The sequence below is a fragment of the Dermacentor variabilis genome, chromosome 8 (assembly GCF_050947875.1).
Source record: "Dermacentor variabilis isolate Ectoservices chromosome 8, ASM5094787v1, whole genome shotgun sequence".
NCBI lineage: Eukaryota > Metazoa > Arthropoda > Arachnida > Ixodida > Ixodidae > Dermacentor > Dermacentor variabilis.
The window spans coordinates 118,626,223-118,698,311 of record NC_134575.1 but is presented as its reverse complement, the minus strand read 5'-3'; the positions used below and the strand labels follow the sequence as shown (position 1 = coordinate 118,698,311).

At 47.3% G+C, this 72,089-nt stretch overlaps 1 protein-coding gene across 1 annotated transcript; it reads left to right on the top strand.

The window, feature by feature from the left end:
- The first annotated feature begins 21,624 nt into the window (after positions 1 to 21,624).
- On the top strand, positions 21,625 to 57,588 carry LOC142591251 (uncharacterized). Its single transcript, XM_075703590.1, has 4 exons — positions 21,625 to 21,744; positions 31,483 to 31,538; positions 45,655 to 45,729; positions 57,434 to 57,588. Exons 1-4 carry the CDS (start codon positions 21,702 to 21,704, stop codon positions 57,584 to 57,586), a joined length of 327 nt encoding a protein of 108 aa, XP_075559705.1. The 5' UTR covers positions 21,625 to 21,701; the 3' UTR covers positions 57,587 to 57,588.
- The last annotated feature ends 14,501 nt before the right edge of the window (positions 57,589 to 72,089 follow it).

The following is a 72,089-nucleotide window of genomic DNA, read 5'->3' as shown; positions in this document are numbered from 1 at the left end:
TGCATTTAGAAGTGTGGGCAACACTTGCACGAAAGACGAAGCACATATTCAGCAAATTAACAAAATTTAAGATTTTCCTCTCTAATCAATTACTTTACGGCACATATTGGATCCCTTTTGCTGTCCTTCGTGTAACTGTTTGTTGGCTGCTTTTCACAAGACTATTAAAATATTGGGTACCTCGGTTTCCTTGCATTGCGTTCATTACATTGCGAATCCGGCATTTTGACGGCTTGAAGTTGCATCGGCAGGTATAATGACTGGTTCCTTGCACCCAAAGAGCTCACGTATGAGGTGATGCCTGCTGCCGAAAGGATGCTCTACATCCGCTGCCTTGCCCGCGATTAGTAGCGTTTGCTTTCACCCCTAGGGTGAGCTCTAGTAGGCATGCATAAATACCACAGAAAATGTATGGGAAAGCGATGCCGTGGTAGCTCAGTTTATAAGAGCATCGCAGGTGTAATAAAAAGACATTGGTGCGTACCCAACCTACGGCCAGTTGCTTTTACGCCCACTTCCATTTCCATTTATTTATCATACATTTATACCGGTAACAAATAGCAAAAGAATTGTATGCTCCTCTACGTGTCATTATTTCTTGGCTCTCTTTAATGACAAAAAATGATGCCGTGTCCCTGGGTGTCCCCCCTCCACAGACGCACGCACGCACGCACGCACGCACGCACGCACGCACGCACGCACGCACGCACGCACGCACGCACGCACGCACGCACGCACGCACGCACGCACACACACACACACACACACACACACACACACACACACACACACACACACACACACACACACACACACACACACACACACACACACACACACACGCGCATTCGCTTCAATGCCAACACATTTAACTCCCATTAAGTAGTGTTTTGCTTGCTGTTTGTCCAGTACTACGTATCATGTCCCCACTTGAAATGCCAATATATGTAGCTTTCTTCTCTGGTTGTTTGGAACAAAATACTATTTTTTCGTAATCTACGGATCTTTCTGTTTATGGTGTGAACCGTTATGTGGTCCCTGCATGGCTTATGGTTTATTTGTGTTAAAGGTGTGATAAATAAGGGTTTGCTTGATAAATTCATATAAATTCATAACAGATGTCGGAATCGAGGATTTCCTCAAAAGAGATTTTATTACAGAAAGTTGTGGATATAATGACGATAGCAGGGTGCCAAGCGGACAAAGATGCTTAATTCTTTTTGATGCAAGGGTTAACGGCACTTCAGAAAGACATGAAGCTTCTCTGCACGTGAAAGAATTCAGGGTTTCTTAACACCATGGGTGACGACACATGCTTTTAAAAACAAAAATAAATAATAAATTCTGCAACTTTACTTGCCAGAACCATGATCTGAATATTTAAAATGCCTCGTGAAGGGCTCCATAATAATTTTGGCCACCTCGGGGATCGTAAACGTACGCTATCGCACGGTGCACGAGTGTATGTCGATTCCAACGCGACCGGAAAGAGAGAACCGCGGTTGAGATTGAACCCGCGACCACAAACCTCAGCAGCTACGCGCCATTGCCGCTGGAATACCGCGGCGGGCGACTCGGGCTTCTCAGTAGTTCTAGTAAGCGTTGGAATGCGTGTTTCACATACTGTAGGCGATGACAATTTTGACTAGCTATCGGATACATTTGTGCGCACGAAGAACACTATCCGTACTGCGTTTAAAGGTTGTAGTACACTTGCCATGACTGAAATGCGTCCCATTCACTTCAACATGGCCGTCTAGTCGAGCGAATCTTGTACTGGAAAGCCGCATCACGATGGCCAAATGGAACGAAGTGGTGCCTCATGAAGGCCCACACGTTCGTCGTGCCGCTGGATACGGAGCTCTTGTGCCGTGCGGGACATTTGTTCATGACGTTCGATGCCTTGGTTGGTCTTGACTCCCAAGAAAACTAAAATGCTAGACGCAGCTTTTACTGCCAGTAGTCCAAACGCCGATGGCCTTTTCTTGTTCCCCTTGTCCGTGGGGATTTGCCATTCTACCGATCGATGTTGAAGTTTCGAGAAATAGACAGGGCTCCTTGCAATGCACTTAAGGGTGCGTGAATTCAAGGCACTGGATATACGCCCTTACTTGGAATCTAGTTAACAACTGTGTGTTGCCTCTATATTTCTTCACATGGAGAGGAGGCTCCCATAAGCCTACTTAAGGCCAGAATATCCTTCGCATAAACATGCCAGGACTGCTTTTATTCAAAACCTTTCCTTCCAATGACCCTACTGTATCGGGTTATGGCAGCATAAAACTGCAACTTTCATCGCAAGTGCAGGGGCATAACCCAAGCCGTGGCCGCACTTATCTCTGCAGAAGATGAGAACGTCGAACGATGTCGGCATCGTGACTCACATGCACCACTTGTCAGGCGGAGGCAGATGACTGAGATTTGTTTTAAAAAGGAAGCCGCAGGCGCGCTTTAGACAGAAAACTATGGATGACCACCGGTATGTATATGGCTCAGCCATTCAAGCGTGATACACGGAGGGCATGGCGGCGGGCGCTTTGAGAGCTGCAAGTGGGCGCTAAGAACATCGAGTTGTTGCACTAGGTATGCGATGAAAGCGAGAGCCTTTGTGACTTATCGCGACACCATGTATGCCTCCAGCGATCACACACCGTTTAGTATTTGCGCAAGAACACCAGCTGCCATGCGCTCGGATTATCGCGCTCGAATCGCTGAGGACTATACCTATATATTAATATGACCAAGTACGTACATAGTACACAAAATTTTCACATTCGTACTCAAACAATGATAAACCTGCATAAGCAAGCATACAAGTATTTGATTATTTCCTTCATTTTTAGTGTGGCGCCAGTACTGTCTCAGAATAGATGAAGACAATGTGCTAGAGCAAGATGGTGTCCTTCGCCAATGAACACCTATTTTTGCTGTATGAATACTACATATCCCTCGTTATGTCAATTTACATTTCCCATAAAATGACATTTTCGAAAAGGACTGCAGTAATGTTTTAGCCTGATTAAGCTAAGCCATTGCTATGAATTATGCAGCCCTATCTTGTTTTTGGCATGTAAGGACGATGACTATCAAAGGCAATTGATGTGAAACGTGAAAATTTTGTAGCTTCTTTTTCAGTACTTTCTTTATTCATATAGCATCAACCGACATATTGAGTTAGAAGGGGATGTGCATTGGATGATGTGTATTGAAAACCTTCAATGAGCCCAGCATTTGTTTGCACACACTCGCCCTTTAATATATATGAACGAGGAACGCGCACTTATTTGTTTATTTTATTTATTTATTTGTACATACTGCAGCCTCTTTATGGGGCTATTGTAGGAGTGGGTTAGACAAAAATAAGTCAAACAAAAAAACAAGTAAACAATAACATATTAAGAAATTCACAAGAAAAAGGCAGATGACACAAATGAAACTCAAAATAACACAACACTAAGAGTCAGTACAAAAACGAGAATGAGTCAATACTGATTGTGTGTTTCGGGAGCGAAATGAATCTTCGAGCTTAGCGCCTAAAATTTTCGACAAAATAAAGTACGACAGCTCAACTTCAGCGTCTAGCATAAAGCTGCAGAATTTTCTTTGATATTTCTGTTTTAAAAGAACCTTTTTCTTTAAATGCCGTCTCCAGAGCGTTTGCAGTTCAGCAACACTTAAGTATAGTACCTCCACAGATATATGCAACCTTAAAATGTGCTAGTTGATAGTAACGTTGCTCAACTACCCTTCAGTATTTCCTCAAAGCCATCGCTTCTTTGACGCAATTGCGCCTATCGCTTCGGAAATACGCACCTCGCCCACCACAAATGGTGCGAGAGCAGAAAGCCTTGCTGGTAATCGCTATAATTTCTGGCCATTGCCTTGAAGCCTGAGAAAGAATTTCTAATTTGGGAATAAAAGACTCCGCATACTTGTCCACAGATGCCTTCCTACAAGCTTCTGTATCGAAGTGTTCACGGTCTGTGATATCTTCGGATATACTGATCAATATGCCTAAGAATATGTTGCCACGTACACCGCGTAGTGCTCGCTTCTGCATTTTTCAGCTCTTGCCGCCATCTCAGGGCAGTGACTGCAGCTGATCCCAGTTCTTCCCTCTGGAAATGCCAAAGTCTGCAGCAATGAATTTGTCCTAGCTTTATAAAATGAACTTTGGACACCCTCGTGCGATTGCAAGAATGTAACTGTCCCCTGAAGGAAGGTGTTTGGATGCAAGATTTCAATAAATGAAGAACTTTGTTATCTAAGAGAACTGATCATTCCTGGCGTAGTTGGCATTTGTTGTAAGGCATAGTTGCTGCCAAATGTGACACACCAATGAAAAGGAGATAGTCATGTGTGACCGCGTATGCGTCTTTACTATGTGCGCATATTTTGCGTATATGCTCTTATCAAACGTGACATGCGGAGGGAATGTGAGTAACGCGGCGAGTTCCGTATCGGTGAATATGTATCGATGAAGGCCGAAATAATAATATCGCCGATTGACTAAGTAGGACGGGTGAGTTTGGTCATAACTAAGCCTCAACAAGGCTGCTAGAAACGAAAGAGCTCGAGCACCCGATTTAGAAAATTATAGCAGCACAAAGGCGGGTTACGAACTTCTCCCAGCCACTGGAAAGTGATCGTTGCCCAACTCTCACCAACATGTTTCCACGGCTTTCTGCAACACAAAGTGATGTACCTCACAAACAATCCAATGCGGTCTAGTTCACCTTGCATGTGCAAGTTGACCACGGAATCAGTACTTAGAACAGAGTCACATATTACGTTACCAAGCACTGTTCATATGCTGTGCGCAATAAAATATGGCATATTGTCTGCTAGTTGGTACTGACCTTTTGCAAGGTTTAATCAGAGTTGTGCTTTCTTCCCACGATTACCAACTGCCGCTAGGCTCCCCTGGTTTTTGGAGCAATTGTGAGGGAAAGGAGCAGGCTGAAGCAGCATTACCTGCAAACGGTTACGAAGTCGGCGCCCATAAGAAACACCATTGACTCATAGTTATGCGTAGAACTCGAAGAACTGACAGCATCACGTAGCGCAGTATCATGTGTAGTAGAGCTAGAACTCTCACTAAACATTCATATTGGCATATGAATTGTAGCTTTCAAGCTTACATCAGGTCTTAGACAAAGGAGGTTAAAATCAAGTGACGCATAGTAAGTTTTATAGCGAAGCTGCTTATGGCTTGGTTCTGGTGGATATAGCCGTGCTATACTAAAAATTTGGAGCACGCCTAAGCTTCGCTCTTAAGGGTGAATCGCAAGAGCATTCTAAGATCTCCGACTGCTTCTCACGTTTCCCGGCAACTGCAGCGTACATAACCGTAATGTTTACCGGGACACGCTGGCGGAGAAGGCTGACTTTCTGGTAGAAACGCGGCCTCTAGCGTGGGGCGCCATACAGCCGCAGCGAGGGTAATCTTAAATCGTTGCAAGGAACCGGGCGTGCTGCTTCGTGGGTGCCAAGATTCGGGCGCTCTCGCGCCCGCAAATGGCGGATGCCGTGGCCGGTTTATGATTGGTAGAAACGCTGGAAAAGTTGTTTCAATTTTCGTGAAACAGAATTAGGTTTTCTCGTTTTTCAAGTTACATTCCGACACTATGATATGTGTAGGTTGTCTACAAATTGTAGTTTACGATCTCGCTACTTACTGTAGCTTGAGAAATTCAGTTAGTTCCAGAACTTCCTTGCGCCACACGAAGAGCCTAGGTATGCGTGGTTGGAAATTATTTTCGGCAGAACGACGCCCGATGCCTGACGCAGGAAGCCGTCGCCGGATTTTCTGAGACGTGAGGCCGTTTACGCTTTCGCGTTAAAACGTCATTGTCTCTAGCTAGCTTCGTCGAGACCGAAGAAGCAGTGTGAATGTCGGATCCCGACCATGCCGTGCAGTGTGCCGCAGCTATAAACGCAGCTATACCGACGCCTTTTGCCGTCAGGTACCACAACGGTGCCGTGATCGCCACTTTATACATACCCCTTGCTACATCGAAGAAAGAGATCGAAATGCTTATAGTACATCTTTTCGGGAAAGTTAAGCCCGCTGACAATAGATCCATCGTCATCGTGGGAGACTTCTATGTCGATGTCAGCGGACCCGACGGGGCGTGGGTTTCTCACATGCTTCAGCGATTTCACCGTACCCACCCCTCGTCATCCTTCGTGCATATACCTAACTTTCGGGAAGGACATTACCACAGTGAAAGTGTAGCTGATTGCCCTGTATGACAGTGATCCCAAGGCAATGGTTACAATGGTCACGAAATAAATGATGACGACCGGAATCTGTGAGCATCTCTTTTTTCGCCCAATACTAAACTCATACTTGTCAAATTCATAATAAGAAATCCCCAAAATAGGAAAACCTCAACATAGCGAAAATAAACCATAGGGCCAGCTTCGCTGGAATTCCATATGCACAAGTGTGAAGTGCTCTAAATTTTTAGACCAGTTTCTGTATAAATGCTAAATCTGGTACGTCCTATATTTTAACCCATTGGCATCTTGTTGATCCTTTATAAATCTTCTTACATTGATTCTAGGTGATATCGCTTGTGCACATCCTAGACGCCTAAATGTCTTTTCAAAGCCAAGCTTTTCTTTTCGAACCTCGGCTGGTTATTTTGTGGCCATGGGTGGCGCAGCGTGCTTGTTTAGCCAAATAGGCCAACCAGTCACAGTGGAGGACGCTTGCCGCGCAAGCCGCCGGATTGTTTGCAAGCCACCAGATTGTGCTCGCCTCTGCTCATCCGAGGCGTTTGACAAAGGGTGTAGACGACTTGGCCGTGATGTCACCTCGGGTGCAGATTGTGGTATAGGGAGTGCAGGAGATACCTGTACGTGATACGTGCAAAGAGCGGTTGCGGCCGCTAATGAAGCTATGTGGTGAGTGAGCACAGTGAAATGTTTCGAGGTTGTGGAAGCAAAGAGGAAAGTGAGAAGATACGGTGGTTTGGAACGCGACGGAATACACTTCCATCAGAGGCTTGGACGGGCAGGGGGCTTGCGACTGGCTGGTCGGGCAACTGCTTTTTATGGGTTACCATGGGCGCTCAGGACGCCAGGGTAGTTAGTAGTGAATAGAAGGGTCCTCTAGGGGAACCTCGTTCTATCATCACTTTCAAAAAAGAAAGAAAGTTGGAAAAAAAAGAGAGGCTACCGTGCGATGGGCTACATAAACATGCAGGGCGGCAGAAAAAAAAAAGCCAATATGGTTAGAAATCGAGCAGCAGTGTATAGGGAACAAATAGGTGCGTGTACGGTTACGGAGACAAGCCGTAACCGTGTTTGATAATTGTTGGGGAAGAGTGTAACATAACTAAATCAGAAAGAATGCGGGGCACGAGTAGTCCGAATTCTCATACAGTAGGACGCCAAATCGCAAAAGTAAATTCAAAGTGTGAAGAGCGTCTTTGGTTGTCATGTACAGTTAGCGGAGCAAAAACTTGGCTTGGCGTAACCCATTTGTGGACGGGAAGAAATTGCAGAAAGAATAAAAAAGAGTTAGTTGAATGCCTAAGTGCCAATAGTAGGTTTCGGGAACGAGGCCGAAATTATCATATTTGGTGTCATGAATATGCCCATAGAAGATCTAGACAGTCATTCCTGCAGTAACGGTAAGTTAATCAAATATCTCTGTGAGGAACGTAACGTCGTTATAGTGAATACAGGGCCTAAATGTGATGACTAGATCGCATAGGAAATTGGAAATAGACCATTGATTATTGTCTATTGAGAGTAGCAATGTATGATATTGAGAGAAATGGTAATTTACGTGGAAGGGCATAGAGAAATAGGGAGGATCCGCAAACGCATTATTTTGAAAATCGGATATAAAGTAGGGAAGGAGAGCAAGAAGCGAAGCACTGCCAGTCGAATTTTGAATGCTGAACAAATAAGAAATATATTCAGAAGAGCCGAGAAAGAACTCGGGAAATGGCCATGTCAAGAGTGGAGATAGTGAGGTTCTCAGTGTATCAAAGAGAGGAATAAGGAAAGCGAAGTTACACGTTTCTTTCAAAGCAAGAAGGAAACCAAGATGCTTGTGGATCAGGGAAATAGGAGAAGCGCTCGTTGAACGACAGGAAGAATCACAGGAGCCTAGGCAGGAAAAAAGCGCCGTTGCCGCAGTATGATGTGGACAGAAAATGGGACATATTATCATCATTATCATCATCAGTCTATTTTAATTTCACTGCAGGACGAAGGCCTCCCCATGCGATCTCCAATTACTCCTGTCTTGCGCCACAAGAATCCAACTTGCACCTGCTAATTTCCTAATTTCATCACCCCATATAGCTTTCTGCCGTCCTAGATTGGGCTTCCTTTTCTCAGCACCCATTCTGTAACTCTGATGGTCCACCGGTCCTCTAACCTACGCATTACACGCCTTGCCCAGGTCCATTTTTTCTTCTAATGCTAATTAGAGTATCGGCTATCCTCTTTTACACTCTGGTCCATACCGCTCTCTTCCTGTCTCTTAACGTTACTGCTAACATTCTTCATTCTATCGCTCATTGCGCGGTCTTTAACTTGTTTTCGAGCTTCTTTGTCAGCCTTTAAGTTTCTGCCCCATATGTGATCGCAGCTAGAATGCATTGATTGTACAACTTTCTTTTCAATGATAGTACAGTAAGCTTCCAGTCAGGATGTGGCAATATCTGCCGTATGCAGAGCAACCCATCTTTATTCCGTAAAATTCTTCTCATGACCGAAGTATCCTGTGAGTAACTGACTTGGGTAAAGGTACTCCAGAGACTCAGAGGCTGATCAGCGATCCTGCATTCGTGTCCCCTTTCCAAGCTAATGAGCATTATATTGATCTTCTGCATAATAATAGTCCTGGAGGCATTACGGAATCAGGGTGCAGACTAGCCGTATGTAAAAATACTGAAAGATATCTATAGCGGCTCCACAGCCACCGTATTCCTCCATAAAAAAAACAACAAAATCCCAATAATGAAAGGCGCCAGGCAGTGAGATACGATTTCTCCAATGCTATTGACAGCGTGTTTACAGGAGGTATTCAGAGACCTGGATTGGGAAGAATTGAGGATAAAAGTTTATGTAGAATACCTTAGTAACTTGCGATTCGCTGATGATATTGCCTTGCTTAGTAACTCAGGGGACCAATTGCAATGCATGCTGACTAACCTGGAGAGGCAAAGCAGAAGAGCGGGTCTAAAAATTTATCTGCAGAAAACTAAAGTAATGATAAACAGTCTCTGAAGAGAACAACAATTTACAATAGGTAGCGAGGCACTGGAAGTGGTAAGCGAATACATCTACTTAGGGCAGTTAGTGACGGCGGATCCGGATCATGAGATGGAAATAATCAGAAGAATAAGCATGGGCTGGGATGCGTTTGGCAGGCATTTTCAGGTCATGAACAGCAGGTTGCCATTATCCCTCAAGAGAAAAGTGTATAATAGCTGCGTCTTACCAGTACTCACCTACGGGGCAGAAACCTGGAGGCTTACGAAAAGGGTTCTACTTAAATTGAGGACGGAGCAACGAGCTGTGGAAAGAAGAATGATGGGTGTAACGTTAAGGGATAAGAAAAGAGCACATTGGGTGAGGGAACAAACGCGAGTTAATGACATCTTAGTTGAAATCAAGAAAAAGAAATGAGCATGGGCAGGACATGTAATGAGGAGTGAAGATAACTGATGGTCATTAAGGGTTACGGACTGGATTCCAAGGGAGGGAAGCGTAGCAGGGCGGGAGAAAGTTAGGTGGGCGGATGAGATTAAGAAGTTTGCAGGGACGGCATGGCCACAATCAGTACATGACCGGGGTTGTTGAAAAATTATGGGAGAGGCCTTTGCCCTGCAGTAGGCGTAGCCAGGCTGATGATGATGATGATATTAATCTTCAGCCCAACTCTCACGCTTTCTCTGTTAAGATCCTCAACTATTTGTCGCAATTGGTCCCTAGTTTTGCTGACCAGGACAATGACATCTGCAAACAGCTGCAATGACATCTTCTGAGATACTCGCCATTGATCCCCACTCCTAAACCTTGCCAGTTTGATAGCTTCAATTCAGACGTAGGAGTTCTGCGGAAACCCTAGTTCGAGCTTCAATACATTCAGCAATCAGGCAGTCAATAGCATTGGAGTGATTTAGCCTCCTTCCCTGACACCTTTCTTTATAGTTACCGTTCTACTTTGTTTCTGGAGAATCAAACAGCTCTGGAAGCTTTGTGGATATTTTCCAAGATATTCACGTATGTACCCCGTACTCCTTGATTACGTAAGCCTGCTGCTATGACTGCTGGTATCTTTGCTGAATCAAGTGCATTTTCATAATTTATGAAAGTCATATAGACAGGTGTATTGTACTCTGCAGATTTCTCGATTACTTGATCGATTACATCGATGAGATCCATTGTAGAGTATTCCTTCCTGAAGCTTGCCTGCTCTGTTGGTTGGTTAAAGTCATGTGTTCCCCTTATCCCACTGAAAATTATCTTGGTGAATATTTTATACTATACTGGAAGTAATATTGGACCTATGATTTTGCAGTTCTTTAACGTCTCCCTTTTTTGGATCAGTGCAACCGGGGCACTGTTCCAGTTATCTCGAACTCTTGAGGTCGAGAGACATTTCGTATAAAGGGCCGCAGGCTTTTGAAGCATAATGTTTCCTCCATCCTTAATTAAATCGACCGTCACTCCATCTTCTCCTACCGCTTTTCCCTGGTTGATGTCTTGTAAGACCCTTCTAACTTCATCGCTAGTTTAGAAGAAGCATCTGTATTCTGTTCATTACTACTTCGGAAGAAGTGTACTCTGTGTACTGTACAGGTCAGTTTATCCTTCTTCGGATGTTTTAAGCATCTTTAAGTATCTTCGAAATTGCTGTTGTTATTATCTTGCTTATTCTTCAGTGCATACATCTTGGCGTGTCCTGTGCGGAGTTCCGCGAATTTTAGTGGATCTCTTGAGTTTGGCACTTTCAATCTTTGTCGTTTCTTAATGAGGTACTCCGTTACTTGGGACAGCTAACCTAAGGGTTGCCTTAGTGGCTTACAGGACACAAATTGCTGCTTCTGAAGCCAGCCTAATTATGGCTTCATTTATCACGTCTATGTCATCTCCATATCTCGGTCCTAAGGCTGCATTTTTGTTTGCAAGCACCAGCCGGAATTGGTTTGTTTTTATCCTTACTCGTCTAGGTTGACCTATTTCTTCAACATTAATTTTAATCTTTCTCTCCTATTATTGAGGAGAATCCTTGAGCTCACTAACCTATCATCACTGCACTTCACCCTGCCTAACACTTATACATCTAGCACTATGCTGGCATTGGTAGAAAGTATGAAATCTATTCCAGTTCCTGTTTCTGCATTATAGATTTTAGGTGCACTTTCTGTAGCTGCGCTTCCTGAAGAAGGTATTCATTATTCGGAACTTATTCCATTGGCGAATTCTACCAACATCTCTTCTGTAGTGTTCCTAGAATTGACGCAGCGATTCCCAATTACTTGTGCACCAGCTTGCTTCCCCCCACTTTTGCATTAAGTCGCTCATGACTACAGTACATTGAATTTGAATTTTTCTCATTGCTCAGTCAACATCTTCAGAAAACTGTTCCATTCCTTCATCATCGTCAGTGGAGGTGTGAGCGTATACTTGTACTAGCTTTATTGCATACCTCGATTTTAGCTTTATTACTACTACTGCTACGCTCCCAATAATCCTGTAGAATTTGTCGGTGTTGCCCGCTATGTCCTTATGGTTCGAAAATCCGGCCCCGTATTGCTTCTTATCTGGGAGGCCTCTATAGCAGATGACGTAGCCGTTGTTCAGCACTGTACAAGCCTCACCAGTTCTTCTAACCTCACTAAGGCCAATAATATCCCACAGAATGCCTGATAGTTCCTCAGAGTCCTGCTAATCTCGCCTGACTTGAGAGGGATCGTGTGTTGAAGATGGCCAGGTTCAGTTTTCAGTGGCGGCCTCTCCGGGTGCAGAGATTCTGAACACCCTCTGCAGCCTTCCAGGTGTCACCACCGCTTTGGTCAGGTACTCCACAACTGCTGCCGACTGAGTGCCATGGGTTGATTGAAAGAGTCATTAGGGAAGTATTAGCCCAATACTGCATGAGAGAGGGCAAATAATGTTCTGGTGAAGGAATGCTTTTTGTTGAAGCTTAATGGTTCTTCCGAATTAGGGTGCACTTGGACTAGTATAGCCTCACTGGATTTCAGCATTTAATGCGTCATTTTCAGGCGCACCTCCAAGCCGGGAGTGGGAAATATGCGAGGAGAAAAAAGTGTATAATCTCTTTGCTGGTTCAAGCAATGAATTAAGCTCAAAGTGAATGAGACTATACGTAAGGGCACGGATGTTTTCGTATTTCACTCACCTCGAACTTCGACCTAAAAAGAGAGAACCAGAAAGCACGCCTTCACGCATCCGCGGCGGCATTACATTAGCCTCCCCACAATGTCAGAATAAAGCCTTCCCTGTCACTTTGTGAGGACATTCAATAAAAAGAAACTCGTCTTCCGACTTCTTCAGAAAGCTTCACTATATATAGATTGCAACTCATTGAATCTTCATCATTTTCTTCTGTGCCCCTTTTTTATATTCTCACAAGAAGGCTACTGAACTGTCAGTTTTCTGATGGTTTCGTGCTCGAAAGCGTATTTGATGTCATGAAAATTCGAATATGTTGAACTGTCAATAATATTTCTATCGGGGATAAATTTTGGCAAGATGAAAATATATTTTGACTGCGGCAGTGGTCAGTCTTCTTGAGGCCTTCTAGCTTACACAATGTTCTAGTTTGAACTTGTGTGCAGTTATACGTCCCCGATAAAGCAAAATTAAATGCAAGAAACTTCTCCATATTCATAATAATTAACCTTTTCTGTCATCTTGTCCAAAGAGCAGGTTCTATTTTGAACCTCAACCTACCGAGATGTGTTTATACACGACCCAAATATGAGAAACTTTTACTTCCACCGCAAAGAAATACAGAGGCAATAAATGGAAATTGCTGCAGACGCGGACAGATGGGACATATGAGTGAATTACATGTGGCTAAACCGCCGTGGTTGCTCAGTGGCTATGGTGTTGGGCTGCTGAGCACGAGGTCGCGGGATCGAATCCTGGCCACGGCGGCCGCATTTCGATGGGGGCGAAATGGGAAAACGCCCGTGTGCTTAGATTTAGGTGCACTTTAAAGAACCCCAGGCGGTCAAAATTTCCGGAGTCCTCCACTACGGCGTGCCTCATAATCAGAAAGTGGTTTTGGCACGTAAAACCCCAAATATTATTATTACATGTGGCAACTTAGTAAACAATCGAAATCGCGCGCTCTACACTAGAGAGAAGACTTGAAGCACCAAGACCCTCTGCGTGTTATGTTTCGTAAAGCCTAAGTAGGATAAGATTCCGTTGCTCCCCACGTGGGCTTTCTGTGGATGTGAGAGCACGCGGTAGAGGGTAAGCTGAGAAGTCCAAGTGCGATAAGTTCCTGTCGCGCCCTGCTGTAATTATGCTGCGAGGGTGAGCCAGAAAACAATGGTGGTTTGACGCTTACCGTTTCCCGCCCGATGAAGGTTGAGGGGACAGGGAGATGGGGATGTCGTGGTAATGTGATCAAGCGCTCGCAATGGAGATTGAGAAGGTGTGCAGACTCCAGCCCAGGCATGGCTCCTAATGACTGTCACTGCGGCTAAACGAGTATGCGACCCACCCACCCACCTTATCTTGGAAGTAGTTTGTGGTGAGTGCTATGGGGGGGGGGTTACGGGGGAATCGAGATCGCCGTGGCATCATGTGCTCTGTCTGCATGTGCGTTTAGTGCTGGAGGTCACGTTTTGGAGAGAGGTTGAAGCGAGGGGCGGACGAAGAGTTCGCTCCCCTCTTACTGAACTCGCTGTCGCACTGCAGGCGACGCTCAGCTGCCGCGGCGGAGGTAACGCGAAATTGCCCCAGGCTTTGCTTTCTTCCGCCCATGTGAAGATATCGTCGACCACTGAAGGAGCAGTATAATTGGCCACCGACTCTCAAATTCGACAAAATTATTTTTTTCAACTTCAGATTTGTTTTATTGCGATTGCGATTATATGGACACTTCACGCGCATTGCTGCCGTCGTCGTTGCCGACCGCGTCGCGGTGTTGTTCTCTGTAAAGTCCAAGTGCGATAACACCGCAGCCACGCGCGGTATGCTCCACGTTGGAGTGAAAGCGTGCGAGTGTGAGCCGGGCATGGCGGCTTGACCCAGCACCCCGTAGACAGCACAAAGCTGGTGCACTTCGATCCGTGACGCCATCCTACCTTTCCCTACTGCCATAGAATCTAACAGGGACGCTTCCGACTAAGCCTTGGTGATTTTGACGTCACCGTTTTCGGCATGCCGGGCTTGGCAATGAAAAGTTCAGTCCAATTACCATGGTGTCATTAGGCAGAGTACACAGGCTTGCATTCTAGGAGACGCTGCTTGGCTTCCGGTGCGGAAGGAAGGAAGGGGGTGGAACAAAGCACGCCGTCTTCCACCACACGTAAACACCGTGGGGGGAAGGGGGAGAAGGCTTCGTATCACGCTGCTGAGCGCGGCCACGTGAGCATTATGCTGAAAATGATATGAGAAGACTGGAGTCAAGCGCGCCACAGCGCGGGTCCTATCTTGAGAAAGATCTGTGATGCCTACAGAGTGTAGGTGCGCCGAGGGCTCATAGCTTCGTGTGCGCTTTGTTCTTGCCACTTGATTCGCGTTAAAGCGAGAGGCAGCACGTAGGAGAATTCGCGCGGAATCTGCGCAACAAGGATCGTAAGGACGTTCAGTACGAAGTCTTGCACATGGTGGAAGAACATCAGTGTCTTTAGCAACATTTACTTTAAAACAGAGAAGAGAACTAAACACAACATCACTTGCTGGCTTCTTCGCTACCGGAAACATGTTTGCCCTTCTAGTAGTTGTAATTTAGGCAATAGAATGTGATTCTTTGTTCTATGTTGCTACTTCAGGAATGTACCTTGTAATCTCTAAGCGTCTACTGAACTTGAGCATTAGAACTAATAATGTATTTTTTTTATAAACATGACAAGCTTTCTTTATGGCGTTTATTTCAATGTTGTAGTGCCTAATTGCAATGTGGCATTTACGAAAAAAAAAACAATCCCCTGCGAACTAGGTTGTGACCGTGAAAATTTGTATATGCAAATACATGCGCTTATACGTCTCAGACGGCCACGTTCAACTAAGGCTGCGCAAATATTCAAAATTCGGGACTGGAATAGTCTTTAGCATTTTATTATTAGTTCATTGGAGAATTCGCTATTCGTATTTCTCCAATGTTCGTTTCTGTCGATTACCAGAAAGGCTGTAACAAGTCTTGCTGTCTGCCGCGAGAAAGACTTATGGGAATTGCGACTCGTCTGAATGATTTTGCTTAAGAAGCACCGCAGTTGTTACGCCTAGGAGCGAGTTTCTGAACAAACACATGAAGGAGGTAACTTATGTGCTATAGCTACCAGCCGTTGGCCCAGCATGTTTCGTCGAAACCTACTTATGAAGTCAATGTCTCCATTTCGACAAAGAAATGTACTATATGAAAATTGTCGGCATGCGGGAATTTTCCCCGAATGAGGAGCAATACTAAGCTATTGAATTTGGCAATTTTAAAAGAGTAATACACTTTACCGCATGGATTTAGAAAGTGCTGATCCTTTTAATGGGTTAGCATTAGGAGTGTCCAAGCGGGAAAAAAGTATCGTTATAGCGGTGGTACGTATATATATATATATATATATATATATATATATATATATATATTGCATACGAGGGTCTCGAATCCGGCTACATTGATGCCTTCAGGTAGCATAAGTGGGTTTATTGACCAGTTGCCTTCACCCAAAAATATCACGTTCTCGTGACGCCTGCGGCAAAAAAGACGTTCCACGTCCGCCGCCAAGGTCTCTGAGTGGTGGTGCTGGCTAACACTCCCAGGGTTCTACACGGGCACATAAATACCCAAGAAAGTGGATGGGGAAACAGCGCCGTGGTAGCTCAATTGGTAGAGCATCGCACGCTAAATGCGAAGGTTGTGGGTTCGGTTCCCTCCTGCGGCAAGTTGTTTTTTCATCAACTTTAATTTCCATTAATTTACAGTTTCTTTATTTTCATTTATTAAGCACAAGTAATTTCCCCTATGTTGTCCTTGGTGTCAGTGTTTGTTGGCTTCTTATGATATGACAAATATATATATGTAGCACAACTCGCATCGGTATGCTCCGGACCACCGTAAGCTTTACTGAATTGCCTCCTCAAATAAGCAGGACGTGGGTGCAATGCGCTCCTGAACAACATTTTGCGTTGAAGGGAGCGTGGTCTGTGGGATGGACCTGGGACCTCAAGGAGGTATGTATTTGTCTCGCTGTAGATTTTGTTCCCCATAGTCGGTTCTTTAACGCAGTCAATAAAGACCGATTAAATAAAGAAAATCCGAAGCGTATACTCTCTGTCGCACACAGACAAACGTTGCTTTATATCAATTCAACGACATATAACTGGTAACAAACACTAATGCGGACCGCTGCGAAGTGTGCAGTCTGTAAATAGTCTGCAAACCACAGGATTAAGTCATCAAAGCTCACATATCACCATGTGATTCGCTGTGGGGTGTCGGACGAAGTCACGGCCGGAATGGTGCGGATGACGAGTAGGCTGCTGCTGAGGTGCCCTAGCTAGAGTCGGATGGCGAGACGACGTGGCCCGACGTGGCATGAACATAAGCCAGGAGAGAAGGCAGGGAGCATAGAAGCTTTGGTAGGTGCCCTGCTTGACGCTCCGTAGAGGAAGCCGAGCTTTAGACGTTGAACCGCCAGCTCAGCAACACCAGGTATAGGCAGGAGCCGGGCATCATCATCCTGCAGGCTGCTTCGTTTGCATCGCTCGACGCGTCGCACGCTCCCACCACCGGCCAAGCAACTCGATAAAACGTAAGCGGTCGCGTTTGGGCAACTCAAAACAAACACATGCCCACACCCAAAGTACATTAACAAAATCGCAGGGGGCAAGTAAAGCGACCTGTGTACGCTCTGTTCACAAACAGGGAGGAATGCACCTCGCTACCGTTTTCTCATCCCCAAGTCAGCAGCGAGACTGACTGGCCCGCCTGGCTCAGGGGCGGGGATGTCGACCGACAGCTTCTACAGGTGGGCTGAGCGGAGAAGGCCAAGCAGGCCCAGGGCCTTATTTGAAGCCGATCCCCCAGCCACCCCCCTTCCCCCTCCCTCATTTCAATGAAGTTTATCACATACACCGCCGTTGCTACCTTCCCCTCTCCGCTTCCTCCCTCATGGAGGGGCTCATGGAGATTCTTCTTTTTTCTTTGTTTTACTTTCTTGGGTGCCAGTGCACAATCACACTCGTGCCTTCATTGTCGTCGTTGTCGTCTTCACCGTCCTTTGATACAGCAATTGCATCTTGTGAAAGCACGTCGCTTTGCTGATGCGTTTTTTAGCATTGACTGTTAAATCGCCACTTAATGTTTTGTTTAAGTTAACTTGCACACGTCGAGGCGATTGAGGGGGTTCCTCTGAACCTCCACGAGTCTGCCCACGAGGCTGCGCGTGGCTTTACCGACCGCGCTGCCCTCGGATCGGGCGACTCTCTCCCCGGACACAGAGACGCTCCTCTCACACACAACGAAATCACTAAATTGTTCTACTTAGAGAGAAGGGTTTTCCCCCCGCCTCACTCCAAGTTAAGCAGACCGCAGGCGGTCACACTTAGACTTCTGCAAACGAACTCGTACCCAAATCCGGCGTCCCTTAAAAGCATATATCCCGAGATTTATCCGAATTGTTCTTGCGTGGCCTGTGGTGAGGTAGCTACGTTGCCTCATATGCTCTGGGAGTGAGGGTCGCTGGGCCCGAAGTTCACCAAGGAAAAGTGGGACGCGTTCCTGCGAAGTGCCGTCTTTGAGGGTCAAATCCTGGCCCTCCAGCGCGCCCGCGATCGGGCCGGCAGACTAGATCTGTCAGTCCCGTCGTGGGATTAGCCAGGTGCGCGTTTTATCGCGCTTTGCTGGACCAAATAAAAGTTTATTCACTCACTCACTCACTCACACACTTGCAGCGCGAACCTGATGCGATCGTACTGTATGACGGTGTCGAATTGTGCGTAAAAGCCTTTTGTTGCCCTACGCCCCCCCGGAAGAGATTCATTTCACATTTTTTAGTTACTGGAATAGTCGATTATCGATTCTGTATTTATGATCCTTTCTGTCGAATACTCGGGTCAAATTCGTCTGATGTCTTTTGCTGTCCAACCACCCAATTAGGTTTCTACAGTACCGTCTGTACTGAATGCGGATGACAATGAAATGAAACGAGGGAAATGGAGAGCACAGGGATGGACGAGTTGAGGCGCCGTACCGCGTTTTGCGCACTCTTGGGACCAAACTGACTAAAATGAACGCTTTTATGTGTACGTGTGGCTCTGGCGGTACAAAATGATACTGTAATTGATATTTGTGTAATAAAAAAACATCCATTTCGGTCTCCCAAATTCCACAGATCTCATTTCTTCGATCTCCTGACAAATTACGCGGGTGCTACTTGCGGACAAGTCGATAGCATTGTGCAGCGTGCCGCCATTGGGCTACATGAGTTTTAATGTGCCGGACTTGTTCGCATAGTCGTTCAGCGTTGCCAACCGCTTCGTGTACCGTTATAGCATTTTGTTTCACCGAACTGGAACAAAATCAGTGCGCGCTGGAGCCGAACACGAACCAACCCAGAACTTTTTAGGGTTCGACATTTAGGTGTTACTATAACAATTCTTTGATAAAAAATGTAAACGTTCAATTGTATCTTCCCATAGATAAGCATCAGGACGACACGTGAAAACTGTGCCAGGAAGGACCAGCAACACTCAAACACATGCTGTAATAATGCAGTGTAGTAATAGGAGGGATGACAGTTGCTCCGGAGACTCTGTCGTCGAGGTGGGCCGCCGCTCTGCGCAGCTCAGACTTCGGAATCCAGACGTGGGCAGTCCAGCAAGCCGGTGAGGCGGCGTTGAGGCAGGGCCTGGGCATTCCCCTGCGGGAGACCTGAGATCGGGTCAAGTTAAACCTTGCTGGACGTACAATAGAGTTGTATTCATCCATCGATTCAATTTTACCGACTTCTTTTATCTACATTTAAGTTTACTTTGTCTTTTTAAGATTGCAATAAATGTTGGCATTCTTTATTGCCTTCTGAATAAGTAGCATTGTCCTGACAAATACAAATAGGTTTACCTTATCCACTTGTTTTAAGTTTTATGATTGCTTTGAATATGTCAGGGCAGAAAAGTAGGAACTTCCACCATGAAAGTTCATGCGATATATTCTAATAGGAAAATTTAGACGTCTACTAATAGCACGAACTTTTGAGGACATTGGAAGAATAAAGGTATCGCGATGTTTTATAGCGATATCAATTATATGCACACCCCAAGCGAAGGACGAAGTTCGAAGGAGGCTTGTGGGCCTCCTTCGAACTATTTTGATGTGTTCTTGTGGCATCGGTGGCATGCGCGACGCCTTCACAATGCGATTCTTGATTGCCGAGCCTCCGCGCCGTTTACCTGCGCCCCGTCGTTCAGGCATCTCACTTGGCGAACCGCCATCACCTAATCCATGCCTCATCGTAGTTCTAGATTTTCGGTTGGCCACTGTCCGCCATCCCAGGTCTTCAGTAAAGTCCTCCGCCGGGAGCACTTCCCCTTCAACGTGCATTGCTGCCATGCCGCGCTAGGTCTACCAGACGCTAGCTCTCGGCCAGCGTGGCGTGAGCACAAAAGTTCCAATGAAGTCCAAAAAAGGGGTGGCCCACCTCAAAATCAGGTATCCGCTGAATTTTCTCTTCTTCACGGATCCGATGATATCAAATTTACACCACTAGGTGACAAAAAAAGGCTCGGAAGCTTCGAAAAAGACGGTTCCCGGCGCACATGGGGACAGTGGAGGGAGCCCCGCGTATCCTCAACGAGGTGGCGCACAGGGAGGCACGAGGATTAGTGTGCCGTGTACTTCCTGAAGGGGCTGGATCTCCCGCTCCTGAGTACAGGGACCAACTGTTAACCTACAACGAAATCACCAAGCACTATTACTTAGGGCGCAGGGCATTCCCGTTGCCACATCCTAAATTAAGTAGGCCGCAGGCGGTTACATTAAGGCTTCTGCAGACACGGACGTACCCTAACCCGGTCATCATGAATAAAATTAATCCGGACTGCGGGGTTTCAGTCTATTGTAGTAAGTGTGGGGGTTTGCTCGATTTACAACACATGCTGTGGCGCTGCTTGGCGTTGGCCGGTGATGGTTCTCGAGGTGAACAGTGGTGGCAGCGAATGCTGCACAGTGAAGTGCTGGCGGACCAACTCAGGGCTGTCCAGAGGGCCCGTGTGATAGCAGAGGGGCTCGGCCTCTCTGTACCGACGTGGGAGCGGCCCGCATCAGTCCCAGACTGATCCCTCCGGACCTAAATAAAGTTCTTCATACCATACCCCAAGCGAATTATCGCCATTGGCGTCACCATGTGGTTCCGTATAGCTTTAGGTATATGGAGGCGGTATGACGTGGCAAACTATATGAGAAGCAGTAAGTGCGGGTTAGATTGCCTCACCATTACATTACTAAATAAAGTTACTCATACCAAGTCTTACATTCTTGGCGAACTTATTCCTCAGAATTTGGTATGCACCCCACAAACAAATGTCATGAAACAAAACCCGAACAGCGCATGCCATTTTCTTAAATTTTCTCAGGCTTAAATATTAAAAGTGTGAAACAACACTAAGTGTGAAACCTGAAAATTATGTAATTTTGTTGGCACAGCTGTGCAAAACCCCCGGGATCGATTCAGCGAAGTTGTTTCAAACATAACAGTTACTGAAGAACGACGCCAAAGTCACTAAGAAAGATTTTGGCTTTAATAATACACAAATAAATTGTTCCATGGCGATATTCAAACAGAGTACTCCTAGCACAGTTCATTTTTAATTAGTTTACGTTTACTTCATTTCTTACGGCCAGAACAACTACGAGTCTTGCACTTCTTGTAATATTCTAACATGTAATAAAGGAACCCGTAGAGGTCCCGAAACTAGTCTCTTTGTTCTTTCAGCGCGACTTAGTCGGCGACCGCGATGTATTCCTGAATATTCTAACATGTTGGTATCGGATTCGTTGCTTCGCCCTTATGTAAAATGATATATTGTTATTCTTGTCCATCCTCGAAGGTTTCTTTAAAATGAAAAGCCAGGCACTGACACTTCGTGATCTAAATCGCAAATTTTAGTGTAGATGACTACACCGTCACATGAAATCATTTGTCCTTTTGCATTTCGATTCTGCAATTTCTTTTGCAAATATATCGCGCGCGCACTGTCATTTTTGCCGCCTCATTTTTTTTTCGTTGTTGCAGCAGACTGCAATGACCTCTACAGGGAAATCGCTGCCACGACGTCCTCATCCACTTTTGGAAAGCATTACAAATCACTTTTCATTGTATTGAGCACTATAGGTCATCTGAATGTTTGCTACCATCCCTAATGTAACACCCCTCCCCCCCCCCCCCACCGATCCTTAAGGTAATAAAATGGAATGGAATGAAATGTAGCGTACACGTCCCCACAGGAGCCGCACTTGAGACGCGGACAGAATGGTCGTTTCAAGATGCATCGTACTCTTCCTTCTCACAAGTGGTGAGTTTCTTTGAGTAAACGCATTTAAAAAAATATGTTATAACAAAGCCCAAATGTCCTGTGAGCTGATTCAGTACTCTTCACAAAGAGCTACATGGCTGTGGTGTTGGGTTGCTTAGCTAGGGATCGCGCTCAGTATGTTCGCCGTGGCTCTCAATGTCTCGTATGACCAGAATAGTAAAAAGGCAAGGTGCTATGTAGGACACTGTGCGGCCGAGCGAAGACTGGTTGAAAAAACAAACGGTTCCAGCAAAAAAGAAGTACTACGGAGCATTAGGCTAAGGCGTTCCAGAGAGCCCGAAGATAAGATACATCCTCAGTGATCACTATGTACGCTGAAATTATAAGCTTCACTCCATGGCTGCCGCAGTATCAGGGGAAGTGTTTCCACATGCTACGCCGGCCTAACTGTGTTACGAGAGCATTATGGCGTTCGATCATTCTATGGTTGCTCATCCACAGAGCTTAAATTGCACCACCTCCGTGAATGGGAGCGTGTTGAAGGCCTTGTACAGTGAAGTCAACTTGATGTACAGTTTCTGCAAATCTTACTGCCTCGTGCATACTTACGTCCCAACCTCCGCTATTCCTCCACTGTCGCTCTATCACTGTCACTGCAGTAGGTGCCACACTTAGGATGCATACCACCCCGTAGTGCCGAAGGCCAATTTTCGTCTTTGCGGTTTTATCACAATATACATATAATTCTATCTATGATGTAAGCGAAGTTTTTCACAAAGCGGCGAAAGTATGAGCACAGACCAAGGAAGCTGCGAAGCGCTTTCATGGTGGTAGGTTTCGGCCATTCAGCAAGAGCACGAAGTTTATGCGGATTGGAAAGTACGCCGTCCTTCGAGACTCCGTGGCTAACTACGCTGTGTTTGCGAGCTCCGAACCGGCACTTCTTTATGATAAGCTGAAATCCTGCACGCGTCAAACAGCTCGATACTTCGTAAAGACGACGGAGGTGACATAAAAGTCAGGGGAGAAAATAAAGACGTGAACCAGGTAGCACAGGCATGTCTTCCACTTTAACACATGCAAGACGCTGTCAACCAACCTTTAAAATGTTGCTGGGGCATTACATACGCAGACCGGCAAAACATTGACTTCTTTCAGCCCGTCGGGAGCTACAAAGGAAATTTTTGGGTGATCAGATAGTGTCACAGGGATCGGCGAATAACAGGACCTTAAATCTAGTTATCAAAAGAATTCGGTTCCTTGCAAGCACTCAGGGCATCATCGATCCGCGGCAGAGGATATACATCTTTGCACGCAACTTTGCTTAATCAGCGGTAATCGACACAGAAGCTCATTGAGCCGTCTTTTTTTCTTGGCAAGAACAACAGGCCACGACCACGGCCTACAGGATGACTGAATGATGCTGCACTGCAGCATGTCGTCGACTTGTTTGGAGATCACAGGACGCTTAGCAAGGGATACGCGGTAAGGGCGCTGTCACAGAGGAGCTTGGAAGCCGGTGTCAATCGGATGGAGAACAGAGTGCGGTAGCGTTATTGACGTCATCTGGCAATCAAACGAGCCGCGAAACGAGCCAAACATACTTAAAGGTGGGTGATCAGGCGTACAAGTAGAAGGTGTCAGGGCAATAAGGTACATGGATGCGTCGCCAAGGCAGATGATGTAGGATACGTCAAATGCTTGAAATGTGCCTATGCACTCGCCGGGGAGTAAGGTTGAGGGAACTGGCAACGGAGTCGTAAAAAACAAGTATGTAGCACCGTTGGGCATGTCGAGAACGGCAAATGGTAGCGGGAGATTCCTGTGGTGTTGAGCGGTCTCGGAGGGAGTAACTAAAACTATGGAATCACAAACACCGGCACTGGACATAGAGGCATGCGTGGTATGTTCGTATTGTCGGCGAGAAATAACTTTCCCATCGACGCGGAAAACAACGCAGCGCACGCTACCTCGGCACGAGCACAGCCACTAACAGCATGATGGCGAGAGATAAAATCCCAACCGAGGATGACATCACGCGAACAGACTGGTAGCGCAAGAAACACAATGGGATACACATCTTCAATGACGACGCGCGCTTTGCAGGCGGCGGACGGCTGAATATGGTGTGCGCTGGGGGCAAAGAGGGGCAATCTTTTCAATGTCGTGGTAAACTTCCTAAGCAAGCAGCAAACTTTCATATCTATCACTGAAGCGGCAGCACCAGTGTCCTCGAGTGCAAGGGTACGAAAACCGTCGACAAAAACTTCGATGAGGTTTCCTGGAGAAATTCGTGGAGTTGAATTTTTCGATGACGACGCAATTCGTGCCTCGCAACTGCGTCATCTAATTCTCCGCGTCAGAAAAGCACTGTTGACGGCGCAAGGTTACAGAGGGCGATGTCGGGATGATGGGGATCGGTGCCTAGCTGAGGGTAGGCGTTTGGATGAAGATGATTGCTGTATCCGCGCTGTGCCGTTAAAGCCTCTAGGATTGTACGCGAACGGGTGCATGTCCTCAGTTTGTAATGAAAAGTGTCAGCGACAGACGTGTGCCACATGTGTTGCATAACGGCAAGAATAACAAATATGGTGATTGTCCGCACTGCGCCATGGATGCGAAAGCGTGGGGTATGGTCGGCTTAACGGCTTAGCGGATGGTTGTGGCCTACCGGGTTCCGACACCGAATGATAAGTTGGGTGACCCGGCAGCGACGAATTCCGCCTACGACAAGGGCGTACGCTGCAGAGGTGGCAGACGAGCGAAAGGAAAAGCGTCAGTGACCTCTTACAGTATCCCTTGTGGTATGACTACGGACAGATGCTGTCGTGCGCTGACCCGGGCGTGCTGGATAAAGTGGAGAGATGTTGGGCGAACCCCTCACCCACGAAATGCTTGATCCAAATCAATGGTGTATTCTGGTCGGCCAGAGTCAAGGCTTCGATGGAGTTGTTCTGTTCCAGAGCGCGGCGAGTTTGGGCGCGTTGCTTGTGCAATTCAGAAAAACTCTGGCACAAGCTGACAGCACCTGCGAAAGTTTGTAGGTCTTCGGCCAATAATATTTCAAATGCGCCATCTGCTATTGAATTGAGGATGTGCTTGATCTTATCCGATTCGTGCATGGATGGACCTAGACGCTTACACAAGTCCATGACATCTGCAGTGTAACTGGTCAAGTTATCACCGGGTTCTTCAGCACGTTCACAAAGCCGCTGCTCTTTGCGGAGCTTGCGAATTGCGGGGCAGCCGGAGATTTCCGAAAAAGCTGCCTTGAGCGACGGCCAATTATTGACCTCGGTTTCGTGATTTAAAATTAGAGATTGGCCACGCAGGTCAAGTAAAATATTACATTGATCAACCTAGTCGCATCGACTCATTTGTTGACTGCACTCACCTTCTGGGAAGTTGCCAACCAGTCCTCGATGTCTCGGTCGTCAGCACCGCTAAATATCGTTGGGTGACGTTGAGGCAGCACGCCGGGACAGACGGTCGCTTGAGTCTGGGAGCTTTGTGTGGGGTTTCTTCTGGCCTTGCTTAGGATAAAGCTAAGGTACGGCTTCGTAGTTCCAGGTTGGGAGACTGGGAGATTACACCGCACCTTTCACCAAACTGTAAGGGGGTTTATTTACAAGCAGGGTTACGCAACAACAGCTTTCGCCCAAGAGCGCCGGTCGCTAACTCGCGCTCTCCGAGCTGCCGGGCTTCCTCGTCTTCTCTCAGTAGTTCCTGTCTCTCCTCCTTACTACACGTAAAATTTTGAAATTCACCTCACCCAGACGATCAACGACAACAAACGGTCAGTATAGCTTGCGAGCAACTCTTGATCGAGGTCGCTGGTAAGAGAAGTGAATGGTTAGTGGGGCCGATCACAATGTACCGTGGAGTCGTCTTGCGAGGCCAGCGTACGTAAACGAGCCAGTAGGCGGCCCTTCGTTGCACGACACAAAGTTTCAGCGGTGGAATAGTCGTCATTGACGGCAAAACAAAAGATATGTTCAGCTTATAACAAAGCAGCCAGGCATAAAAAGGGAGAAGCGGCTGTAGTCTGTGGTTTCGCGTTTCGCGGTGTTCAAAGCGAAGATCACGAGCGTTCATACAGCGCCCTAGTTTTTATGGTCTGAAGCGGCGTACACTGATAGGGTGTTGATCAGTGTTCGGTTCATACACTGGGTCAGGCCAGTGTTTTCGGATGATAAGTCGATAATCTTCCAACAGTTGCTGAAGGTTGGAGACGCAGAAACCAAATATTTGTCGACAAAATAGAATTGCCGATATTATGTCTGCAATGTTTCCCCCTTTTGCTCACGCTTGCGTTGTCAGATAACACCGCGCTCGCGGACACGTGCGTTTATTTTTTATGATCACACCAATGTGATCGGTCGGGCAACGCACAATAGCCCCTTTCACAAAAACAAAGTTCACAGGGTCACTTATGTGACGCCTAAAGCAACTTGAAGACGAAAGCCCAAGTGCCGATGCATAAAAGGCAGACAAATGATGTACGCATCCACCGAAACTCGCTTAGTGTACTTCGCTTAGTCATCGTTCTTAATTCCAAAGCTGCAGGGTTCGACTCCTACCCAAGGTCATCAGATAGAGTACCTCAATTGCCCTATCCTAATTGTGTATTAATTAACTTCGCCTTCATTAACACCGAAGGTCGCTGGTTCGACCTCCACCAAAGGTTGTGGGTTAGATTGCCTTATGAACTCTTTCCTTATCACCTGTATCTACTTTGCTCTAATTACCGCCAAAGGTGGTGGGTTCGACTCGTACCGAAGGTCCTGGGTTCAGCTGCCTTAACTCAGTTTTAATTAACTGTGCGTCAAATGACTTCACCTTCATTAACAACAAAGGTCATGGGTTAGACTCTCAGAATTTGGTCGTCGTTCAGTTCTTACCAAAGGTAGAGGGTACATTGCCTTAATTAACACTTAAGATTGCGGGTTCGACTCCAATTGAGTCTTGAGGGCTCGTTGATTTTTACAACCTTTCGTGCCGTCGACGCGTTTTCGCTCAAGGTCGACTGAACGATGAGATATATAAATCTTTCGCCTTAATAAACGGGATTATATTACGGACCTCGGTGCGGGTCGTACGCTTGGTGACAACTGGCGGCCGCTCTGCCACCGAATATGTAAGACCGACCATGGTCACTTATTTTCACAGGAGGCAGGGCGTGTGGGTGTGCAACTAAGTGCAGCAGAAAGTGCGAAACATTGGCTGCGACGGCGGACGTTAGGGCTGCCGTCTCGCAGTAGCAAGTCAGGTAGTCGACGCACGTAATCATCCAACAGTTGCTAATTAAACGTAGAAACAGTTCTATGACCTCGATGCCGACATATTCAAGCGGGTAACCGGGAGGCTTGACTGGCTCTAGGTGACCGACTGGAGCTGAAGTGGATCGCTGGTTCCTCTCACGCTAGAAAGAACTGGCCATATAATCCTCGGTAGTTTTGCTCATTTCTGGCACGTCAAGTTCTTCTTTAGTCGCATGAAGTGCTCGCGCTGTCGCGAAGTTACCAGAGGTAGGGTGTTCATGCCTATTGCGTAGACCAGATGTTTGAGGACGCTTCGGAACCGCCAGACGAAAGCTGGCGCCCGTTATGGAGAAGTTTCTCTTGCAAAGCAGACCATTTCGGATACTAAAACGGCTTTCAGCTGTAGGTTGTTATGTTTGAGGGAAAAGTGCCTTGCAATTGGAGCCTTTCTCCTGCTCGGCGGCAAAATTAAAGGCACTGGGAAAGACAGGCGGGAGTGAAGCTATGAAGTAGTCAAAGCTATCAACAACACAATCCGTCGTGTGTAGTGGCATTCGGGAAAGGCACTTTCCGTCAACATATCCGCGACCGCTCTTCTAAGAAAGAGTAAATGGAGACGAAACGTTGTAGACGAAGGGCCCATCCCATACGGCGAGGATGAGTTATCAAGGCTGACCAACCAACACAAACAATAGCGATCTGTAAGGCTGTTAAACGGGCGACCATAGACGCACGAGCAAAACCGCTGAACGGCAATGACTACTGCTGGGCGTTCCTGTTCGGTCTCTACATAACTGCGCTCACGTTTGCTTACGTTAAGACGTGTTTTTTGTCAGACAAATAAATGAGAACGGCATCGACGGCTGAAAAATTGCGCTGGCGACAAGCAGCAGCACACTCAGAGGTCTACTGAAGCAGGGTGTTTTTATGTCCCCGGCACGTCACCACGTGAGGAACACCCTCCATCCCGCGAATGAACCAGCAGAAATACGAGCAGACACCTATCAAGCTTCCAAGACCTTTCACACACTTAGTCGTTTCGATTCATTCTACGGCCGCCACCTTTTGTGGTTCTGATCGCGTGCCATTGTTTTTGACAAGATGTCCCTACACCATGGTTTAGGGATCGCCAGAATGGCATCTCTTGTACTGAGCACAATGACGGCCTGCTTAATACAATTGAGCACAATATCGAGATGAGTATGGTCGTCATGGTCTGACGCTCTGATCATGACACTCTTTAATGTTTCTGCCATATGGGATGCGCCAACATGATAATGTGCGATGACATCTTCAAGATACAACAATCGAAGGCATCGTGCTCTTTTTTTTTTAGAAATCGAACACTTGAGAGGGCGTAGAAAGGACATCTAGAAGTATATGATGCCAACTTGTGATAAGCGACTTGCTGTTCATTTGAATAAATTGCGAGTCGTGAGACAACTACAAACGCCCCGCAATGGCGAACTAGAACTTTCTTTTTCATAAAGATGGAATGAGTCAGCTCAATGGTGGTGTCAAGGAAGGTAATGCTGTTGACGCAAAAAGTAGCTCGAACGAACACGACTGAAAACGAAGGTATCAACGCATCTTTGGAAACACGAGACGGATTCATAGTAAGAGGAATGGTCGAAGAACTCAGTTGGGCAGTGCAGTAAAACTTCACCAATTATACAGTGAACAGTTGCACCACATTCTCGCTAGAAGTCGATGCCCTTAAAACTGTTGTGTCTATATCATGCCATAACCGCAAATTCTGTGGTGAGTATTTCACCGTACCAGTACACGTCAACAATGCAAATTCCAACAGGACTCTACGTGACATCACACGAATAGTCGCCTTTGTTCTACAAGCACCATGGTAGGTACGTCATCAACAAGCACGTGAACTATTTTTTTTTGTATCAGCGGGGCTAGGGGACGTGTATCTGTCGGTAGTGCCCTGCGTCCAGCGCCCTTACCCCCATCAGCCGGACCGACTAGTTTTTCAGCGGTGGTGCCAAAGTTCGACGTCGCAGTGATGGAAATCACAGAGCAGGTAGCAGCGTCGTACATCGATGAGAGGCTGCCCAGCTGTTCCCAAGGCCAGTTTTCAGAATATGGGAAATATTTCTTCTATATGCCCAACGCATATTGAAGGATGTGTAAAAATACTCTGGAGACGGGGAGACTGGCTCATTTTGGAATGAAGGGCGATATTTGCAAAATCTTGCGATGTGGCCCCGAACACCAAAACTGTACCCCACAGGAAGAGCTCCAGACACGCGCGGTTGTACGAAGCACTGACTAATGTCGGAAGACACTGGATACAACTTTCAGTCCTCATGGGCACCGTAGTTAGTCGGCGGTTGTTCACTAAAGCGAGCGGAACGTACAAGTCGGTCGTAGTTAGGGGCTGCCGCCAGTATGCGAGTCCCTATCGCACTGCACCTCAGTATTCATCGGCGTCTGCTGGGCTAACCGGCGGTTGTCTGGGGCCACAGATAGTGTTACTCTCACACATGGGGCATTTACTGGCACCGAAGCAGTTCTTGTGCAATCCGCCGTATGATCATGAAAGCTTTTTAGGCGAGATCGTGTCGACACTAAGCACTGTGGGAACGTTAGAGAAAACGCTAAATTTTGGCGCTATCTGCCGAATCTTCTGTGTTTTAAATGTGCGGCAATCAAGTCCAACACTTAATTAAGCTGTATTTCCTATCAAGAGACTGTACACATCTTCTGCTATCACTTTAAGAACGTATCCCGCCTTCTTCGGACATTCTGGTATTCACAGCCTAACTCAGCCATTTTTCTGCAATATACGTAGTACAAATCTGGCTTGGAATCTCTGTAATTTAATACACCATCCGCCCACCACGTTTGTTCACGTTGGAATCGCTGAAGTACTTCTCAATTTCCCCTACAAGACGTTCTGAAGGCACGAACTTGTTCTCGCGGTGTTCGTACCACATGAGAGCGATATCAGTGAACTTAGCTGTTGAGTCCCATTCGTTGCTCCGGCTCACCGACTTGTAGTTCTTCAGACACTCGTCAACGTCTTCTCCTGAGGTCCCGGTCAATCTCCGTGGTTCTCGTAGTGCCTGTAGGAACCGTCAGGCGTTGCCCGCGGAGCATCGGGATCCAGGTCTTGGGTCATGTTGGTTGGGGAAGGCGGGAGTCCGGCTAGGCGGCTGCTGCAGCAGCGCCCGCGTATTAGTGATTCCGTCCTTTCATTCTTGCTGCACCACACTTATACCAAAACTGTTACGCGGTTTAGAGAGGTTGAACGGGATTTTAAACAGGCTGCTAAAACCGGAGGAGAAAGACCATGGTGAGCCCAATAACTTCTTTGTTTTCCTTTTTTCTTTATCAGCGTTGCCTCTTTTTCCAGCACCTTCGCTGCACTGTAAGAATGTCATAGAATTCCTATTTCTCGCTTTGGTAATAGATATTGCTCACATTTTGTCATAAGCATATCTACGATATTTTATTTTCAGGTCGGATCAGATCGGAAAACATTTATTGGGCTCTAGGAAAGAGATCTTCGCGGCTTCAGACGGCCTCTCTATCTTCTGATGGATTCTTCTGTCTGCAATCACAGGGTTGTTGCCCTAGTCCAAGGCTCCACTGAGTATGGCCAACCCGCGAGCTCGCTCTACTAGGCGCTTTTGGCCGTTCAAGCTTACGCTGGAAAGCATATTCTCCCACTGTTCCGCACTCAGGTTTTTAATTTTATAGATAGTTGGGGACTCAATATTTTGACAGGCCCATGATATGTGGTATAATCTGGTTTCTCTCTGCACCATGGGCACTTAGCCTCATACTGTTTAGGGAAAATTTTATTGAGAAGGTTTAGATTCGGGAAAGTACCCGTCGGCAGTTGTCGCTATGCGACAGCATCCTCTCTGCTTCAGTTCTTATCCGGGGGTGGGTACTTCAGTCTGACACCTTTATAATAATTTAGGATATCTGAGTAGCCCATGGGTACTGAGTCGGGTTCCTCAAGGCTGGATGTGTCGGACGCCCGGTTGGTATGCCCTCGAGCTAGCCTATCCGCCTCTTGGTTCCCTGTTATGCCAGTGTGCCCTGGTGCCGAGATTATGGTATGCTGAACTTTGTTTCCCGGGTCGCATGAGCAGAGTATGTGGCGTGCTCTGCGCCCAATTCTGCCGTTTGTATAATTACGGCATGCTGCTTTCATGTAATCATTCTCTAACCAATGGGTTCGTGTCCAGTTCACCGTACTGTGTGAGCGCTAATATTTCAGAAAAGAATGGCAATTAAGTTAAGGTAGGATTCACGACGGGAAAATACCAAGCTTTTTTGTCTCCTTGTGTTGTCTTTTTGAACTGTTACAAAATGAAGTTATATCAATCCGCCCAACTTCACACCATGCTAGAACTAATTTATTCGGAGTCTGAATCTTATAATAAATAGGTACCAGTTGAAGCTCATCAAATTATGGCAAATTTAGTAGTAGCGCTGCAAAGGCAGGCCTCAATGCTTCAAAGCTGTTAATCTTTTCTTTTTGCAGCATCGGCACACTTAAATCAGTGCAAACGCCGTGACCTCATGACACCAGCAGGACAGGTGCGTGCATTTATGAACTTTCTAACCAATTCGTTTGAACACGCAAAGAAATATTAGCAGTAATTATAATATATTAGGTGATTACCTCATCTAATATTGAGAACGAAGTCGATAAAGTAATATTTACTTGTTCAGAATTACGTATTTTTAATATCAGAATAATCAATATGGTCTCCGTATATGGTAAATACAGTCGTATTAGTAATCGTAATCAACGTTACTTCTATACAGTGTGTCAAGAATCACGTAAAAATGTTCATTTGTAATCGAAGCAGTCTTTGCATACCAGTCTTACAACGTAAGGCATGAACGTGCACTTTTCTAACAGATTTCATAAAGTGCTTATACGCTGATATATCAATTTCATATAGTTTCATCTTCTTTTTTTCCCTAAACGATATATGTAGCAGATGAAGGCACTGTACACTGAAGATGAGGTACAGGAGTAGGCGCATATTACGAAGGTGCATTATACAGCACACCTGTAGGGACCTGGATTTCAGTCACGTGTCTAATCAAAGTCCTCAGACTCTCCGCTGGAGTGTTTTTTGAGGAGATTAGAAATGTTAAATAATAAGAAAAGTAGCGGTAAACTCAACATATGCAATTTAGTTAGTGATATAAAGTGAGAAGTGTCTGTAATAAATGAAAAATGTTTTAATTCAGATGCAATCGCTAACCCAGCAGATAAGGTTGGCGACTTAAACTGGCAGAAAACTTGTACGAAAAACATTCAACCGAGTTAATTTCAGAACATGAGTATGACGCGATAAACACAGGCCCCAAATGCATATGTAATCGTTCACATTGTTGCATCAGGATATTCTGAAGAAGTCCTACACACCACGATGTGTGCAGCGCAGTTTCGTGACTACATGGCTAAGCTTTTTGATGCACTGAAAGCGGACAGTAAGAAATTACTCCACCAATGGTGCGGAGTGCAATTCGCACAGGCTGAATACGCATTTTTTGAAAGCTCGTCTTAAAGCAAAATGACTGCTTTTGTTGGTTCTCGCCCCAGAGGTATTCGGTTCGCCTTTTTAGCCTGAAACCACCTATGTCTGTCCAGTATTAGAATGGTAATAAGTTTGTCTCTAGCTGTAAAAACGCAAGCATTCACATAACTGCGGCTACGTTCACCGTTGTTCATGCAAGCTATAAGAAGCAGTTGGTATTCCTTACTGAAATATATATCTGGCTCTGCATCGAGATCGCTTGTTTATGTGTGTGTGTGTGTGTGTCTTGTTCTCTGAATACTTCTTACGCGACTGGAGAAAGGGGAGAGGTGGGGTTCCCTTTCATGCCTGCGTAAACGTTTAATACTGAATGTGATTCATTTGATAGAGTCACACGTGACTGGCGTGCGGAATTTTTTATTTTAACATCTACTGTTGTGATGCTACTCCAAGACCAGCGATTGGCCGTCCAGCAGGCCCGCGCAGAGGCCGCCAGACAGCGGGTGCCTGCGCGGCAGACGCCCGCTGCGCGCTGATGGGCATTCTGCAGGACCTTTCATAAAGTTTATGCAATCCAATCTACTATTGCGTGCGCCGTAGGGGCCAGAAATAAATAAATGTGCATAATTTCTTTTCTTTCGAATTCATTGGAGCGATATTGCACGATCCGGACGCACGCAAGCTTCCTTTGCATTCGCAATCGCCTTTCTTGTGACACAATGTTCTGGACGCTAAATAAAAAAATCACCAGACACGGTACGAGTTTCAAAGGAATTGCGTCAAGATGTAAAAAAAAAGATGGTAGACTTTTCCGCTCTTTCACTATATGTAAACCATTGAACGCCCTGCGTTTGACCGAAACCATGTTGCGCGATTATCGTTGCGATGCTATTGCTCGAAAGAGAGAAAACTAAACGGCCAATGTGGGCTTTACTACGTTGCTTTATTTGTGAACCATCGCAATTTAAGCCAATGTGGTTCCGCCCCCCCCCCACGCTCATCATTTCTCTTTCCCAAAATTGCAGTCCTACAAGTAAGGCCAAGATAACTCATCGGACTTACTTATGACCAGCCAGACTTACTTATGACATCAGGGGCTATGGGACGTATTTTAGCATGTTCTGTCATCCACTAGATACCGCAAATACTTCATGAAGAATCCATTATGCACGTGTAAACAACTATAACATGAAAGCGTCCAAATATGATCATAGAACCACCGCCTACGGATGTTTCTATCGCCACCGCCACGTTCTGTTTGGTTATGACCCCAGTATATCGCCGATTAAACTGTATAAAGCGAAATTCACATTTCTGCCTGCAGGCCGGCCGCTATTTTACCAGCTTGTCTGTACACTGTCTAACCCAATGATATGGTCAAGCTCCATAACTTTTGTGCAATCCTAAGATTAATATCAGCTGGAAATAAGTGAGCTGCTATTCGACGCGTCATTGCGGAAGCGCGCAGGCATCAAAATGCGGTATTTCCGTACGGTACAGGCAAAGTGGGCGACACCTGCATGTGGCGGCCATTTTTCGCCAAGGCGTGCGGGAACTCCTAGAACACATCACAGCGACAGCGATGAGACAATTTGTATTGCCTGTATACCTCTCGCTTGGTTAGTGTGATCCATGATTAGTGTGAGCCCTCATTTGGTAGTGCAACTGCCGAGACTTTCACCACAAACAACCGCTACCCAATCAATAGATACGCCAACATACCCGCCGCCCGGATGCTATCCTACTTCAAGACACCAATAAAGCCCCCACCATGCTCAACCGTTATCAAACCTTCCATATCACCCACCCTCTTTGCCATGTCTCCACTCTAGTGCGGTGTCGAATCCCTGTTATTTAACATGATCTCCATAGTCCTCACATCGAACATCTATTCCTCGAATTATTTCCCAAACGTAAACGGAATGAATGCATCTTCCGTCTGAACATTTACAATAGCCCCAAGGACAAAGCAAAGTGTCGCTTCCACACCCTCTTTAAGAAGGCTCTTCAAGTAGCTGCAACGCACCCCTTACTCATGAGCGGCGATTTGAACCTGGCCCATGCAGGCTGAGGCTACGTCCGCACGGAAGCTGCAGCTTATAACCTCTGGCAAGATTACCACGACTTAGGCCTCACGCTTATCACGGATCCCTCCTTTACCAGACGCCTCGGTACCTCCACTACCCAGGACTCTACCTTCGACCCCACCTTCGTCAAAAATATGAATAATGCACAGTGGACCAATATCCCGCAAGACCTGGGCAGCGACCATTATATCCTTGCTATCTCTTTACCCCAACTCGCTACCACCCCAGGCCCACTAAAGAATTCACCATTACCGACTCGGATGTTTTTCGAGAGATACGCATAGGTTCTACATCAGCAGAAGGCATTGCCGACATTAACACCTGGATGCAAGCGCTACGCACTGATGTTCAAACGGCCATTTGGGGGTAACTACAGATGCCCCAGTTGAACACTTAGATAGCCACCTCGCCCATTTTCTAAAGGTTAAGGCCTCCATCTTACCTCGATGAAAGGGGCAGCGCCTAAACCGTCGCCTCAGAAGTAAGATCTCCAAACACAATACAGGCATCTGGGTGCATTGTAAAATCCTCAGCCGGTAACAATGGACTGAGCTGTGTAACACGGTGGATGGACAACTTCATCGCCCGTCCTCGTGGAAACTCCCCAAACATCTGCTTGACAATACCACCAGCCGCCCCACCCAACAGGATCGGTCGCAGGAACTCCTTTATACGGAGACCCTTAAGCAAGGTTCACAACAGGCGCTCGACTACCTCTGCACCAGATATATCTCCACAGGACAAGTCAGTCCGCACAGCACTTACATGGACGATCCCAACCCTACACTAGACGCCGATTTCAGCAAATGTGAAATACATGCTGCTCTTCGCAAGCTTAACGCCCGTTCTGCTCCATGCCCAGACAGGGTCACTAACAAAACCCTTCGCAATGTCTATGACGAGTCCGTGTCTCATCTGCCTGATTACATCAACCATTGCTGGCTCAATGGCGCCCTCCCAGCTGCCTAGAAGACTGCCAACGTTATCCTAATCCCAGCGCCTGGCAAACCATCTAGCCTCAAAAACCTAAGGCCCATCTCTCTCACTTCATGCGTAGGTAAAGTGATGGAACACGCCTTCTTAGCATGCATCAACACTCACCTCGAAGACAACTCTCTCTATCCCCACACCATCATTGGATTTCGCCCTCACCTTTCTACTCAAGACGCTATGTTACAGCTCAAACCTCAAGCGCTAAACGACCGTTCATGTAACATGAAAGCCATCCTCGGACTCGACCTCACTCAAGCCTTTGACAACATTTCCCATGCAGCTATCCTTGACCAGGTCTCCCACCTCCACCTGGGCGAGCAAGCCTGTAATTGCATTCCTGACTTTCTCTGCAATCACACAGCCACCCTTTCGGCCGGGGATTTACGATCAGACCAGCTTCGCCTTCGCAGCAAAGGCACCCCGCAAGGTTCAGTTATCTCTCCCATGATCTTTAACTTAATCATGATTGCCCTTGCCCACAACTACAACGAGTTGGCAATATCAACCATACCGTCTACGCCGGCGACATCAATATCTGGGCGTGCCGAGGCAGGGATGGTCAAGTGGAGTCAGCCCTCCAAACGGCGATTGACAAGGTTGAAGCCTATCTCCAAGGAAGTGAACTGCGCTGTGCGCCGGCTAAATCGACGCTTCTTCTCTACAAGCCCATTCAAAGGGTTCGCCATCCCAAACACTAATCTGATCGCCGACCCTCTGACGCCATCACCCTACGCTTTCAAGATGGCAGTCCTATCCCATACGTCCCTAGTATCCGGGTCCTCGGTCTCACCATCTCTACCAGCGGCTCCAACGCCTCGGCTCGCGACAAGATCTGTGCCCAATCTCACAACACCCTACGCTTTCTTAAACGTATCTCTAACCGACGAGGAAGACTCAAAGAAGGAAGCCTTCTCCACCTCGTGCAGTACTTTGTCATATATCACATTAGCTACGTTGCTGCGTGCCTCGACTGGTATTGGGCTGAGCAAAACAAGCTTGACGCCCTCATACGAGGGGTATACTAGCAAGCACTTAGCCTCCCACATTATACCAGTACTGAACTTTCCAACCAACTGGGAGTTCACAACACCCTTGCCGAACTCATTGAAGCCCAACAACGCTCTCAGCTTGAACGGCTCACCCTTACTGAAACGGGACGCTTTATTCTATCCACGCTTGGCTTCACCTACCATCAGAAACAGGACCCCAAACAACCGATCCCGACTAACATCCGTAGCTGGATCTACATAGGCCCTACCCCTAGAAACATGCACCCTGAATATAACAGGCCCCGGCGCCAAGCTCGGGCCGGGGCTATCATAAGAGCCCTTGCTCAGGGACCTGGCGTCACATTTGTTGATGCAACCCAATATTCCCACGCCACACGATTTGTGGTGGCCGCCACACGGGATGGAGTCCTACACCACGCCTCCAGCGTCACTACCCTAACTGCCGAGACGTCTGAAAAACTGGCCATCGCCCTGGCCACTCTAGATCCCACCTGTCACACAATCGTGTGTGACTCTCGCTCAGCCGTCACTAACTTCAGCAAAGGCCGTATTTCTTCCCATGCTGTTCGCATCCTCTGCCAGGCACCACACTCTAAAGACAGCACGATCGCCCTGACATGGATCCCGGCCCATGCGGGCCCTGTCAACTCACGCCTCCGCAATCTCAGCGATGTCACCCACTCCATTGCGCAAGGCCTAGTCAACCGCGCCAGAGTCGCTGGCGACGAGGTGAACACCAGGGACAATCTGGCCACTTATACCGATCTTGTTAATGCCGTTTACCTCAGTCACCGAACCTTCCCCCACCTCATCTCAAGTTTAGCCGGGCGCAGGCTATCACCCTACGTCTACTCAAAACAAACACGTACCCTTCACCCGCCCACTTCCCCCTTATATTCCCGGATGTTTACACTACCCCCAACTGCCGGTGCTGTGGCATTCACCCGGCTACGCTTCCGCATATGCTGTGGCAGTGCCCAGCACAGTACACACACATTGACATCATGAACCTGTCGTCAAAGTTGCATGAGGCTCTGCTGATTGGGTGCGTAGTCATCAAAAGTGGGTGCGTAGTCATCACGAGAATTCAAGGTGAAGCGGGAGCCATGGGTGCTGCGATGTTCGACAACGCTATTCCTTAGAGTCTGTGCTTTGCGAGCATTGGCGTCTCCCGCTAAATTGGGAAAATGACGCGCGACCGCAAAACGCAAACTCTTTGTTTTGCGCACCGCGAATGTGAGCTAGGGCGCACGTTATGAATTGCACACGCTAAACGCTAGTTCGCGCTATTCCAAAACTCTCTGTTAATTGGGCATGCGGGAGTAATATAACATGATCCCACACAGCTGTTGCTGTAAGGCAACGGTGGTCTCAAAACGCACAATTTATTCAGTAAAGTACAAAGGGACAAAAACGGTTACGACAGTTCACTACTGCAGCTCTTTGTGCGTACCCAATTTCTTCCTAATTAAGTTACCCGCTACACCTTACCCGAGCTTATCTATTTTATGTATAATATGCGCACAAAGATATACAAGCCCAAAGGACACACTAGACTAGGCTTACGCAGCAGCTGCATGTGATTACGTATGCACGTCACGTCAACGTTTTCAAGTAAACATTCATTAGTTATTTCGTTACCACGCCTATTCAAATCGATCATCGGTGATTGATGCTTTAAATCACCGATTTCAATATGCTAGAGCTGTTTATTATCCACTTAAGGCCATTCAATAGTTAGTACAGGCACTGTACTTTCAGACCCAGTTTAAAGGTTCCCGCTACGTTGAGGCTGAGATTTTCGACGTATCTTTATGCGAACTATTGTGCATTTGCTGCAATGAAAGTGGGCGTGGCGTTCACCCTCTGCCGCACTCGAGAAAGAAGCCTGCCGCTCTTGATTATTCTTCCCTTGCACCAATACTTTGTAATGAAGTGGCTCCCAGCAAGTCAAGAATTAAATTACATCGCCGGCTTTGTCGTACGACAGTGCTGAGGGGTGATAATCAACCGAAAAAGAGGCCAACAGTTCACTGGCGACCTTTGGTTTGAAGCCAGAGTCCTTTTATTCCACCAGAGTGTACTTATGTAGGTTCGCCGCATGTCCGACATGTGGTTTTGGCGTTTTTATCCAGCTGCCAAGATTTTTGCTTCCAGTTGTCTCATAAAATCCCGACAAGGGGTACTGCCGGCGTTATTACGCCGTTATCGAAAGTCGCTTTCACGGCGTCGTCCCGCGCGTCCGCGTCGGGAAAAAAAGTGTACCGCTCGAAACAATGCTGCGCCCATACTTGATTTTAGTGATGAGGACTCAACTTACAATTACGAAGATTTGACGATGATGATGATGGTGATGAGGTTTAAAGTCAGCCTGGAACATCTGCAGCTGTCCACCAGCGAGTTTCGTTCACGACCTTGAGTGCTCTCCCTCCTTATGGATGTTTATCTGCCGATCTTTTTGCACGACCTGAGAGATCTGCTGATTATATTCTGCGTTCATACGTCACTTGGCATTGACGTGCTGCCATTGGCGGCAATGAAACTCCCGTGCATGCCGAGAAAGCCACCCAAAGCACATCTCGGCCCAGCATTACGGAGCAGCGCAAGACAGTTTAAAACGGCGAGGAATTTCTCTGTACTCTTTTTCACTGCAGATGTGATAAAGACAATCTGAAAAAATGGAAACAGATATGCTTGGATGCCCAATTCTGCAGTTGCCCAGCTACGCTGAGAGCGATCGACCCTAGAAAGACGTGCGTGATTCCAGACGTACTGGTGAAGTACGTTCTTTGAACTTCAAACCGGACCATCTTCAGAAGATGCTCTTCAGGAGATGGCAGAATGAAGGAACAGCCAAATGTTTTGCTAGGACCGTAATGTTGAACAAAACCAGATGTTATATGGAAAAAGTGCGGATTGCACACGTGCGTCCCAAAATCCAGGAACTGCATAATCGCGTTTCACCAACGATGAAGCAGTTACTGGTCTACATTTTTTTTTGTATTCGAAGAACGGCAGTGTTCTGAGCAGTTATTCTTTTTTCAGACAGTATTCCTGGCTTATTCATCTTATAGATGTATATTCTGAATTTCCTTTGATATTAGTGATATTAACTGGCACCAAAAATCGCACATTCTAGAATGTTTATGTGTTACCTAGTACATCTTTTCTTTTGCAATATATTGTTACGCATGAAGAAAACGAAGCTTAAAACGACAGAAAGTTGAGCTAGTTGGTAAAGATTCATTATGCAAAATAGAAGTGAGGCGTGCGGACAGGACACATGAGTAGAGAAGTGGACAACACGAACGCGGCGTTCGTGTTGTCCACTTCTCTACTCTTGTGTCCTGTCTGCACACCTCACTTCTATTTTGCATAATGAAGAAAACGAAGACCAGTGAACGTGCTTGCGGTCCCGAGTGGAAGAAGAAAGAAGAATACGACGCTCAGTTGATAAACCAGCTGACCGCTCTTGCGCTCACCTTCGCGACCTAAAGTAAACGGTCCCCTTCATCCGTAAGGGTTATAAACGGTCTCCTTCGCGCGTAACAAAGTGGTGGAGGTGCGGGGTATCGCTCAGAACAACGGAACCATCACTGCCGCAGCTTCGTCGAAGCCGTCGACTTGCCGGCCTCCCGCCATCAGCCGTGACCATCTTCGACATGCCAGAAGAAGGAGCCACTCCGAGGGCAGCGCCTAGCAGTCCGCTGCCATACTACCGATTTCCACCCACCTTCGGAGGCAAAGTGGGGGAAGATGCCGACGAGTGGCTCGTCCACTACAAACGAGTGAGCAAATCCAACGGGTGGGATGCAACCGCTCAGCTCACCAACCTGGTGTTCTCCCTGACCGATACCGCCCTCGTGTGGTATGAGAACCACGAGGACGCGCTTACGACGTGGAAACATTTTGTTGACGAGTTAAAGGCGTGTTTTGGGGACTCAGTCGCCAAAAAGAAGCGTGCGGAGCAGACACTGTCGCAACGGGCGCAGCTACCAGGTGAGACATGCACAACATACATCGAAGAAGTGTTAAAGCTGTGCAAGGTGGTCAATGCTCGCATGTCGGAAGAAGATAAAGTTGGGCATTTGCTGAAAGGAGTGGCTGAGGATGTGTACAATTTTCTAATTGGAAAGGAGAGCCTCAGTTCGGTGTCCGACGTCATTCGGCACTGCAGAACTTTTGAAACGCTCAACATGCGTCGGATTGCGCCAAAGTTTGGTCGGTTGGCAAACGTTACGACGGTTGCCAGTGTGGACACGAGTCCTTGCCTCGACCTTCCTTCAACCATCCGACAGATTGTCCGCGAGGAACTTTCCCGCCGCGAAGGGTTGTTGCATTCCACTGTTGACCACCATGGCGTGTACACGCCACGTGAGGCTATGACGGCGCCACATTCGGCCCCTTGGCAAGCGATGGTTACCGCAGCGGCCGTGGAGTACAGCGCAGCCCCACAGTCGAGGATGACAACACGCCCGCCGACTCCGCGCTATGACCAACGCACTAAACGCACGTCTTCTCGACGCCCGATGTATCGTCGTGACACACGCCACGAACCAACCCACTACACGCGAGAAAATGATAATATCCGCTTCATCGACGAACGACCAAGGTTTAGACCTCTCCCGGTGTGTTATTCCTGTGGTGTCCCGGGTCATATATCGCGGTTTTGCAACCAGCGTATGACCACGTGGTATGGCCAGCCGTCAGAGTTTTCTCGGCCCTCCGAACGGCCACACGGTGCCCCGTGGCCAGCACACGCATCGTCTGGCGACGACTATTGGCCGAGCAGCTCCCGGAATCGCTCCCCAGCATCTGACAGAAGTTTGACACCCCCACCGCAACGTCGTGCTCCCCGTTCTCCCTCACCGCTGCGTCGCACCGCGTCCCCTTAGTCACCGGAAAACTAGCTAGCGCGGCCGATGGAGGTGAGGTCGCTGGAGACGTGCTACTGACAGAAATACCTCCTTTGTTGATGCTGAAAAACAAAGTGCGCGTGCTTGTAGATAACGTCCCTGTGATGGCTCTGGTGGACACAGGCGCAACAATTTCGGTCATGAGTGTCTCTTTTAAACACGTGTTAGGGCGAAAGGTTTTGTTTAAATGGGACGAAGATTCAAAGTTCTGTGGAGTGAGCGGTGAGCCGTTGCGACCTATTGGTGTGTGAAGTGCTGACGTATTTTTGGGAGGCCATGTTATTACGACAGAGTTTGTAATTATTCCTCGGTCGACCCATGATGTTATTCTCGGCATGGACTTCTTGCGGGAGTGTGGTGCTACTGTCGACTGCCGCACAGGAAAAGTATTCTTAAGTGGTAGGATTCCAGTAGGACTCCTGGAGAACCCTGTAGACCGCGAAACTACACTGTGTGTTTGTGGTGATACGGTCATACCTGCATCATCTACCGTTTGCGTTCCCGTTGTCTGTTGCGGCGCCGATTCCGACTGCTTCGAAGCTACCGTAGAACCGATGCACTTTAACTGTATGAAGAAGAATGTTTTGGTGCCACATTGTGTGGTGTCGATCAAAGGCGGACGCACTGGCTTATGGACCGTAAACTGTTCTAAGGAGCCCGTTATACTATTAGATGGCATGAAATTAGCCTTCGCCAGGGAACACGCGTCCTTATCAGTGGCTGAACTTACAGATGTGCTGGAAGAACCTGACGGCCACAGTTCGGAAACGGCCCTTTTGTCGATGGTAAATAAATCGCTCAGCACGAGTGAACGCCGAACGTTAGTGGGTGTGCTTTCGAAGCACGTATCGGTATTCGACTTTGCGCAGAAGGACAATATACCTGCAATCCCTGCGTCTCGAATGGGCCATACCATCAACACGGGTTCGGCAAATCCGATTAGACAAAAGCCATATCGTGTTTCACCATCAGAGCGCCAGATTATCAACGAACAAGTGCACGAAATGATGAACTAGGGAGTCGTACAAGAGTCAGCAAGTCCGAGGGCAGCTCCAGTGATTCTTGTTAAAAAAAAATGGATCTTGGAGATTTTGCGTCGACTATCGCCGTTTCAATGCTGTTACAAAAAAGGACGTGTACCCACTCCCACGTATTGATGACGCAATACACTGCCTTCATTCCGCCTCTTACTTATCCTCAGTAGAATTACGATCCGGCTATTGGCAAATTCCGATGCATCCTGACGACAAGGAGAAGACTGCCTTTGTAACCCCTGACGGGCTCTTCCAATTTAATGTGATGCCATTTGGATTGTGCAACGCTCCGGCAACTTTCGAGAGATTTATGGACACTGTATGGCGTGGCTTGAAGTGGAACATCTGCATGTGCTACCTCGACGACGTCGTCATCTCTGGCCGCACCTTCAGCGAACACAACTCGCGTCTGGATATTGTCCTGAACTGCATCAGAAACGCTGGTCTAGTTTTAAACTCTAAGAAATGCCGCTTCGGAGACCGCCAAACCCTTGTGCTTGGGCACCTCGTCGACAAGGATGGCATCCGCCCTGATCCCCAGAAAACAGCAGCCGTTGAAGCGTTCAGTGCACCGCGCTGTGTCAAGGAGCCCCGTAGTTTTCTGGGGCTTTGTTCCTATTTCCGCCGATTCATTCCTAAATTCGCCAACGTTGCGTATCCGCTGACATGCCTGCTACGAAAGGACACCCCCTTTGAGTGGACTCCGGAGTGCGACTCTTCTTTTCGTCAGTAGAAGTTCCTGCTGACGTCACGTCCGGTTCTTCAACACTTCAGTCCTTCAGCTCCGACAGAACTCCATACGGATGCCAGTGGCATAGGTATTGGTGGCGTCCTAGTTCAACGCTACGGTGACCGCGAACACGTGATCGCATATGCGAGCCGCTCATTAAGTAGGCCCGAGCAGAATTACACTGTGACGGAACAAGAATGCCTCGCGGTAATATTTGCGGTTCAGCGGTTTCGTTCTTACCTGTATGGACGCCCCTTTACAGTCGTCACCGACCACCACTCGTTGTGTTGGCTTCTGAATATTTGTGACCCTTGTGGCCGCCTTGCGCGCTGGGCGCTCCGACTGCAAGAATACAGTTTCACCGTCTCTTATAAGAGCGGTCGACGACACGCTGATGCGGACTGTCTCTCGCGTATGCCACTTAGTACTACAGACTGTGACGCCGACGATTTCGATCACCTCATGGCTTCTGTGTCACCGCGTTTTCCAGACTTCGACTGCTTCAAAACCGAACAGCGAAAAGACGATAAATTAACACCGCTCTTCACCACTACGACCGCCTCGACGTCAGCAAACCATTTCTGGGTACGTGATGGACTCCTCTATAAGAAGAACTTTTCCAGCACTGGCGCACGTTTTCTCCTAGTGGTGCCGGAGAGCCTTCGCACAGCGATTCTGAGTGCTATGCACGACGACCCTATGTCTGGCCATCTGGTGTTCGGCGAGGACGCTTTACCGGATTCAGGAACGCTTTTATTGGCCTGGAATGCGACAATCTGTTGAGACGTATGTGGCCAGCTGCATGCAGTGTCAGCGCCACAAACGGCCATTTACTGCTCCGGCAGGTATTCTGCAGCCGATCCCGCTTCCAAGCACGCCTTTCCAACAAGTGGGCATTGTCTTCGTAGGCCCATTTCCAAAATCAGCCAAGGGAAACCGTTGGATAGTTGTTTGCGTCGACTACCTCACACGCTACTGCGAGACGGCGGCCATGCCCTCCGCAACTGCCACTGACGTTTCAACATTCCTGCTGCAATATGTGATCCTGCGACATGGTCCGCCCCGCGTGATCATCAGCGACCGTGGACGACAATTCACAGCGGACGTCGTAGAGGAGCTGCTTCGTTTGTGTGATTCCCACTTGCGTCACTCGACACCATACCATCCACAGACGAATGGGCTTACGGAGCGTACCAACCGAACAATTGTAAACATGCTATCTATGTACGTTTCATCCGACCACAAGAACTGGGATGACGTACTGCCTTTTATCACGTACGCATTCAACACCGCCAAGCACGAGACCACCGGCTATAGCCCTTTCTTCCTGCTGTACGCACGGCCACCCCCGTACACAATCGACACTGTTTTCCCCTTCTGCAGTCACGAAAATCCCACTGTCGCCGAGACTCTCTGCCTCGCCGAAGAAGCTCGTCGTATTGCTCGTTTGCGCACTTTCGCATCGCAGGAGAGATCAAAAGTACGCTATGACATCCGCCGCCGTCCGGTAACCTATCGCCCTGGTGATTTAGTCTGGCTGTGGACTCCAGTACGGAAACGGGGGTTATACCAAAAGCTTTTGGCCACATACGATGGACCGTTTGTGATTATTAGCAGACTCACGGAAGTCACGTATAACATAGCTCGCCTCACGGCGAGTTGTAGAAGAGCTGCCAAGACACAAGTGGTCCATGTCGCCCGCTTGAAATTGTTCACCTCAAGACACATGGATTGACTCGCCCGGCGGGCTTCGTTTGCGACGAGAGGAATGTTACGCATGAAGAAAACGAAGACCAGTGAACGTGCTTGCGGTCCCGAGTGGAAGAAGAAAGAAGAGAACGATGCTCAGTTGATAAACCAGCTGACCGCTCTTGCGCTCACCTTCGCGGCCTAAAGTAAACGGTCCCCTTCATCCGTAAGGGTTATAAACGGTCTCCTTCGCGCGTAACAATATTTTGGGGAAAAGAACATTTCATTATGAACAATATGACATGCTGCAAGGTGTGCTGGAATAATATTTGTAGCGGTAAATATTTTTTCCGAGATCTCAAAAAAGAAGAATCGGCACTTACTCGTGGTAACAAAAGAGTTAAGTGATTTGTAGAATTGGTATGTCCACAATACTAGACTTAAATTCCAATTTGGCCGCATTTAAAAATAATATTCAAAATATTTCCAAATCGCCAGAAACTGGCAAATTAAAAAAAGGAATATTTCCTTTTGTGCATCAAGTAGGCAACTTCTAACTTTTGATCCTTTGGCAGAAGGTGTCACTTGTATCTGTTCTCCCTATCTCCTGATGGCAGTGCATGTGAGCAAACCCAAATATTTATTTTATCTTTAGAGCGATTCGTTGTTACCCTACCTAAAATATGTTTTATTTCATTCAGATTATGATAAGCTGCAGGATGGAGTGCAAGAACGATATAACGCACGCACAAATAACAAGCAAGCAGCAGTGCATCGTGAGTTGAATTCTTCTAACTTTAGTTGCATTTGGCAGCGCGAGTTGCCTTTTCTCCCATGACTAACTGTGTATACAAATAGCACTTGGTATTTATTTATAATTAGTCTAATAATAAGCAAAAATTAAATGAGCAGATAACCATCCAACGTTTTCGTTTCACAATCAAGTGACATATAAAATAACTAATGTTTCTTGCAACCTTGAAAATCGTGTTTTGTATGGGAAAATTGGGGAGTTTCAATATTCCTAATATTTATCACTTCCACTTTAACTGCTACTACTGTAACTGCTATACCTATATGGACAAACCAGTAAGTGGCCATCATTGTAGTGGAAGATGCATGTTCTCGATTCAATTTTGTATGTTATCTTTAGGCGTAAACAAACATCTCACGTTTTGGATATAACTAAATACTTGGTAATTTACGCGTTATCTTGCGCGGCTGACTGTGTTTGTCTTCGTGCTTGTTTCGCTCCAAATATGAACCACAACTTGCCTTCCATATTCAAGAATCAACTATGCTTCACACAATCGGTTATTTTTTTATAATATGTATAGACTTTAAACGTGAGTAGCCTTCCACTCAGTCCTTTTTTTCTTCGGCTATCTACCTGGGCTGCCTAGCTGGCCATGTAACATTTGGATCTGCACCATGTTATTAGTGATGAAATATGTGCCCGTTGGCATCATGCGTGTGAAGCGATCATGGGTGAGCGAACAAAGGTACCACAGCAACACAATGACGACAATGATGCTGGCTTCATGACAAAGATGATCACAAGAAGATGATGGGCTGCAAGATAAGAACGGCTGCATAATCTTGAAACGGGAACGACTAGAAGGACCACGGCAACAATGAGACCATAACCATGGGGTGTGACTGCTCATTATATGCCTAGAATGCATTTATAATTACCACAATCGAAGCAATGACGACGACGAAGGCGACACGTACAGAACGATGAACACGGCGTGGTTACAACGACAGGGACATAGCGATGACAGCAACGAAACGGCGACGCCGCCACGACAGAGGCGTTGCGAGGGTAAATTGTGTCGTAGTAAAGTTTTGCTTTCTGGAACATGTATAGCGTGTACTGTCTGATTCAAGAGGCTTCTAATAACCAAAATTCCCACAGCGCATGTGACGTGGCCAACTTTCACTTAATTAGGTGTCTGACAGGGGAAGATAGGCCAGGCGCTCAAACTTGATGATAGGCAATTCTACAAAGACCAATTTGTACATTGTAAACAAATTTTTCTTCATTGCGGTGGAATCTGCTTGTAGCATGCTGCAATTGTCATTTTCCTCATCAAAATACGGAATGACGGGGATAAAGGGCTATTGTACGTTAGTTAAATCAGAGGTCAGTTGTACTGAGTCTATAATATACAAAACAGTCAAGCAAGCAGGCCACGGGCTCAAGGCTCCTTCAAGAGTTTATGAAGGCACCAAATGATGTGTATCGCTTTAACATACCACGGTTACAGATAAGCACGCCATCCGCCGCGCTTTTCCAGTGCCTATGGTGCTTTGCTGCTGAGGTCTAGATCGCTGGTTTGGTCACGACGGCGCCAGCTGCATTCAGATGGGTTCGAATTTAAAGAATGCTCGTGCATCGGTGCACTGCGTGTGCGTTCATGAACCGCAGATGGACAACATTCATCCCGCGCCTCACAATTCTTCGTGCCTGATGACACAATAATGGTGCTTTTAAATGAAAACTAAGAATTTGTTGACTACGCTACATGTGAGGCCACTGTTTCACTACAGCATGATACTAACTGCTGTGCGTCTGTTCCAGAAAAAAATGTGAAGGGCGTTACGGAACGGTGAAGCTCGAAGTCCTAACGGCCTCCCGGGAGAATTTCGTTCCATTTTTGTCGTCCCGTACCCCAGCCCACAGCCGTACTAGGACCTGCGCCATGCGGTGCTGGCATAATATGTAGCCGTTTCATCCGGATCCCAGAGCTCGACTACCAGTTACTAGGTATGCCTCTACCAATTACTTCGGCATGAACCGCCTCAGGCACAGCACCAACCACATTCCTTCACTGCCCTGCCACCGTGCGGCACCAGACCACCTTCGTTCGGCTTCCAACCCATCGATCAACAGTTTAGCCACTTCGCAGTTCTGGCTCTTGCCTCCCCTGAACCGACTATGCTGTCACGGAGCCCGTGAATCTTTTTGTGCCGGAAACAAGCGCATGCAAAATGCCGGCCCAGTTCACACCTTTCTCGCCAGCGTCGACGTCCCGCGATTGCGGTGACCCCTATCTCAGACCCTAAGCAACCTAACGCGCCGCACGCCAGCGGGCATATCTTTATCTACTTGTCACGTGGCGTTCACTGAGCGAGCCTCTGATAACACGCCATGTCTTGACATTTCATCGGCTTCACCTACATGTCCGCCTTGTTATCAGCGGCCATTACAATCCTCAGGATTGTCCGCAAAGGTCACGGTGTCTAATCAGCTGCTCCCAGACTTCTAACGTGCTCATAATTTCGGGGACCTAAGAATTTCAAGGTTGACACCATTACGACCTCATCCCTGTCATGATGTGCACGCGCTGCATTGCAAAGGGAATGCGAAGACGGCAACGAGAATGACGAGGACGCGGGTACGATCGTGCAATGGCACCGGAAATGTCTAAAAAGAGAAAGAAGAATCTCCGGACAGCCTCATGGCACGAGCGAGGAACGTTTTAGTGGCGCCTTTGTAAGAGCATAGGATGCAGGGAAGAAGGCAGCAGCGGCCGAAGCAGCCTATCGGACGATGATTCTGCGTTCGTATATAGGCCTGGTGCTCCTAAGCCTACGGCTCAACGCATAAAGCTGATGCACGTCTTCGCTGCGTCCAGTGGAGCACAGACGTAAGCCTCTGTGCTCCGAGTCCTCAATTCCTGCCCTACTTTCCTGTCTTGTCTTGCCACGTATTCCAGCCCCCCCCCCCCCTACACCTAGGGTGCCTCAGTACCGTAATATCTACACCGTGAACCCCTCACTTGGCCTCAATGTGTTGCGAGGACTTCTGTCGCCCCGCGAATGTCAAGGCGTACACTTCACGAAGCCTTGCAACCCAGTCGCTTGGGACACTTTCTTTTTGTGTGTGCGAAATACCTCTGCTACAACTTCTTCGACTGCACTCGTTGTGCTGTCGTCAATTCCACGCCTATGTACTCTCCGCGGCCTCCACGATGCACCGGTGCCGGTTACTCTGTCTTCTACGCAAATTGCGAACACTGCTGCAATTTTATATTTCACTTCGGCATTCATAAGCGCAAGTGGCAGCCCAGATCGCACCCGCCACGATCGATAGTGCCACTTTGCTGGGCAAGCCAGTTGGAAGCTATATACTCAGCGCAAAGTGTCACCATCTTTTCAGCTTCATTGGGATCACCCGACAGGCGGCACCACCTTCCCCGGAAGCACAAGTTTAGTGATTCGTCCAGTGTTCCACTTCAGCCGTCGACAGGCATGCTCCTGCATGCAAACCACGCGTAGTCCAAAGCGCCAATGGACGTTGACGCACAGACTATGCTTGCACTACTACCATTCACCAAACCCTCTCGGTGCCCTTCTGCCATACAATTGTTTGGCTACCCTCAATAAAAAAAGACTTCTCGAGTGCAAGGCTTGTATAATTGAGTATGGCCCACCGGGCACGTGCGGTACTTCAATGAACCTGTTCACCGCTAACTGCTGTAACTGGATGTGTTCCGCTGGGGTTGTGCCGCTTTTAAATGAAAAAAGAACAATCTTTAAATTTCATATGGTGCTCGCGGAAATGAGACCGCGTCACATATAGTCAGACAATATTTTCTGAATATACGTGTCTATATGTGTGAATATGTGTGGCTGAATGTCTGGGAATATACAGTGTGTCCTAACTAACGTTAGTGAAGTCCTTAAAAATACAATACAGAACACGCGAGGACGCAACTACTTCTTTTGTGTAAGTAGTGCGTACCGCACTAGGTGCGCAGCTTGTCATTCCAAGTCCCATAATTTAACTATGAATAATTTAATGAGATTATTAACGAAGTTTCTTAATTAGATCATTCAGGGCGCGAATTCGGCAGGAAGGTAACCATTGCATTTTAAAACACCAGATTTTAAAACACCATGCTATGTTTCGGGGAAGTATTTCGCGTTATAAAGAGAACGCGTGCAATATGAGCTTGTCCACATAGTTACGCGCCCACGTGCCACGACAACAGCGGTCTCACGTGTTGCTCGGAAGAGTTAACTCTGCTCAGTGCCTTTGTCCTCCTCCTCAATGCCGCTGCGCACTGGACTGGCTTCACGCAGAAAAGGCAGCTCGCCATGACCAACGCCACAGTCGATGTCTTGCCATTGTCACATGGCAGCTCAGCCAAGCATTGAGCAGAGTTACTTATTCGAGTGCCGCACCACCCAGACGCGTAAGACATGTCGTGGTGCACAGAAGTCTATTACCCCCCTCAACACCCCCTCCCCCCCACAGACATGTACGTGTCTTGGGGTATAGCAAGACAAACTGAGAAAAACTATTAATTTAGTAAAGCTAGCCATGAAATGAGGCATCTTATACAGAGAAAATTCATCTAACACCATTTGCAGAAAAAGTCGTAACTCGCACAAATCTGTTACCAATATTTAAATACTTAAAAGAATGCTTTCGTGGCACTAATACGCCAACGAAGGCGGCGGTCCATTATTTATACCTTGTGTCGTGGAATATTCGAGACGCGCCCAGTGTCACCGCGCGTCGCTGCTCATAGACATAAAAGTGATAACACATTCTAAACGGTAAAACAGAAAGAAACGCACATGGCATTGCCTCCCCCCTCTGCCCCGTGAGAAAGCATCGTACGGACATTGAAAAAGAATGGGAACAAAACAAGAAACTCGTAAGCATCCAATAAAAGATGAAAAAAAAAATATCCGTTAGTCCGCCAACGCTCGCAAAACTTTTTGATGCGCACGACGTCGAAGATGTCAGGTCTCAAGCGGCGTCACTGTCCCGGTGTCACATCATCTGACACAGCCTCGTAGACTAGCGCACCAAGTCGGACATTTATAAGGTGAGTGAGAGGCTAGAAGACTCGTGAGAAATCTCTGACAAATCGCCCGTAATACGCACAGAGCCCCATGAAGCTACTGACAGGTTTATTTTCACTGGTCGCTGCGAAACTATCGACGGCTGCAATCTTTCTTATTAGGGTCCAGGCGCACGCTTTCGCGACCAACTACGTTGCAGAGAAAGACGAGCTGTTCGTAGGCGAAACGACATTTGTATGGCTTGAGAGTGAGTCCCGACGTCTTAATCGCCTATACCGCAGACTGCAGCATGTTAAGGCGCTCGTCGAAGGTGGGTGCGAAAATGACAACGTCGTCGACACATATGAACCATGTCTGTAATTTGAACCAAACAACACAGTGTCCATGATATACTGAAATGTCGCTGGCACTGAGCATACTCCGAACCGCATAACTTTGTAATCGTTAAGCCCATCCGGCGTGATGAAGGCAGTCTTCTCACTGTCCCTCTTGTAGAGCTCAATCTGCCAGTAGCTGCTCCGAAGGTACACCGACAATTACTTGGTACCCAAGAGTCGATCTAAAGTGTCGTCTACTCTTGGAATCAGGTAGACGCATTTTTCTCGTGGCGCTGTTTAAACACCGATAATCGACGCAAAATGGTAGAGTAGCGTCTTTTTTCTTTACGAGCACCGCGGGTGCAGACCGTCGGCTGATATGGTCGCCTCTTGAAGGGCTGAATGATATCGTCGCGAAGCATTGCTTAAACATGTATCTTGATTGTGCAATGATTTCACGCCAAAACGCGTAGGGACCTCTACCCGCGGGAAGAGCCGACCTATCGGTCATAATACGATGCTTGGCTACCGATGTTTGCCGGAATCCTTACGACTTTGAAGACCAGTTGGCATACGCAATTAAGCAAAATTACATGCTTTTGCTACACAACGATAATGCTCATCTGTCTTATACGCATTTCCTTTCTTTAACGCGGCGACTCTGGTACTTCCCAGTAATGAATGGCATGCGCGTTATCAGCACGACATAGCATTCCCGACAGCAAAGTAGCGGGCGCGGCATTTTCAAGAAAGGAAATGCAGCAAGGCAGATGACGACTATATATTCTTTTGTGGCAGATATACAGGCAAAATGGCGTAGTTTTGCCTAAGAGTGTATCACAGAAGAAGGCGACGTAGCTTTGTTGCGTTTGTTGAGGCGGAGCGTGTTTAATGTCGAAGTTCGCATCATCAATCACCGACGACAACTCGTGGCACAACTGAAAGAGCGCTAAGGTGTTGCTTATTTCGGTGAAGTCTTCCAGGAAAGCGACCGGCGTAGTCCTGTTCAGCTGCTCGTTATCCGCACAGCCGAAACTGGTCATCAGCACAGCCGATGTGCCTTGACGCAGGTGAACAACCCATGCGACTCAGCTGCCGATCACGAAGCAGCTGTACGTTTGCTTGCAAGATCGCATCGCCGCTTCAGAACGCGTAGGTATCGACAAGTGCCATGGCGCTCGCATTTGGCGGCATGCTCACTTCATCGTCAAGGATGGTGAACGTGGCGCATTGACGAAAATTTCTCTGCACTGTTGCTGACTGTTTTGTCGTCAGTGTAATGGTTTTTGTTTGTAGATCGATCCCCACACCGTTTTTTGTTGAGGAATTCCATCCCGATGATAACGTCGCGAGAGCACTGCTGTTGGATGATGCATTACACAGTGCAGGTGTTACCATGAACAGCCACTCGTGCAGTGCGTCGTCCAGTCGGGGTAATGAAGGGGGAATCCTGCCATGCGTATTTGAGGACCCTCCTAAGCAGTTTAGACTTTCTTGAATTGGGCCACAAATCAAGAACTAACGGCGGAGTCGTCGGCCCCTGTGTCGACGAGTACAACCACTACACATCCGTCTAGGCTATATTGCAAATTGACACTTGGCGTATGGTTTCGATGTCAGTTGGTCACGGCTCTGTGGTCCGTCACTTGGTACGATCACGGCTGAGTTGGGTGGAAGCCTCGTGGCAAGGTACTGCAGCGGCATTCAGTCTCGTCATCGAATTTGTGCTGTCAGGTCGCGGCTTCGTGTTTTGTGGTGTCGTTGCGTAGGTTCGCTGCGGCGTATCATTGGGTCGTGTCATCGGAGTGTGGGGTTGCGTCGGGGTTGAAGTACGGTTTTTAGGTTTTCGTTCGAGAGCGGCGTCACCTCCCGACGTATCTGGCTATGGCTTCCCCTACCAGGATACGGCGATCTCCTCTTCGTATAAGCTTGGTACATCGTTGACGAGTCGGTTGGTAGGACGACAGTGACCTGAAGTGAGTGGGGCCACATCTTTGGTCGCTCGAAGGTAGGCCTCAATTTCTCGAGGCCATTGGCCAGGAAGGGGTCATAGGGTGCTGACGTTGCACGCACGAGGACCCATCTGACGGGGGGGGGGGGTATTCTCGAATGAGATGGCCGGCTTCGCCACAATGAAAACAAAGTGTCGTCGCTCTGAAGTTTTCCAGACGTCATTCTGTATCGGGGTGGTTTGACAGAATGTATTTGAACGGGCGGCCTGCTGCGGGCGTGGCGGCGGCGGGTAGGTGTGGCTGCGATGTGGTGGCGTGAAGGTTTCTCGTGGCCAGCTCGTTAGCCTCTCTTGGCTTTGTAAAGCGGCGCTGAAAGTGAAAACCCGCGCATCCTGGTAAGGTGGCGATAGGAACGGTGCCAGTTTGGTTGGATCAAGTATTCCCAGAACTTGCTGTATGTCGTCGCGTGCGACGTCAGTGAGTGAGGAAATTTCTGGTTGCACACCCGGTAGCAGCGTGCGCAGCTCATGGCGTGGTGTCCCGAAGAGCCACCACGGAGACATTTCGGGGATCGCTGCAGTCTGACGGAGGCGCCAACATTTCCCGGTCGTACTGCTTTGCGCGAAGCTCCAGCATATTCTCGATGGTGGCGGCTTCGCTATTCCACTCGGTGACGGTGGGTCGCGAATGAGAGCTACAGAAAGTTGCTCCTTGGTGGTCTTCAAAGGGTAGGGAAGCTTCTTGTCTTGAATCATGCGTGTGTCTGCGCGGCGCAATATCTTTTGCATTTCTACCGCAAAGACGGTTACGGACTAGTTTGGGTGCTGCTGGCGTATTTGAAGTAAAGCCTCAGCTAACCCATTGCGCAGAATACTTGCGAAAGTTGCAGATAACTGCCTTTTGAAAGAATCACACATTGCCAAGGACAGCTGCTGGCCCTCATAGGCGTTTCAAGCGGAGTCTTCGAGGAAGAAGAAGACGTTCCGAAGTTTGTTTTCGTCTGACCACTTGTTGAAGGTTGCAACTCGCTCGTCGTGCTCCAGCGAATCTTGTACATCCTCACAAGTGCTACCGCTCAAAAGTAGAAGTACTCGCGGCTGCTGGGCAACGAACGCTGCAGGTGTAGTGACGTTTGCAGTGTAGTGACATTTATATAGTCGAATGGTGATTCACGCGGCGGCAAGTGGCAGGTAGTGGTCCCAATTCAGCCGGCTGTCGCTGCAGTCCCCGGTTGATCCGAGTTTCTACCTTTTCTCTGGAGGTGCCTACCGTGTCACTAGCTCCAGAGGCACTTGGGTTGGTGTATAGGCTCTGTGGCGATGTCGGAAGCATAAGCACCTCCACCAAATGTCACGTAGATGATGGCGAGCTGGCTGGTACGCAAGCACACAGAAAGGGACAATACATAGGCAATAAACCTAAAGCCAGGTAATTGGATAAATTTGTGCCAGAAAGCAAGCGAACGAACAACTCAGCGATGGTGTAAACAGCCAGCGCGCACGGCGTTCTTCGGATCGCGCCAACGCAAGCCGTGGTACCTTATTTAAACCTTGCGTCGCGAAATATTAGAGACCCTTCCACCGACGCCACGTGCATTGCTTCGTGTAGACAGAAAAGCGATAACATGTGCACACGGTAATGCAGAAATAAGCGCATGGGGCAATATTTAGAATGAACAGCCGCCCAAACAGCCCCGCTGTAAACCTAAAAAAAATTGAATTGTGGGCTTTTACGTGCCGAGACCACTTCCGCTCTACATTATAGCTTAGCTGTGCTTAAACGATCTGAACGAAGGGAGAAATGACCTGGTGAATCATCGTGAAGCAAACCAGAAAAAAAAGTTGATGCACATTTCGCATATCCCGATTATTAATGTATAGAGGGAAACAATCATACAAGCATATTTGAAACAAGCAGATTTCGTATGCAGTACTGTTTGAGGTCCTGTAATGCCTGATAAAGAGGAGCAATATGTTTGTGTAAGTCGAGGGATTTTTCGGTAGTGACTGCAGCAAGTTTATTGCTATTGAAACGACATGACAACTGATTTATTGTACACCTATGAAAAAACAGTGCAACCCCGTGTGTTAGGATTGGAGCCGATCACCAAGGCAATATAATCAAGCGACGCATGCACAAATACTCTCAAAATACCATCATTCACAGATTAAGCACTGGTATGGTTGTTCTGTGCTTTTATGTATGCTTCTGAAACCGGATGGTTAGAGCATAGGGCTGCTGCGCTAGGGGTCCGGGACTGTAAACCCGCCATTTGACATTTGCTTTGATACCGCTAGCGTGAAGACATTAGTTGAACAGAGGCACCGAAATGCACTTGTTTCGGAACCAAGGTTACTTCAGTGGGTTATGGCTTAGCGCGCACAACGCCAAGCCAGACGCACCATCCAGCGTACTCAAGAGGAGAGAACACATGGTGCAACCCGGAAACTTAGGCTTGCGACACAACCGGCTCCGGGGCAGTGGCTACCACGACAACTGTCATTGTGAAAAAACCGAGGAGATAACTAAAGGATGCTTCGCAGTTATCGCTTTAAAATTGTGCAGCGTATCAAGCAGCATTGCTACAATTTTGAGTTGGTACGAAAGGACAAAAATATGTAGAGTTATGTGATATCCCTTGCTTTATGTATATGCGTTCATTATTTTCATGCTTAAGCCATAGACGGGGCCATACGTATATTAACGGGGATACTTCAGTTTTAGCATATTAAGTACATTATGTGGCATGAGAATGACACTGCAAGTCGACATTAGGCTTACACTCTTTAAGGCCTGTCACCTTGAAAAACGGTTTTTATGGAAAATAATCGGTTTTGTGCCATTTCTTTTTTGAGAGTGGCGCGCCCTTTGCATTGGGCACTGTGCACGCCGTACAGTGGTGTTGTTCAGCAACAACAGGCAGCGATCTTCGTGACACGGGCAGCCAGTTGGACCCGGCTCGCATGCGCCACGCGCACGAGGTGTCACGCGAGGAGAAGAGGAAGACGGTTCGAGCCCAGTTTGAGAACGCGACTGCCGCGGATTCCTGCACGACCGCAGTGACTTTTGCTTGTGGGCACAAGTTCGCCTTTAATAAATATCCTTGTTTTACTAACATCGTTACATTTCTGGTGGAGGTGCTGGGTATGAGTCGAAGCCCCACGAACGAAAGTCAGCGTAGCCCCGACAACCCGCGAGTCCATGCCGTGGAACTGATACCTGTACACCTGCGGGCCAGCCGCCGTCTTCGAGGTGACTCGCCCGAATTCGGGCTTCTTTTCATGCCAAGAGAAACTCCGACAACGGACGCCGCCACAATGACTACCCAGGTAACACCGGCACAGCTAGTCGTGAGCCAACCTCGCAAGCCGCCAACATTCCATGGTGACTCGTTCGAAGACATGGAAGATTGGTTGGAACTGTTCGAGAGAGTGGCGAGCTTTAATGAATGGAATGAGAGACAGAAGCTCCGTAACGTATATATCGTGTTGGAGGACTTCGCAACAACGTGCGTTATGAAGTAATTTTGCAAGAAGAGTTACGTTTCCATCTTAGGACATTGAAATATAATGAATCTTTTTCCGGCACCTCCAGTTTGCATCTCAAACCAAGACAGAAGGTTTTTTTCATTTCAGAACATCAACAATTGCCTCAGAGATATCGCTGGATTAGAATATTACGCATTGTCAACCTGTTGTAGTACACTATAAAAGCTATTAGAAGCATATTGGGTAAACATAGACAATTTCCTATGTTCGAACTCCTTTTTTCTCAAAGTGTAATTTCATGCATATTATAGTTACGTATAGTTACGCGAGAAGTGATAACTTTTTTGCAACAAATATTTTACCATGATATGTTGTGTGCTTTTTCTTTATACATTAAGCCGGGAAATGAAGCAGAGCGACGAAACATGAGTGGTGGCTTTTCGTATTATTGGCAATTGTTTCGGAAATAAATTTGCCACGAGTCTCACTTTCCGGCCTTTTGATGATAGTCCCCTTTTGCTCCAACATATGGCTATCGTAGTGGTTGGTGGCAAAGTTTATTTTACCATTAGATACCTGCACCGTAGCATTTGTTTAGTACCTAACATTTCACTGTGTTGACTGTTGGCGCCACCGTCATATTTTGCCAAATCTTCATTAATATAACAAAGTTTACTTTTTGATAATACAATCACCTGACAGGTTCTAACTACATATGCTTTACAAGAAAAAAAAAACGGAATGGCAGCTTTGTGACTAAAATTGTAAATTTTTCTCTCGAAGGTGGCAACATACCTTAAAATTAGGAATACAGTATTTCTTTATCGATAAGTCGCCTCTGTGCAGAATATGTTCTAGAGCTTCCTAAATCATGTTGGCTAATCACTCCCTTATTTACAGAACACGAGCCACGAAGCAGCTCATCTAATGAAAATAAATGCCAATTACACATGCCAGTTGGGTGTCTGCAACGGTGATGCTCAGTGTGTACCTTCCGGGCTATATATTGTCTGCTGGAAACCAGCAGAGTTTCCACCATACGACAAGTACTAAAGATATTCGCGCACATGGCACAATATTGCAAATATATGTGACGAGTGATACGGAAGAGAAGTCACTCAATAAAGATGCCCCTTCAATGTAACCTTGTTTTATGGTTATTGAGATACTTCGACAAAAAAATAAAAATCACTATTTTATACGTTATATTTGCAACATCCTAATTCCCATTTTTTCTTGCTGTGTGATAGGATTGCAAGACACCATCGACAAGAGACATATCTACTGCACAATGTGTATCCACCCCCCTCCCCTCCCCTCCGATTGACAATTGGGAGCCCCTATTTGTGCACTTGCATTGGCTTTACTGCAAAGCGTTACCTGGGAGCTTCGCGACGGGTTTCGCGTGGTGGCAGTGGCTGGCATCAAGTCCGTATCGAGTCTCTGCCCGAGAACAGCCAGTAGCGCAGCCCGTGTCGGAGCCCAGAATCGGCGATATTAATAAGGAGGCTAAAAGATTTCGCTAGTGTTCTGAACGCACCAGCGGAGAGGAAGTTATTTACTAGGATAGCCAAGGACATGGCGAAGCCACAGGCTAACCAGTTTCCCGCGCGCTCTCTGGCCCGCTTGGTAGCAATGGCCCACACTACCTTTCTTTGTGCACATTTCGCTTTAGCACATACAGTCGTCGTTTGGTTGGTGCAAAAAGGATAATATGAGGGTAAACATGCTATGGGTTGTATGCGGCATCGTTAAACAGTGATATTCTCAGGGAATCGCCGTAAAAGCTGTCACTATTAGCGGACACTAATTATCTGAGCCAGCGGGCAGTTTTTATTTCTTCGCACTTACGAGACAGCTTTCTGTTATTAAAAGCTGTATTCATTATTATAGTGATTGGTTTCTTTATATTCTATTACTATGCAATGCTGTAACCTTTCTCGAATAAAAATAAAAGAAAAAGAAAGCTCGTTGATCAAGAGAGAGACCGTATCTCCGAAAGTTATTGACCGAAATTACATGCCTGAAAATTCCATGCAATCACCGTGCATGGTCGTGCAGCCCCGCATACATTACTGAAATCGCATAACTAATGGAAGAGATCATAGGAACGAAATGCTTATTTACATGAATCGTTCACTGCTACCTTTCCGTGATCATTGGCACCGTCTGAATGTGAGCAGCTTTTGTTTTTAGCGATGTGAAGTTTTCTACTGTCTTCCTAAAAAAGTTGGTACTCGCCAAAGCATAAAAAATAATTACACTCCTTGTAGATATCTTGTGGCCATCTCCATCGGGTACATGTCCCATGACGAATGTAAAAAAAAGACTCCATGCACCCAGCGTGCCTGTAGTCTCTATTGCATAGTAAACTGCGTTCTTCAGTTTAGTTATTTATGCTTCAAGGCATTTTAAAGGAACGCTCAACCTGCCTACAGGTTTCGGTAAAAACACAGTCGGCGGATAGCATGCGCTACAGCTAAACTTCTCAATTGTGCGGATCGCGTGTAGCTCGCAAGCGGAGCGCGACATGGCCTTTCTCTCAAACGCTCTCTTTCGTACAGAAGCCTGCCCTCACTGTTTTCTGGGCGCTGCATTACGTAACATGGCAAATTTTCATGCACGCCTTCTATTTCCCAATGGCTGCCATCAATCAAGAAGGGTGTTTGGATCAGTGTGCTATCTGTCACATGGCAACAAATATACGATGGTTTTTAATTTTGCTCGTGTGGCACAGCGTCTGCTTAGCTGGTCCGTATCTTTGTTTCGTGGCGGTGCGCTTAATCTTGCGTGGATCGCACTCATGTCGTCCGTGCCTTCTGTGTGCATTGTGCGACCCTGAAGATTGCTTGAAAAAAGAAGCTGCACGTCTCTCCAGCGCGCATTTGTCCCATTTGAGTGCTGTGTACCGAGAAATGTGGCGGCGGTGTTGGAAGTGTTTCCACCCAAAGTGCTACCGTCACTGCATTCCAGCAAACAGACGCGGCTGCTTACGCGCAGTTTTGTTTAGTGTTTCGTGGTCCTCATTGTGATTTACGTGATTTATAGAGTGGGAGTGGAGAGCCAGTCTATTATTAGGCCGCATTAGAAGTCCTAAAAACGTTCTATAGACATTCTTTTATAGTACTTAGTACATATGATGTAAATAAAACCTCTATAGAACATTTATAGAGAGCGAATATAGTGCCAGTCGACGAACAGGATACATTAGAAGTGCTAAAAATGTTCTATAAGCATTTTTCCATAGAATTTGCTACATATGATGTGAATACATCCTCTATAGAGCGCTTACGGAGTGCTAGTGGAATGGTAGTCCATAGAGAGGCCACATTAGAAGTGCTAACAACTTTATATAAACATTTTATGTAGAATTCAGTACAGATATGGTGCCAATACATCGTCTATAGAACGCTTACAGAGAGCGAATGCAGATGCACTCTATAGACAGGCTACATTGAAAGTGGTAAAAACAATCTATAAACATTCTTCTATAGAATTTAGTAGGAATGATGCCTGTGATGTCTCTATAAAATGCTTATAGAGGGCGAATGGAGAGCCATTCTACAGACACGTCGTCTTAGAAGTTCGAAGAGCGTTCTAAAAGAATACTTCAGAGAATTCAGTGCAGGCGACGTTAATACAACCTCTAATGCAAATATAATGTGCGTGAAATTACATTTTTCTCTAAATAGCTCGTTTTATACTTACCGTTGTGATTCTGCGCAGACGACTCTATAGAGCACGAGTTCCTCCATAGTAACTCATTACGTATTCCAAGGGAACTCTAAATCCATTTTCACAAGGGACAGTTACAAAGCGTGCAGAAACATCACACACTGCACATGTGTACCTGTGAGATAGTGTCAACAATTCCTGGGCTACGTTTCAGCGACAGCAGGTAGCTGCTTCAAAGGCAAACGAAGTGACATCGCAGGTAGTGCAGGTAACGGCTGCGCAAAACGTCATTTAGGGCTTTAGGGCCAGTGACCGAAGTTGAATTCGTTCAAATCCCGCGACGGCGAGAGCTAACTTGTTCAGATATTGAAGGCCATGCTTTTGCCGGCTGCATGCGGCATAAGCCATTCAAAAGCAGGAATAAGTCATGTAATTTACTTCTGCGCTAAAATATAGCGTACAATGGAAGCATGTCAATGCTCCTTTTTTGTCTCCCAACATGTGTACATAGTTGAGCACAAAGTAACACAAAACCTGTGGTGACGTGACATCATCAGGTTTTGCGGCAGCATGGCGACATGCGGCAGCATGGCTTCGAGCGTCGTCGTCGGGTTCCTGCCGTAAACCAGCCTAAACGGCGTGATCTGCGTTGTTTCTTGCGCCACCGTGTTGTAAGCGAAGGTTACGTACGGCAGGACGGCATCCCAGGTCTTGTGTTCGATGTCGACGTACGCTGCTAGCATGTCGGCGAGAGTTTTATTCAGGCGCTCCGTAAGGCCATTCGTCTGTGGGTGGTAGGCAGTTGTCCTCCTGTGCCTTGTCTGACCGTACTGGAGGATGGCTTGGGTCAGCTCCGCAGTAAAGGCCGTTCCTCTGTCGGCGATGAAGACTTCTGGGGCGCCATGTCGCAGCAGAATGCTTTCGACGAAAAATTTTGCCACTTCAGCTGCGCTGCCTTTCGGCAGAGCTTTAGTTTCAGCGAAGCGGGTGAGGTAGTCCGTCTCCACGATGATCCACTTATTTCCGGACGTTGACGTCGGAAACGGTCCGAACAAGTCCATCCCGATCTGCTGAAGAGGTCGGCAAGGAGGCTTGATCGGCTGTAGTAATCCGGCTGGCCTTGTGGGTGGTGTCTTGCGTCGCTGACAGTCTCGGCATGTCTTGACGTAACGGGCAACGTCGACGGTTAGGTTACAAGAAAGGTTAGTAATACCTTTCATGTATCCTCGATATCGTCCGGGTGAAACCGAGGTGCCCGGCAGACGGATCGTCATGTAGGGCGCGCAGTACTTCTGGACGCAGCGCCGACGGAGCAACAAGAAGGTAGTTGGCGTGGACTGGTGAGAAGTTCTTCTTCACAAGTAGATTGTTTTGAAGCGTGGAGGAAGATAATCCGCGCTTAAATGCCCTGGGGACAACGTCGGTGTGCCCTTCCAAATATTCGAAGAGGCCTTTTAGCTCCGGGTCTGCCCGTTGCTGTTCATCAAAATCTTCCGCGCTTATCACTGCAAGGAAGGCGTCGTCATTATCGTCATCTTGCGGCGGCGGGTCAATGGGGGCGCGTGATAGGCAATCGGCATCGGAGTGTTGTCATCCGGACTTGTAGGTTACAGTGATGTCGTATCCTTGTAGTCTGAGGCTCCACCGCGCCAGTCGTCCTGAAGGATCCTTTATATTCGCTGACGACTTTGAATGGCCTGCCATAAGGATAAGGGCGAAATTTAGCTGTAGCCCAAACGATGGCGAGGCATTCCTTTTCGGTCGCAGAATAGTTGCCTTCCGCTTTTGACAGCGACCGGCTAGCGTAAGCTATCACCTGTTCGACTCCGTTTCTCCTCTGGACTAGAACCGCACTGAGGCCTAGGCTACTGGCGCCAGTATGGATTTTTGTATCGGCGTACTCGTCGAAGTGCGCAAGTACCGGCGGCGACAGCATGTGCTGTTTGAGTTCTTCAAATGCGTCGGCCTGCGGCGTTTCCCCCTTGAACTCAACATCACATTTAGTTAGACGTGTCAACGGCTCAACGATGCGTGACAAAGTCCTTGACAAAGAGCCTGTAGTAGGCACACATGCCAAGGAATCTACGTACTGCCTTCTTTTCGATGGGTTGCGGGAACTGTGCGATGGCAGCTGTCTTTTGCTGGTCTGGACGCACCCCAGATTTGCTAATTACGTGGCCTAGGAACAGAAGCTCATCGTAAGCGAAGCGGCATTTTTCCGGCTTCAGAGTAAGCCCTGGTCACTTGATCGCCTCTAGTACTGTCGCAAGCCGCCTGAGGTGATCGTCGAAATTTCCGGCGAAGACGACGACGTCATCCAAGTAAACGAGACAGGTCTGCCACTTCAATCCTGCTAAAACCGTGTCCATCACGCGCTGGAATATTGCAGGTGCCAAGAACAGTCCGAATGGCATAACCTTGAACTCGTAGAGGCCGTCTGGGTTGATGAAGGCCGTCTTTTCGCGATCTCTTTCGTCGACTTCTATTTGCCAATAGCCAGACTTGAGGTCCATCGACGAGAAGTATTTAGCGTTGCAGAGCCGATCCAATGCGTCGTCTATTCATGGGAGGGGGTATACGTCCTTCTTCGTGATCTTGTTCAGACGACGATAATCGGCGCAGAAACGTAGGGTTCCGCCCTTTTTCTTCACCAAGACTACAGGAGATGCCCACGGGCTTTTGAACGGCTGGATGATGTCGTCGCGCAGCCTTTCGTCGACTTGGTGCCTTATAGCCTCACGTTCTCGCGTAGAAACTGGATAAGGGCTCTGGAGGAGTGGTCGAGCACACTCTTCCGTTATTATGCAATGCTTTGCGTCTGGCGTTTGTGGAATGCTTGATGACGTCTAAAAGCACTCTTTGTATCGTCAGAGTAAGCTTCTCAGCTGTTTTTGCTTATTCATGGGGAGACTTGGATTTATTTCGAAGTCTGGTTCGGGAACTACGGTCGTCGGGGTACATGCGGCAAAATCTGGGAGGACAAACGCATTGCTGGTCTCCAGAATTTCCTCGATATATGCGATCGTCGTGCCGTTGTTAATGTGCTTCAACTCCTGGCTGAAGTTTGTCAGCAACACCTTCGTGTTTCCTCCGTGCAGTCGAGCGATTCCCCTAGGGATGCAAATTTCATGGTCGAGCAGTAGACGTTGGTCGCCTTCGATGACGCCTTCTACGCCAGCGGGTATTTCGGTGCCGACCGAAATAACAATGCTCGAGAAAGGCGGAATGCTCACTTCATCTTCGAGAACACTCAAGGCGTGGTGACTTAGAGAGCTCTCCGGCGGTATCACTTGATCTTCCGAAAGCGTCATCGATTTTGACTTCAGGTCTATGATTGCGCCGTGTTGGCTTAGGAAGTCCATGCCGATAATGACGTCTCGTGAACACTGTTGGAGGTAACGAAGGTGGCAGTGTAAGTCCGGTCTTGAACGGTTATTCTTGCCGTACAGACTCCAGTAGGCGTAATGAGGTGTCCTCCAGCGTTTCGAATTTGAGGGCCTTCCCATGCAGTTTTAATTTTCTTCAAAGTGGCGGCGATGTGTCCACTCACTACGGAGTAAGCAGCCCCTGTGTCCACTAAGGCGGTAACTGCGTAGCCGTCGAGAAGCACGTCGAGGTCGGCGGTTCTTTGTCTAGCGTTGCAGTTAGGTCTCTGCGTCGGATCACGGCTGCGTCGTGTTGAACTGAAGCTGGAACGTCGCATCGTCAGGTCGTCTTTCGTCGTCGTATTCTTTGCTTCCAGACTTCGTCGGGACGGCGGCGTGTCGTTATGTCGTCGAGGTAGTTTCTTCGGCGTCTTCGTCGGCGGCGGAGGATCTTCGTCAGTTCGACAAACAGCAACCGCGCCTCCATCGGTTGCTGCTTTTAGTTTTCCGCATATGGGCTCGCTGACCGGACCCGGGCTGGGCCAGTGTATGGTCGGCGCTGCGGCGACAGGTAGCGGCCTGGTGATGGCGAACGCGGCGGTCGTCGAGAGCTCCACTGAGTAGCCGCGAGGTAGTCGGTGATATCGCGAGGGCGTTCACTTTGCTGCGGGCGCGGAGCATTGACGGCGAAACCTCGCAGTGCCATCTCCCGCTATGGGCATCGTCGGTAGACGTGACCCGCTTCTCCGCAGTGGTAGCAGAGCGGGCAGTGGTCAGGAGCACGCGTAACGTCTGTCTTCCTCCGGTAGCTGCGCTGGGCGACGGGTGGACGTGCTGGCGGCGGCGGTGGAGGTCGACGGAATTGCGGCGTTACGGGGCCCTGGCGCAGTCGTGGAGGGCGACCTTGACGGCGGGTGACGGCAGCGTAGGTCATCGCTTGCGGCGGAGGCTGCGGCGATTCAGGAGCTACTCCGAGTTAATGTTGGAGTCGCTCATGTAGGGCGTCGGCAATCGAAGCCATTTGAGGCTTTGATGATGGGAACAGCTTCTGTTGCTCCTCCCGCACGACCGCTCGGATAGGCTCGCGTAAGTCTTCGGTTGCCAGTGACTGAACTCCGGCGTAGTTTGTCAAGTTTGTGCGGCGGTCGAATAGCCGGTTTCGCATCTCGAGTGTCTTCTCGATGCTGGTGGCCTCGCGAAGAAACTCATCGACGGTCTTCGGTGGGCTGCGTACCATTCCGGCAAAAAGCTTCTCCTTCACACCACGCATGAGTAGGCGGACTTTCCTCCCCTTGGGCATTTCAGGGGTCGGCGTGGCGGGATAGAAGGCCCATTTCCTCCGTAAAGATCGCGGTTGTTACATTAGGTAGCTGCACCCAGGTTTCTAATAGCGCTTGGGCTCGTTCTCAGCGCACGACGCTTGTGAATGTCTGCAGGAAGCCGCTTCGGAACACTTCCCAGGTCATTAAGGTGGCTTCTCGGTTCTCGAACCACGTCCTGGCCGCGTCTTCCAATGCGAAGAAGACATGTCGCAGTTTGTCGTCGCTGTTCCAGTTGTTAAATGTAGCGACTCTCTCATACGTCTCAAGCCAGCTTTCCGGGTCCTCGAACGTTGAACCGCGGAACGTCGGCGGCTCGCTGGGCTGCTGCAGCACTACGGGGGACGCTGGGGCTGACATTGAGGTGGACTTGGTGGCGATCTTCCTGGTCGTCTCAGGCAAAAGTCCGTGCTCCGGGGGCAGTCCTTGCACCCTGCGGCTACCTCGCTGGTTCTTGGCGAAGTTGGTGTTGTCTTCCGCGTGCGGGCTTGGGTCACGGCTTTGTGGGGGCGTTTGGTACATGAACGCAAAGCACCTCCACAAAATTTCACGAGGTCGTGACGTCAAAGAACACAGTAGCAATACTGTAAAAGGCAAAACTATCTTTTATTGGGCGACCCTGTGCCCACAAAACAGGCTACACTTAAAGACAACGAGAGCGGCGAACACAGTCGGCGATCGTCGAAAATCTGATCAACGGGTCATGCGCGTCGGCTTTTATACATCAATCGTCGAATGTTCCAGACTAATCGCGGCGACCCGCGTGTCTTCCACAAAGTTCTACATTATTCGCATCGCGCACGCATGCAATCAGTTTTCACAAGGTTCGGCCACAGACAGCGGATGGAACCATCGATAACATTCCAGAAACTTCCCATACATGCAGGCGCGTCCGGCGCCGTGCGACAATATTTGTTAGGCGGTGAAACGTGTCGCCCAATAAAGACAAGTACACGTGTCAATAGACACGGCGCTGGCAGCGCCGGTCCCACGGGACTGGTAAAATACGGCATGCTCTTAATGCTCCCTCTTCAATCGGTAGCGCGAGCGGCTTCGACGTGTTTGTTTGATTGTGGGTTTTTAGGTCTGCTGTAATGAAATGTGGCGTTGTTCACGCGCACGAAGATGTCAGAAGATGGTTTGCGTCTCCCTGTAAGCTCGCCGTATGCGTGGCGCGCCAGCTAAATCTAGACTATCGATTTTAATGCCGTGGAGTGTGTTCGCTTTGTCTATCGTTGTCGTGGAAAGTTTGGCGGACGTCGCAAAGAAATAATGCGCATTATTAGTGGGCATCAGCTCGTCCACTACGCAACGACATGTATGCTGCGAGTAAAATCGTCGGCGCAGCAATGGAAACTTGGCGAGCGCCTTTCGACCTCGTCGTGCTGTTAAAACGGCAAGCAATCGGACTTGCTAACTACACGTGCGTTCATGCGCGTTCTACCTGCTTTTCGTGTGTGCATACAGTGCGTTGCGAACGTAGGAAATGGAACACCCACAGCAGTGAACTCTGCGCTGATGCTTGCTGCGCGTAAGTAGTCAGAATTTTGTTACTCCACTCTATTGCCACAATGCAAAATTGATAATCCTGATTAGCGTTTCTTTCAGCTGAGAACGGTAACTTTCGGAAATTGTGTTCATCTTGCGCGTGAGCTCCCGCTTGTCTGCTATTATATAACAGAATTTATTGACAGGAAGGTCAGAGAGGTCGACCTGAGCTAGTGCGCTCTAGTCTGCTAAAATTGCATAGTAACGACTTGTCTACCTCTTTATCGTTTATTTCTTTAATGACGTTTCCTCGCTTATAAATGCTTCGACGTTGTGCGCAATCTCTGCTTACGAAGTTTCCGGTCAAATAAATGTAATAAATAATAAATGTAAGCCAATAACAGCTTGCTACTAGTACAGCTTTATTTTCAAGACAGGGTACTCTGACAAAACTTTGACTCAGCTAAACATGACGGGGGGGAAAGTTAATTAAGCTAAGTAATGGAAAAAACAAGAACATTACATTGCAATGTGCTGCTGCGGCTTGTCCAAATTTTACTTTGGCGAGGAAGTCCCTATTATCAACATTCGATGATTTCAACCTTTTCCTCTCGTGCCACATTAGCACAGACATTTTTTCCTGACTGGTTTTGGGTGCTGCTTGCATGTATTCACATAGTGGTAGTTTTACTGTGCCACTGCTATAAGCTAACACAGAACTAATTTTGAGGTAGTGAGGCAGTCACCCAAAACTGTAACTACAAGATGGAGGAGAATTCGCAATTGTACACCGCGTGGATATATGGCTGCAGGGGCATGGCGTGTGATCCGCATGGTCGTGTCAGGTGTGTATGAAGTGCACGTGTGTAAAAAAGCGGGCTTGTTAGCATTCATGGTGAATTTGATCAACACATTACTTAACGAAGCTTACTAAAGAGGACAAATATTTATGCAAATTTATTGAACTTGCTCCTTATTTGTGTGCATAGCTATTATGCCCACATTATCGTGTTCTGTATAGAACTATACCTAACCTGTCCTGATGTTTAGTATATTTTTTGTACAAGTTGTCGATTTCATCTCGACACCCGCTCACACATTACCAGACAGTAGCAATGAGGTGGCGCACCGCATGGCTCGAGAGCTTACGGACCGAGCCTCGGTTAGCCCCGCCTCACCGACTACCGATGTGTGGCAATGGGAAGATCGAATGACCAAATTTCACGAAATTACACAACACCATAAATTGCAGAGGCATGCATTCCCGCCGCCGCACCCAAAATTAAGCAAAAACCGGTCTGTAGAATGGCGGAAGTTACAAACCAGATCTTATCCGAGTCCAGCTAATATGCACCTCATACACCCAGATTTGTACACAACGCAAAAGTGCAGAAATTGCAATTCTATAGCCACCCTGGAGCATATTATATGGGAATGTACGGCTGTAATGCAGGATAACGGTGATGCAGCCTCAAACAGCGACAGCCTCCGCGCGCGCTGGGAGTCTGTGTTGCTCAGCTCGGACCTGCAGCACCAACTCTAGGCCGTCCAGCGAGCCGAGGAAGCTGCCACTGGCTAACAACCCTTGGCTGAAACCTAGGCGGGGACCAGGCCCACCCTACCAAATCGCAGGGCACTGAATAAAGTTATTTGAATGAATGAAGTTACTTGGCGGCAACGAAAACTTATTTTTACTTTGTACATAGTATGTTTATCGCTGTTTATTGTGATTTTATTCTCTTAAAGGGATATCCTATTCTGTATCTCTTATTTACATATGTTTTCTGTTAGTGCTACAAGCTCGTACCTTTTTCTGTGAAAGTTAGAATTCTGTAATTAAGAATTCGATGTGTAGTGGCTAACTATGTCACAAGTCTAAGCCTGCAGTGTGCACACCAGTGTTTATCATTGATAACTCTACAGTTATTGCTGTCTTGGTGCCAGCATAACAGCCCCTGGCAAATACACATTTGATGAGCTTTAATTTCTTGAAAATATTTAGGAAGGTCAGTATTCACTATGCTGCAGTTACTTCAGTAGTAAATAGGCACAGACTAATTTCGATCCCTTCTGATCTACACAGGATGCCTTTTTGATGCATTAATAGTGAGGGCTGGCTTACATCGCTTGCTATTTATGTGCTATGCCTCAATGATTTCATTGGTCATTTTTTACGGAGGATGAAAATAAAATGAACGATTGTAATCCAACATGAAGCCCCATCGTTGAAACGCACGGCGAAGTTGGACGGCCATAATGGTCTTCTCAATGAAATATGACGATTTCTTAGGCACATGATAAGCCACTGGCCAGTTTGCCCTATATACGCTTGTACATAGAGCCAACTAAGTACAAGTATTTGTTGTATCTATGTAACTATGTATGTACTGCAACTATGTAAGAACGCACTGTAAGCTATGTACTGCATGCTTTCGCCACATGTGAAAGGGATACAGTACGCTGTCTGACACACACTCGACAAATTCGGTGGTATCTTTCACCGAGCAAGCCTGCCTTGCCTGCTTGTCTTTCTCAATTCACTTGCACACTGTCGTGCATATCATGGCTATTTTATTTTTCACTAGATAAAGAGGCACCCTGACAAGGGAGGCTTGCTTAAAGATACCACTAAATTTGTCTACTGTCTATTAAGGGTAGTATAGTCTAGTCGTGTGATCATGTTTATATTTGGTCGAATGTAGATGCAGCAGACTGGTCGGTGCCTCCACATGTGCTTAGGGGAGCAACACAATTCAGTCACAGGACCACTCTGTTTGTCTCACTTGACAATGCACTGAGGCGCCTGGAGCTGCGCATGGGATTTGGACTGCTCATCTGTTTAGCTCACCCACGGCAAACAACTCACCAACAAAATCACTGAGGAATACTACATAAAAAGAATGGTCACAATATGTTTACTGAATCCTCCGCCACATCCAGTAATAAATAATAGTTTTTTTTTGCAATTTGTTTCAGACACCTGATTTCTTGCCAAATCCTATAGGGCAGTTATGCCCTATAGGATTTCTTGACCTATAGGGCAGTTATGAAATCAATTTTCAAATTTACACAATTTCCCAATATAATTTCTTTCTGTTTTTCAAATGATATGCTGCAAGAAGGACCATTTTTAATTAAAACTGCATTAACTTCTTTTTCAATTACAATTGGGAATTATCAGCATTGAGCTCAGGAAACACATGAGTGTACATACTCATACAAGATTCGAAGCTAATTGTTTCGATAACTCAAAAAGTACAAATATATTGAGCTCATTGTATCTGACAGTGACACTGCCACTGTGTTCCAAATACTACGAATTGCCAGTTATCCGACACAATTTGTGAGAACTGCCATAGAACATTATTGGTACCCACGCAATGGGTACTTACATTCATTATGATTGCTGAATGTTAAGATCCACGTCAGATGTTTAATACTGGCATAGTAAGCGTAGTACATACGAACCATGGCTAACGTCTGATGAAATATTAATTTTGTCACCCACTCAGCAATAAAGCAAAATTGTTTGCTATGCATATTATGAGGTCTATAAAGGACTGTTAGTTCATAGGTGTTCCTCATGTTATACATGGAAATGTGTTGTTATTGCAAGATGAGATTAATGCGTGACAGGGCTGTTGTCATTCGGAGATATTTTTTGTCATTCGTAATGATATTCTGATGCCAGGCTATTCTAGTGTTCAGTGATAGTGGCACATATTCTTGGGAAGAGAGAGAGAGATAACAAACATTTAATAATGCGAATCATTGAGAAAGAGTTCCTTTTTCACCGAAGGCAGCTCTCCTCCTCAGTCCATGTATTCATTGGCCCTTGCTACTTCCCGGGCCTGGTTCACCAGCTTTCGCTGATCCTCCAAGTTCATGGCCGCGAGCATGGCCTCCCACAATTCTTGGCAGTCTTCTTTTATGCTTTTATTTTTGGTTCTTGATAGAGCTTCTCGGTTGTTGAGTTTGGCAAGATTAGGACACCCCATCACCATGTGACAGGGTGTCCGGCGCCTCGCAGGATAGGCAAAGGTACGAGTATTGGGTCGGGCGCATTGAATCCATTATAATGCCGTGTACATTGGAGTTTGTTTGGGAACGCTGCGGAGAAACTGTTTCCTCTCTGGTTAGACTGGGGTGCGATAAGGGGTATACCTTTCTTTCAAATGTGTAATGCTGCATGCTATACTATTTTTTTGATAATACACCTGTATCCTCGGACCTTGTCGCCTTTCGGAACCCCTCTGAAAGGAAGACCTGGCTTGTATTATCTCGGGCTGCGGCGTGTGCCGCTTCGTTTCCCGCCATGGTGACTTATGGCCAAGGGTCCAGATAACCTAGGTCCCGGGAACTTGCGTGCGGTTCGATATTTCTTGCAAGATTTTCAGAGCTTTGGTGAATATCATCCTTTTCGGAAATTACGACACACAGATTGCGAGTGGCTCAGTATTAAGGCATTTTTGGTGCATGTTCTAATGGTCAGAGCTATTTCCACTTCCTCGGCCGTGTCCATATGTCGTGCGGTTATCTTTGCAGCGGCCTTTTCTCCGCCTTTGGAACTAATTGCGGTTACTGCGAAAGGAGGTATGCTTGGATACTCTGTGTGAATACTGTGTTAGGGTCTGCAGCGAATTTCGTGCGAAGTGCTCTTGATCTTGCCCGTCTCATTTCCTGGTGAAAGTTTGGATGCATATTGCGATGTACAGGTGCCACTAAGATTGAGTCTCGTATGTGTGTTGGGATTCTCAATTTTTCGTTCGATTTCGCAGTCGCCTCCACATCGTAACCCAGCCGAGCGTTACATAAAAATATTCTTAAAAGTGATTCTCAAAGGAACTGCCCCTTTTTATGCAGAGTGGTCAGGGAGGTGGGGCGTTCTGCCGCTTTTTTGTTATAGTTTTTTTTGAAATGGTGAACTGAAACTTAGCATAGCGCTACAACTATAAACACGCTTGTGGCATGTTTGTGCCTGCTAATAGATTATGGCTGAATGTTCTTTACTCCTTTTGAAAATTAAGTTAAATTATAATTGCATGCTCCACTGTCGCCGATTACTACACGGACGAAATTAGGCTGAAAACTAGCCTTCGCTGCTTTCCCTGGAAGTGAAATAGCTGGCGATCATGTAAGTACAAACTTGCAGCATGTGAACAGTAGCCAAAGCTACATACAGGTCATGCTGGTGGTGGAAACTGGAATGCTAAGGCAATGCGCAATAGTGATTTATTTACTTATTAATTTAAAATATCTCATCCATACTTTACCGGCTTCCAGCAGGGAGTCAGGTAAAATAGTGACTTAACTTTCCATCAAAGTAAACATGTTATTCGAAAAAGCATATTCATATAGCACAGTAGCATGATGAAATGTTTTTTTATTTAGGCGACTAGTCGGATTTTCATAGAATTCATGAGGAGTGCAAAATTTGAAGAAACAAAGCTGTAAAGTTAACACGTGTCTCATAATTAAAAAAAACGATATCCTATTTGTATGGTACCTAATACTATAAATTAATCTGACAAATTTGACATAATATAGGCTGCTCTTAAATACAATCAATAATTCGTGAGTAGATAAGCGAAAACTCACAAACATTGTAACAATTTCATCTAAACTGTAAATTCATATGTCCAATTTCCTGACTTTAGGAAGCAGATTCAGTCTGCAGAACTGCGATATCGGTTTTTGGCGCTGAGCTGT

Excerpts from the sequence above, each read along its gene's own strand:
- LOC142591251 (XM_075703590.1), top strand. The coding sequence starts at position 21,702 with ATGGTCGTTTCAAGATGCATCGTACTCTTCCTTCTCACAAGTG. Across the intron at positions 21,745-31,482 it reads ACTCTTCCTTCTCACAAGTG|CATCGGCACACTTAAATCAG; the intron begins GTGAGTTTCTTT and ends TTCTTTTTGCAG. Across the intron at positions 31,539-45,654 it reads TCATGACACCAGCAGGACAG|ATTATGATAAGCTGCAGGAT; the intron begins GTGCGTGCATTT and ends TATTTCATTCAG.